General features: G+C 41.6%; 1 protein-coding gene and 1 pseudogene across 2 annotated transcripts; both read right to left on the bottom strand.

Moving 5' to 3' along the window:
• Positions 1 to 36,877: 36,877 nt before the first annotated feature.
• LOC101956806 (uncharacterized) lies at positions 36,878 to 70,431 on the bottom strand. 2 transcript variants are annotated; one of them, XM_021735344.3, is made up of 4 exons: positions 70,259 to 70,431; positions 67,238 to 67,297; positions 48,764 to 48,890; positions 36,878 to 42,766 (listed from the first exon to the last, which is right to left on the bottom strand). In XM_021735344.3, exons 1-4 carry the CDS (start codon positions 70,259 to 70,261, stop codon positions 40,470 to 40,472), a joined length of 2,487 nt encoding a protein of 828 aa, XP_021591019.2. In that variant the 5' UTR covers positions 70,262 to 70,431; the 3' UTR covers positions 36,878 to 40,469. The 2 variants fall into 2 exon arrangements, with proteins under 2 accessions (XP_021591019.2, XP_021591020.2); XM_021735345.3 differs by having other exon boundaries at positions 70,200 to 70,410.
• On the bottom strand, positions 45,735 to 48,394 carry LOC101974143 (ribosome maturation protein SBDS pseudogene; annotated as a pseudogene).
• Positions 70,432 to 72,089: the final 1,658 nt, after the last annotated feature.

Raw genomic sequence — 72,089 nt, 5'->3', positions numbered from 1 at the left:
ACACCCTCCATTTACCTGAAAATGCCATGATTTTATTCTCTTTTATTGCTGAGTAATATTCCATTGTATATATATGCCACACTTTTTTTATCCATTCATTCATTGAAGGGTATCTAAGTTGGTTCCACAGTTTAGCTTTTGTGAATTGTGCTGCTATAAACATTGATGTGGCTGTATCCCTTTAGTATGCTGTTTTTAAGTCCTTTGGGTATAGACCAAGGAGATGGATAGCTGGGTCAAATGTTGGTTCCATTCCAAGTTTTCCAAGGAATCTCCATACTGCTTTCCATATTGGCTGCACCAATTTGCAGTCCCACTAGCAATGTGTGAGTGTACATTTTTCCCCACATCCTCACCAACACTTATTGTTTGTCTTCATAATAGCTGCCATTATGACTGGAGTGAGATGATATTCTAGAATAGTTTTGATTTGCATTTCTCTAATTGCTAGAAATGATGAATATTTTTCATATATTTGTTGATTGATTGTATATCCTCTTCTGAGAAGTGTCTGTTCAGGTCCTTGGCTTGTAAGAGACCCAGAATAGCTAAAGCAATCCTTAGCAGGAATAGTGAAGCAGATAGTATCACTATACCAGAACTTAAACTATACTACAGAGCAATAGAAACAAAACAACATGGTATTGGCACCAAAATAGACTGGTAGACCAATGGTACAGAATAGAGGACAAAAAGACTAACCCACAAAATTACAATTATCTTATGTTAGACAAAGGTGCCACAAACATGCATTGGAGAAAAGATAGCCTCTTCAACAAATGGTACTAAGGAAACTGAAAATCCATATGCAACAAAATTAAATTAAACCTCTATCTCTCACCATGCACAAAACTCAACTCAAAGTGGATCAAGGACCTAGGAATTAAACCACATACTCTACATCTAAGAAAAAGTAGGCCCTAAACTTCATCACGTGGGATTAGGCCCCAACTTCCTTAATAAAACTTCTTAGCACAAGAATTAAAACCAAGAATCAATAAATGGGATGGTTCAAACTAAAAATTTCTTCTCAGCAAAAGAAACAATCTGTGAGGTGAACAGAAAGCCTACCTCCTGGGAGAAAATCTTTACCCCTCACACATCAGATAGAGCACTAATCTCTAGGGTATATGAAGAACTCAAAAAGCTAAGCACCAAAAAAACAAATAACCCAACCAATATCCTGCTATTTTCACAATTGGATATGTGTCACAGCCTACTCAATATATCCTAACACTAAGCAGTTAGTTTCTCAAATGTTAACCATAGTGTGCCAAAAATTGAGGGGATGCTGTTTCTCTATCAGAAGATACAGTTGATTCAAACAAAGCCCCCAGACTAGAGAGCTTAAGAAAACATAAATTTATTTTTAACACTTCTGGAGCATGAAAGGGGCCCAGCAATATCTCTCTTTCTGGAGACTCATATTGTTCTGAAGGACTTCTAGGAACTCAAAGTCTTGTTTTACTCATAAAATCAGAATGCTGTGTGTTCTCCATGGAGAAACTAGGCCAGCACTTCCTGAGCATGAAGTATCCAGTTAAAGCACCCAGCTCCTATGGAAAGGAACGGAAGCTCCATCTTTTCTTGTCCTCTTTTACACAGGGTTAATGGACTCATATCAGTTTTAGATATGTAGAATATAAAATCCTATTACTGTCTTTCCTAGACTCTTGGAAACCTTTTGTGTCCTCCTGTCCATTTGCTTGTCCTTGGGCTAATAAAACACAAAAAACATATCACTAACCCATGGCTGACTTACCTCCAACTATGATTCTTTCCAACAGTTACTACTGTATTGTCTTCTACTTCTCTGACCCCAACTTCATGGGGCCAACCTCAAAGTTGTTTGTGTATGTATGTGCGTATGTGTGAAGGCGTGTATGTGTGCATGCACATGTGTGTATGTTTATGTGCCTATGTGTGGATAAGAAGAGGAAAATGGCTCATGTAAAGAGGGATGGGAAATGGGGTTTCCAGAATAATAGGTAATATATTTTTAAATCAAATATATGGGAGGGGGCAGATCCCTACTGTGCTCTGCTCACCTATACTCTGGACCAGTCCCTTTCAATGTCTGGGCCTCATATTACTGATAATACAATAAGGTGCTGGATGTGAACCAGCATAAGTATGTATTGAAGGAGGACATGGGTGTGGGCTCTCTACATACTGCAGGAGGTGCTAATGTGAGCCAGGCTGGCACATGCAGGTTACAGGCCTTCTGACATGGCTTCTGCAGATGGATGTGAGGCTCAGTGGCATCTTTGGTGGCATCTCTTAGAGATGGAAATAGACTACAGCTGTTGCTCAATGATTCCACTCTTAGGCCTATACCCAGTGGAAATGCCAGGTCTATTTTACAGCACCAAACACCTATGCAAAATGGACACAGATCTTGACTCTTAACGCAATCTCCATGCATTTACCCCACAACCAGACTCCACCTGCTGTGAATAATAAGAGATTATTTGTAAGGAAAATCTAGGCAACCCACTGGTGGGGCAAGAATGGGCAAGTATCTAACTAGCCTTTTCACAGAAAGATACAAAATTGCCCTTGTATATATGAAAAGGTTTTCCACATAGTTAATAATTAAATTCAAATTAAAACCACAATGCAGGGCTGGGGGTTAAACTTGGGTGGTAAAGCATCTGTTTGGTATGTGTAAGCCCTGGTTTAATCCTAGTGCCACACATATTGAAAAGAAAAACCACAATGTGATACAAATACGCAATGGCTTAATACCCCTGATAAGAATTGTAAGGATGTTGAGCAAGTAAAAATCTCACACACTGCCATGTATATAAATGGTCACAACCACTTCCAAAATCTCTTTGGTGGCATCTCTTAGACATGGAAGTAGACTGTTGCTGTTTATTGCTCAATGATTCCCCTCTTAGGCACATACCTAAAGGAAATGCCTGCCTGTGTTCACCATGTGAAAGAATTATGTACAAACTGGTAACAATCCAAATCTGTGTTGCCAGTAGTCCGGCTGGGCAAATAACTGGGAGGTGACAAGCAACTTGAAGGTTGAAACGGGAACTACTTTATTGCGAGTGAACTCAGCGAAAACTCAAAGTAGCGGGCACCCAAGGTAGCAGGAGCCGCTTCTCTGCCAGACAGCAGAGGTATATATACTTAACTAATTACACACAGCTTAACTTAATTAACATCATCTAGATACAGCAGTCAGCCAATAAGGAATCCTCATCATCTTAATGGCTTGCTGGCGTTGCTTCACAAACCACTTCTCCTGGTAAAGTGCCAGGCACCGTCTTGACTTGATTTGCATCCCCAACACTGTGTTAGTAATGAAAGAATAAATAATATTGTCTTGATATTTTTAAGAGAGATTCTGCACAGAATTGAAAACAAACTACTACCACATTCACGGGATCTAGAAAACTTGTGATTATCATTGTTGACTTCACTGGACCATATGTTACAAGAATGGGGTCCAGATATCCTACATCCATGGTCAGCCAGTCACCTCCAGAGAGACTTTATGGCACAGGATTTTTATTATCCTGAGTTGTCCCTATTTAGTTTTTATAAAATTTTATTATTTGTGTAAATTGCTGGAAGAATAGTGATTGATCACATAATAATCTCAGATTATTCCTTTAAAGGCTTCTTGAGGCTAAATAGCCATACAGGATCAGGTTTAACTTTGTCTAATGAAAACTATAAACAAATAAATATGACATATCATTGAACACCTTGATAACACAACTAAGATTTCAAAATTGTATCTTGTTATGAGGAGAGACACATTCTTTTTGTATTTATGTGAATAAATTCATATCCTTGATGTAATACTTATGAATAATTTTCAAATCTTAGATTAAGGAGGGAATGAGGTAAATATGTCCACTTTTGTTCACAAAAGCACACCTTACTCTGTTAGAACACTTTCACTTGTATAAAATACTCAAGGCAAGTCAACTTTACAATGAGAAGGGATTTATTTTGCTCACAGTTTTGAAGATTCTATGGCACGGCAGCTAGACCATGTGAATTCTGCTAAGGGCTCTCTTGGTTGCTTCCAATCCTGGTGGATGGCAACAGGAGGAAGCCTAGGGGATTAGAGATTCCCACCACTGTTCAGGAAGCCTGCATGGGAAATGGTTCGAGATTTTATACCTCGTCTCATGGACACACACTGAGATGAGTAAGGACAGAGAACTGCAAAAGGGGAAACAACCCAGCTTTGGATAAAAGCAGATGGCCTGAGAAGAGAGAAAACTGCAACCTCTTAGGATCTGGACAGAGCAGCAGCTAAATTCTGACTAAAAAAGGCTGAATGTCCTGGGCTCCCAGGCTGTACTGCAGCTGCATCATAAGCAGCAGGGGTCATGGCCACATAGACATAAATATAAGTCAATTGGCTACCCTCAGAGCCAAGGTCCAAACCCAGGCCATGACTCTCATGGTCTCTCAGGCCAGGGTAGCTGAGGAGAGGCCAGGCCTCCAGGGCAAGCTCCCCACCATGTGTCCTGAACCTCTGAGCTTTTGCCTGAAAGCACATGGCTCTCAATGGAGTCCTGCCTTCTGCCCAGAGCTCAGGAGGTACAATGGCCTCCAGGAGTCCCCATGTATGCAGGCACTTTTTTCATAGCCATGCTGGTTTCTGCAGAAAAAGGCCCCTAAACATCTCTGCATGGACTAGATTTGTTTGTGCACACTTGTAATACCAGAAACTGCAAAGGATGAAGAAAGTGAATTGCAGTTTGAGGCCAACCTCAGAAACCTAGTGAGGCCCTAATCAACTTGGAGAGGCTCTTATGGGGAATCAAAATAAAACAAAATGGGCTGGGAATGTGGTCCAGTGGTTAAGGGACCTTGGGTTCAATTCCTGATACAAAAAAAAATCTGTATTGTCCTTGTGATCTTCATTGTGCAGAGTAACCTGGCCATAGAGAAGAAGGTTGATGTGTGGCAGGAGCATACTGAAAGGAAGCCCTCACAGCTAGTTGATATTGTCTTTAAAGTAAAGCCTGGACAACTGAGGCAGGCTCATGCTGTGTTGGCAACCACCAAAAAGGGTTCATTCAAGAAGCCTAGAGAAAAGCATGGAAGGGCCTCCCTCCATTAAAAATACACCTACAGTGAGAAGAGCCCTACCAGGAGTCTCTGGGTATAACTGACAGTGGGGCCTCACCCAAAGTTGATGACATTGTGATAAAGATAATAGTGACAATTCAGGCTCAACCACATCCTGTGCTCCAGCCCCTAGAATGCAACCAGGGAAATGAAGACTAGGGCAGAGTTTTGTACATGCCAGCTTGCCCAATGCAGCTCATGGATGAGATCTGCTGTGTAAAATAAGTACTTAGATGACCTTCTCACCCAAACAGCCATGACTCCACTTGTAAGTGCCACCAGAACTTAGAGCCAACCCCAACCAACAACACTGCCTTTTAAATACTACTTCACACAAAATCACCCCACCTCATGTAGATATAAGGCATCCACTAAAATGGACCTTTTTAAAAAAGTCACCTATCTGAAATTACAGATTAGCCAATAAATCCAAATTCAATATCAAGTTGAAAACAGCCTATAGTAAGAAATCAGGTACCAGAGATAGTTCATGTGCTCCTGGGAATGTCATGGTTCTGCCATACTTGGGTCCCTAATTTTAGACTAAAAACTAAATGTCTCTCTGAGGCCCAAAAGGAACAGAAATCAAACATGTGATTTGTACACCAGAAAGCTAAGCTGCCTCTGAGAGGTTAAGACAAAGCCCAATGAGAACCCTGCCCTAGGCCTGCCAGACTCACAAGGGAGTTGTCTATATAAGAATGAGAATAAAGGTACAGCATTGAAAGGCAGGTTTATTTTAGATCAATAGACTACAATATCTTAAAGGTATTAGCATATTAATATTAATGAATTAATTAAATACAACCACTCTGGAAAGCACCATGAAGTCTCCTCAAAAAACTAGAACCTGGATAGTAAAGGATAGGAAAGGTAGCAGAATACAACAGTTACTAATAGGGCATTATGTAAAAATGTGGATGTGTAACAGATGTGATTCTGCAATCTGTATTTGGGGTAAAAATGGGAGTTCATAACCAACTTGAATCTAATGTATGAAACATGATATGTCAAGAGCTTTGTAATGTTTTGAACAACCAATAAAAAAAAAACTAGAACCTGGGAAGTGACGAATGGATACAGAAAACATGGTATATAAACACAATGTAGTTTTTCCATTAGGAATGAAATTATGGAGCTGGTTTGAAGCTCAGTATAGAGCACTTGCCTAGCATGTGTGAGGTACTGGGTTTGATTTTCAACACCACATATAATTAAGTAAAATTAAGATCCATCAGCTAAAAATATTTTTTGAGAATTTTAATTTTTTTTTTTTTTTTTTAGTTTTTGGCGGACACAACATCTTTGTATGTGGTGCTGAGGATGGAACCCAGGCCGCATGCATGCCAGGCAAGCACACTACTGCTTGAGCCACATCCCCAGCCCTAAAAAATATTTTTTGATTATGGCATTTTTCTGGTAAATGGATCAAACTGGAAAACATCATGCTAAGCAATATGAGCTAGACACTGAAAATCAAGAGTTGAATGTTTTCTCTAATATGTGGTCACTAGACCAAAATAAGAGCGAGAAATGGAGGTATCATCTGAGAATAGAGGAGTGATCACGAGAGTAGAGGAAGAGGACTCAGGGCAAGGAAAATGGAACGAGAAATGGGATGAGAAATGGGAGGAATGGTGAACTGAAAACGACCAAGCTACCCTGTGTACATATGTGAACACCGCACAGTGAGATACCCCTTTAAATTAGTGATATCTATGCAGCAATAATGAAGAACATCTATAAGTAAATAGAGGTAAATCCAGTACAGTAGAGGAAAAGGAAAGCAGGTAGAAAGCAGATGCTGGTGGTGCTTGCTGAGATGTATTGTTTGTAGCTAAGTTTCAGGCACTTGAATTTCTTCGTTTCGGCTTCATGGCAACCCTGAGAGAATACACCTGCTCTTCTTGTTTTATAGATGAGAAAACTGAGACCCCGGGAGTTAATAAATTTCAAAAGTGGTGAAGTTCAACTTTGCAGTTAAAGCTTAAATGTTTTTAGATGCATCCTGTTGCTGTAATTGTGCTTAAATTTTCATATGACCAGAGGCATTTTTTCCATCTTGGAATAGAATGAATTTTAAGGCTCTAAGGAATTTTAAATATCATTATTTAGACTGTTAATTGTACACCTAAAGAAGTCAAAACCTAGAAAGTCAGTCTGTAAAAATAGCATGTATAAGAGGTTATGTGCTGCTTTTTTTGCCTAACAACTAATAATTATTGAGTTGAATTTGCAATTGATTGTTTGAAAATATGGAGCAAAATATTGTGTTTTGTTGGCTTGAAGATTTGTTAATATAATTTATTTTTTAAGTTTTTTGGGGAGATAGTGCCTTTTTTATTAGCACATTACAGTTATACATAATACTGGGATCCATTTTGACATGATTATACATCACACTAAGCAATATAAGCATGGAATATAATTTGCTACAATTCAGTCCCAGTACTAATGCTATCTTTTCTCCAGTAAAATGTTTTTGGCACCCTTGTCTCATATGAGATAACCATATTTATGTGGGTTTGTCTCTGTGTCCTCTATTCTGTACCACTGGTCTACAAGTCTCTTTTGGTGCCAACACCATGCTGTTTTGTTACTATAGCTCTGTAGAATAGTTTAAGGTCTGGTATTGTGATGCCTCCTACTTCATTTTTCTTGCTAAGGATTGGTTGAGCTACTCGGGGTCTCTGGGGTTTTTTTAATAAATTTCATGATTGCTTTTTCTGATTTCCTAGAATAATCTCTGTCCTATGTACACCATGACCATTCACTCAGAAACTACTACCATAGACCTTTGGACTTCCCTGATGCTAAATATCCATAACTTTCCCTGCCCCATCAGTCAGAGAACAAGGACTTTACATCACTGGCCCCCAAATTTGCCCTCTGTAGGGACAAAGCAGACAGAATGAGTCAATACCCAATACCCCAAATTAATTTAGGCACCAAAACCTTTGGAAGAGGGGATGATAATGGGCAGTCAGATGCAATTTGTAGGAACACAAAATTAAGGTAATAATTATAAAAAAAGGAGCTGACTTTGCTGAGCCCCATAGGCTTTCTTTTCCAAGAGACTATTTATCTGCAGCCCTGCGCAGCTTAAGTGGACAGTGCTGCAGTCTGGCTGGGCACAAATCACGAGCCACTGAAGCAGGAACAAACTTTATTTCTAAACTCCACCAGCACACTCCACACAGGAATTATCCCCAACACCATGCGGCTCCTCCAGGAACCACTAATCGGAAATCCCTCCTCTGGCACTTTCTCAACCAATGGGAACTCTCCGGGAATCCCCGCGAAAACTCCAAAGTAGCAGGCCAAGGTGGACAACAGGGATCTAATATACACAGCTTAACATAACCATTATCATCTCAATGACTTGCTGGAGTCACCTTTCAACCACTCCATTCTGGCAAAAATGCCATGCATCATTCCGACTCGGCTATGGCTCTCAGCATCTCCCCCCTTCTGTTTAATTAAACACTAAGCATGTGGCTTAGGGACTGTGCCTGTTAGGCTGTCCAATACTACATATGGTCCTTACCTGTCATCGGATGAGCTGACTTCAAGGCATCAGCCTCCTGTCTTAGGTTGGTACCACTGCAATTGGATCTTACCCATCACTGACTACTGGTCCAGCATACAGCCATACTTGTGGATAGGCCTTTGCACCAGTGGGGGGATGAGGTTCTTTGCCTCACCTCTGTTGGCCCCCAAATTTGGCCATCACTAGCAGAAAGGAGGAGGATACAGAAATGCCATAACACCAAGCCAATTGACGGCTCCTATGGAAAAATTGTACCACCTGTGACACCATCAGCAAAGATACGCCAGCACTACCACAATTTGCTGCACCAACAGAGAGTTCACAATGCATACAAGTGATACATAGTCCAGGCAAGTTCTATAAGCAGTTCAAAGCAGAGGAATCTATCAATATGTCCATTTCCTCCCAAAGTAAATCGACTCCTTGACTGAGCATTACTTGTTGAGTTATTATTCGTTGATGCATCGGTTTATACAGTTTACTGTGATAGCTATCAAAGAAGCTGTAGTTTGGTTTTATCTTTGTCTTCACCAGCACTGGGATGAAGATAGGAATTCTAGCAATGATGGCTAAAAAAAAATTATGTAACATTCCAACAGGCATGAAGAAAACAAATTTCTGAACAGTTTACATTATCCTGAACAGAATTATTAAATATAATGAAAAGGAAAGTTGAAAGTAAACAAACAGATCTGTTAACTAACTTCCTTATTTGTTCACATATTAAAACAATCCTCAACAGCTGTTTACCCAATTTAAATTAAACCATTTAAATCACGTGAATAAAAAAATTCAGATCCATTTTTTCATGAGCGCTCCTCATATATGATATATGGACATACGTACACACAGACATACAACACAAAACACAAGTGTGCATACATAACATACAACACATAAGATAATAGTAAAGGCCTTGTAGTTTTACACAGGTGAAATCTCCATTGCAATGTTTAAAAACTCCACAGTCAAAAAATAAAACTGATCAGAAAAACACAATCTAGGTCTGTATGAGCTCAAAAAATAAAATAGAACTTTATGAAGTGGGAAAAGGCAATAATAAAATAGATATTGAAAAGGACATCCTGGTTACCACCTGGGTTTGACTCTTCTTTGGATATCCCATCCTTTTTCCTGTAACTTGCATAATGGGTCTGAAGATACTCCCACAAGCAAGCCCCAAAGTTTTTTACATTTGAAATAGGCCTTAATTGTGTTCATTATTCATTAGCCTCCAGGTGTGGGAGAATCACTGTCGCAGATGTAAGAATAGCCAAGTTGGAGCTCTGGATATCAGCTGTTATGGATTTGGGTCAAATCATCTTCTTTTTGGTCTGTAGAAATTGCTTTGGTTAGTCTCTCTGGAATCCGAATTGGCTGCTGTTCTCCCTGTGGAAACACACAAACAGATCCATGACTCCAGACAATCACTGGGTCAGGAACTTTCCATTGTCCTGTTAGAATACCCTTCCAAAGTACCTTAGGCTTATGTACATTTTTTGGACACATATGCCTTTCCACAGCACTAAGCCCTGATGAATCCAAATTTTAAAAGTTTAGAGTAAAAAGGGTTATTTTAAGTTTATCTTTGGGGGATATATACCCCTTTCCAATTCCCTCTTTTTACTTTAATAAGTACATTTTAATAGGTTCATGAGCTCTTTCAACTATGCCTTGTCCCTGTGGGTTGTGTGGAATTCCTATTATGTGAGTAATACCAAATGATGAGCAAAATTGTTTAAAAGAGGTAGAAGTATAACCAGGACCATTATCTGTTTTTAACTGTTTTGGAATGCCCACAGTGGCAAAATTTCATAAGCAATGAGCTATAATATCTTTAGTTTTTTCTCAGGCATGAAGGGAGCCCATTAAAAATCCAGAAGAAGTATCAACTGTAACATGAAAATATTTTAATTTTCCAAATTCTGGCAAGTGTGTGATGTCCATCTGCCAAATATGGTTAGGTATCAGTCCTCTAGGATTGACTCCAAGATTAACTTGTGGTAAAAATGTGACACAATTTTGACATTGTTTTATTATTTGTCTAGCTTGTTCCATATTTTAAAATGCTTTTGTAAAGTATTAGCATTGACATGGAACCTTTTATGAAAATTTGTAGCTTCTTCTAGTGTAGAGAAAATATGTCTGTCATGTGTAGTTTTACCTGCTAAATCATTGCCAAACTAAGGGCTCCAGGCAATCCTGTATGTGCCCTGATATGTCCTATAAGGAATGGATCTTTTCTGTCCCAGATTAAACTTTGTATAGTGGAAAACAAAGAGAAAACAGTAGAAGAAGGGGAAATCCTACCAGCATCTTCAAGGGATACTATAGCATTAACTATATACTGACTATCAGAAAATAAATTAAATACAGAATCTTTAAACATCACAAAAGTTTGTAATACTGCATTAAGCTCTCTACCTTTTGAGCTGATTTTTGGGGTACTAAAAATGTAAAAGTTTGATCAGGGGTAACTACTGCTGCTGTACCATTATTTGACCCATCAGTGAATATATTTGGAGCATTCATGATGGTGTTTTTCTTGTCATTTTTGGAAAAACTACAGGATGCGAAGACCAAAAAGACAACAAAGGATTAGATGGTAAGTGATTATCAAATGAAACATTAGATTTACACATGATTATTGCCCAAGTATTTATCTCATTAGCTAACTCATCAATTTGATTCATAGTATATGGAGTAATGATTTTATTGGGAGAAATTCCAAACACTCCCTTTGCTGCTTTTATTCCTTTGAGTATTAATTGTCCTACAGCCTCAGGATACCTAGTAAGAATAGTGTTAGGAGAATAAGATAAATATATCCACAATAATGGACCTTCTTGCCAAAATACTCCTGTAGGAATATTTTTTGTTAGTATTACAATAAATAATAAAGGCAAATTTATATCAATTCTATCCAAATGCATATTTTCCATATATGTTTCAATAATTTTTAATGCCTTTCTTGCTTCAGGCATTAACAATTGTGGTGAATTTGGATCTGATAGCATTTTAGGATATCAAATAAAGGTCTCAACTCTCCTGTTGGTATGCCTAGATAAGGCCTTATCCAATTTATGTCTCCTAATAACTTTTGAAAGTCGTTTAGTGATTTGAGTTGATCTACTCGTATTTGAATTTTTGGTGGACGGACCATGGCTGAGGATAATAGAACTCCTAAATAATTAATTGGAAAACTTAATTGTATTTTATCTATTGCTATCTCTAGATTATAATTTTTTAATAAATGTGTAAGTGTGGCATAACATTCTAGCAATGTGTTTTTATCTTTGTGTGCTAATAATACATCATCCATATAGTGAAATATTTGTAGTTCAGGATTTTGATTTCTAAGTGGCTGGATTGCTTTGTTAACATAAATTTGACACATAGTTGTGCTGTTAGCCATCCCTTGAGGGAGTACTTTCCATTCATATCTCTGATCAGGACCTTCATGATTTAGTCCAGGGATAGTAAATGCAAAACCTGGACTATCCTCAGGATGAATTGGAATTGAAAATATAACAATCTTTAATATCTATAACTAAAACATACCAGATTTTTGGCAAAGCAGACAATTGAGGAATCCCCAATTGATCAGGTCCCATAATAACCATCTATTATTAATGGCTCTTAAATCTTGCAATAATCTTCATTTACCAGATTTCTTTTTAATGACAAAAAATGGGAGTATTATGGGGAGATATGGAAGGTTGTATATGTCCCTCTGATAATTGTTGTTTGACCAGGTCATGGGCTGTTTGTATCTTTTCTTTAGTCAGGGGCCACTGAGGAACCCATACTGGTCTTTCTGATTTCCAAATAATTTTGATTGTCTCAGTGACCCCTTCTGAAAACCCAATCCATATCTATTTATTCTTTGATCTATTTGTATTGGTGCTGCTATAACTTGTTCTTGTTCTCCTAATCTTTTTTCTTTCCTAAAACCTTGTCTAGCCCTAATAGTGGGTGCATTTGGGTTGATGTTATTTGTTAATGTCAAACCTAATTGATCTAGGACATCTTGTCCCTATAAATTTATAGGAAAATGATCCAATACATATGGCTGTATAGTTCCTTCACATCCTTAAGGATTCTTCCAATCTAATACCATTGCACTTCTATGGGGATTAGTTGCTACTCCTAGGCCTCAAAGCGTTTGAGTGGCCTGTTGTAATGGCCAATGTTTCAGCCATTCCTGACGAGATATGATGCTAAGGTCTGCACCTGTATCCAGTAGCCCATTAAATTCATATTCTTGAATATTTAGTTTTAGCATTGGGCGAGAATCTAAATTTAAAGACAGCATAGCCCAATCTACACCTGTGGAACCTAATCCCTTGGAACCTCTTTCTATAGTACTACTGGAAAATTTATCATGCAGGCTGGGTATTATTAATAACTGTGCTATTCTATCTCCTGGTGAAATTTCTGATATACCTCATGGAGAACTAGGTGTAATTTTTATTTCACCTTCATAATCGGGATCAATTACCCCAGGACTTATCATAAGTCCTTTTAGAGTAGAAGAACTGCGTCCTAACAATAAGCCTACTGTTCCTTGGGGAAGAGGTCCTTTTACTCCTGTGGGAATGATTTGAACTCCCATCTCTGGAGTTAGTACTGCTCTGGCGGAGGCACAGATGTCCAACCCTGGGCTCCCTCTGGTTCGTCTGATGAGAGATCTGATTGATAATGTGTCCTGGGCACTACCCTGATGGTGTTGCTGGGTTCCTCCATGGTGTTTCTGGGTTCCTCCACTGTCCCGTATATTTGTGGTCATGGGCCCCAGAGAATTGGGCCCCCCTGTCCTTTTTTTGGCAATGGAGCCCGATGCCTTTCTCCACGATATTGTGGGTAAACACCTGGTCTTTGTCTGTTTTTTGATAACGGAGTAGCCTCTATGGTTGTTTGAAAACAGCATTCATTAGCTCAATGTCTCCCTCTACGGCATCGTGGGCAAATACCTGGTATTCTACTCCTTTGATACCTAGCTTTGTTAAACCCTCCTCCTATGGGGCAATTCCTTTTAAAATGTCCTGTTTGTTCACAATTGTAGCATGTTTTTGGCCTGGCATCTAAAGTCTGTTGTACTGAAGCTGCCAAGACTTGCCCTTGTTCATTAATGTCTCTACATAATTCTATATGTGTGTTTAAACTTCATGTTTCCATGGTCTAATGATCTCTCTGCACCAACGATTTGCTTTCTCATAAGCCAGTTGTTTTATTAATGGCATTGCTTGTTCTGTATCCCCAAAAATTCTGGCAGGTGTTTGAATAAGCCTATCTACAAATTCAGCGTAAGGTTCATTAACTCCCTGTATTATCTTAGATAATTGACCTTATAAATCTCCATGTCCTTGTAAAGTCTTCCATGCCCTAACTGCATCTGCAGCAATTTGTGAGTATATGGCAGGATCATATGCAATTTGTTGCTGCTGATCCTCATAAGGTCCTTTTCCTAACAACATATCTAGATTTCTCTGAGGATAACCAGTTGCTGCATATCGCCTAGCCGTCTCTGTGCAAAATTCCTCATTGGCTACCTTCCTTAGCAAATATTGTCCTCCATTTAGCACAGATTTACACATGCTAGCCCAATCTGCTGACGTCATGTCCAAGTTGGTAATGGATTCGACCATGCTTACAGTGAAGGTTGCTTGGGGACCATAGGTTGTTACAGCCTCCTTTAACTGCTTCACTGTTTTGAAATCTAAAGCACAGTGAATTTGCTGCCCTCCTGCCTGCTCAAGTACAGGGCATGCTAATCTTTGAGGTCCTGTCTCAGGATCCCAACTATCAAATATGGGGGTTGGGGGCACCATAGCATATGTTGTCTCTATAGGTGGAGCAGTTGGTTGGACACTTACACCCTCTGGTGATAGAAAGGTGTTAGTAGCAGCCTCCTGTTGTAACTTTTTCCCTGATAGTTCTTCCTCCTTTAAATTTTCTTCCTCTGTCTGACTAGCTCGAGAGACCTTCTCTTTTACTTGATCTAAAATGCCTTTCTCCATGGTCTGAACCTCTAACAATTTAGTTAACACTCTTTCGGTTTGTTTTTTTACTAATTTCTAATCTACTATAAAGATAAAACAACCCAACAAGATAACATAAAACAAAACTGAAACAGAATGAAACAAAAATGGAACAAAAAAATCATTGTATCAATTTTTCTATTTTCCTGACATGTGCATTTGTGGTCTATTTCTATCCCTTCCTCAGGGGTGAACAACTTCAAACCTTGAGCCACCCATTTTTCCTAGTTTGCCTGAGAAAGTTCTAAGGATAGGCAGCTTGAAACAAAAACAAAACAAATCAAAACAAGAACACATTGTTTTTTGAAATGGTCACCCATTCTCTCGCCTTCCCTTAGCGGCGAACAATTTCACTTACCTCGGAGCTTCAGGAATTCCCCGTACGGGCCGCCAAATGCCACAGTCTGGCTGGGCACAAATCACAAGCCACTGAAGCAGGAACAAACTTTATTTCTGAACTCCACCAGCACACTCCACACATGCTCCCTGGGAATTCTCCCCAATGCCAAGCGGCTTCTCCAGGAACCACTAACCGGAAATCCCTCCTCTGGCACTTCCCCAACCAATGGGAACTCTCCAGGAATCCCCACAAGAACTCCAAAGTAGCAGGCCGAGGTGGACAGCAGCTGTCTAATATACACAGCTTAACATAACCATTATCATCTCAATGGCTTGCTGGCATCACCTCTCAACCATGAGATCATCAACATCTTCAGAGTACACTCAGCCAGCTTCTGCAGCTCCATTGTGAAGCTAAGTGCAGGAGCTTCATCTCAGGGCCTCCACTGGCCAGGAAAATACCATGACTGATGACAATTTTTACTTTACCTTCTGATTGCCAGCACTCCCCAATTTACATCCACACAAAGGACCAAGACACCTTGGTTCTGGACATACCTTCTAGAATCCTCTAGAGCCGTATGGCAGCCTGGAGTGCCCGGTGGCATCTCAGGTTCTGATGATGTTGCCATGTTCCACATTTCTGGAAACTGGCCTCCCCAGGGATGACTTACATCAGCTTGACCTCCAGCAATACCCCCTATCTTCAGCCTGGATGAGGTTTATGGCTACAAGATGTACCCCCAGTTTCCATGTTTTGTTTCTGCACCTACAACTTCTATTATGACTCTATAAGTGGGTAATTGCTACATCATGCCTGTCAGATGGGTGTGGATAGCAGCAACAAGTAAGAGAGCATCCTTGTGAGCTAGGTGGCATGGATATCCCCTTGATGCTCCCACTTTTACAATCAGCTAACACATTCAGAATTCAGTGCACCATCCCTACCCTCCTGGAGTTGACCTTCTAGTGCATTGGGAAGGATGGATGGGAATAAAGGCGACACCAGTCGGTGTTAAGGTTCTGAACTGAAAGTAGGAGGGGATCAGAGTGCCAGGCCCCCACTAGGGAGTGTGGCTCTATGTTGGGGCTGCAGCAAGAAACCCAAGATGAGGAGCAGGCCTTTGGGGAAATGAGTCCTTGAAAGTGTTAAGGGCACAGGCTGCACTGTATGAACCTTGACTTACTTGAGGAATTAGACAGAGCCACTGGAGACTGGAGAAGAGGAGGCAGCCATGACTTTTGACATCAATGTGGTAGATAGGTTGTTTGTGGGAAGGAGGGAGGAGACTGCTATTGCAGCCATTAGAGAGGAGGCCATAGCAGGCTGGTGACCATGAAGAAAGCCAGCAGTGTCAAAGTCTGCATGGCATTTGAACAGGGAACCAAAAGAGTTTGCTCACAATGTGTATGGACATGAAATATGGACAATTGTCCTCCAGGAGTCCAGCTGCAGATGGGCCATTTCAACACAAACCAAAGCTGGTTCAAGTTTACCCCTACACCCCAGGCTCCACTGAGCCTCTGGAGGCCAGCTTTCATAGATGTCATTGAACACTCACATGCTTGACCCTGAGTGCGAGTCTCACTTCTGCTGTGACTGCTATTGTGAAGGTCTCTAGTTGTACAGCCTCTGACAGCCCCTACAGCAGCCTGCATCCCAGTGCTCCCTTAGCATACGGGAGGCAACTGAGCACCCAGCCTTCACCTCCTTTCTTGGTGGTTGAGACTAGAGTATCTGTCCCCAGGCTGATAGGTCCTGTTATCTCTGGGGGCATGTGGATCCCCATGGGGTGATGGGAGGTGCAGGAGGGCTCTTGAAAGAAAATGAGGCTAGGAACATTTGGGTCACCCTCAGGAAGCAAGAGGAGATGAGGTCTCCACAAAGCAACTGTGGCCTCTGTGCTCAGAGCCAAGGTGGTTCCTGAAGGATTCTGGGCTACTGCAGGAGGACCCATGCCCTGATGCTTCAGCCGTCATCCAAGACCATGAACTAACACAACCTGTACAAGGATGAACTGGGGGAATATGAGACACAACAGATAGTTTCAGGGGGTCTCAGCAGAGAAATAGCATCATGGAGAAATTGATGCCAAATGGGGAGGTGGTAGCATATTGGGGTCAGTACCACTCTTAGTCTCAGGTCAGGTCCAAGACCCTTGGTCCAGAAAAACTCACCAAGGGTGCAGTGGGCCCTATACAGAAAGAAGCCTTTCCTGAGCAGCTCAGGATGTCTCCTCACTGCCCAGCAGCTGCAAGACCTCCCTACCATGTGTTCTTGCCTGGCCCTAAACAAGCTTGAAAAGCCAATATTACAAAATAGCAAAGAGAAAAGGCTTTTACAAGGGGCAGGGTGGCCCTGTGACTCACTGGAAGAGATAATTTCCACCTAAGATGGAAAAATGTACATCAGATGGAATCATCACTGCTGTGGACCAAATTATCACATGCTAAAACTTGTGCATGGCATGAAAAGATCTCAGTACAGGTAGCTAAGTCAATTCTGTAGAAACAGGAAAAAGGACATAATCCAACACAAGTGGACAGGGAGGAAAGGACCAGGAAGAAGATATAGTACCCAGGAGTATGCCCACAGTGACATACTTTCATCAGCCATGCCCCCAACTTCCTCCAGTTTCCACACCTCCCAGTAGGTTTTTTTTTTTTAGTTGTAGTTGGACACAATATCTTTATTTCACTTATTTATTTTTATGTGGTGCTGAGGATCGAACCCAGGGTCTCGCACATGCAAGGTGAGTGCTCTAACTCTGAGCCACAACCCCAGCCCTCCCAGTATTTCTTTCACCTATCAATGTATGAGTCCACTGATAAGGTCAGAGCCCTCGTGATCCAATCAGTTTCTACATTTCAGCATTACTCTATTGGGAAACAAGACTTTAACACATAAAACTTTGGGGGCACATTTCTACTCCAAACTATAACCAGCTCCAAGCCAAGTTGGGACACTCTGGAGTCCAAGGAACTTGTAAAAGAAGAGGCATTAGGTGTGTTCAGGGCCTCAGCACAGTCTGTTTTAAGGCAGGAGTCAGTGCGGGTAACAAGCCAGCAGGGGTCTTGGAGCTGGATTGGAGGAAATCTCAGGTCTGTGGCTCAAACCTGTTCTTAAGGAGGTTCTCAGATGTGGTATAGATTGTCCTGCAGAGTCCCCAGTGAGCACTACTGACTACCTTCTGCCCCAGTCCCACCAAAGCAGAAGACTCATGAAAATGCTAACAAGTTCTATGCCATGAACTCTCATGATAACTATGATTTTTGCCTGAAGAAGTAGACCTTCACCTGGGGGTATGAAGGTCCAGCATAGAGCCAGTTCAACCCTCCCTCACATGAATCAGAGACAGCTCAAGATTGTCAAGAGCATCTTCTGATGGACATCTCGCTGGGGACTGGATGGCCAGTGGTAAAGCACTTTCAGATTATAGTGTCCAGGTCAAGCAGGCTCCTTCTGACAACCTGCCAGCCCAAGTCAGCCCAGACTAGAGCTTCACCCCAAAATTTTCCTGCTGCAAGGATTGACACCTGCCATTCAACATACTGACCAGGTCTCCATGAAGAAATCTCTGCCTATGTGCCTTCTGCCCTCTACAATTGGAGGACGAGCTGCCTGTGGTCAAGGATGGACAATGGGCAAGACACACTGTCTATTTCTTCCTATCCCTCTATGTACTCCCTGACACCTTCCCAGGAAATTCTAGCTGCCCTAGGGAGACCATTCTAGATACAGTTCACTGCCTATGGGCACCCAGGGCACATCAGCAGTTCTGACCCCTGCATTTCTCTCCTGGTAACCTCAGACACTGGCCAAGACCCAAAACCCTTGTGCCCTTCTGAGACTGCACCAAAGGGTCCATCATAAGGGCCACTTAGAGAGAGGACATCTTGCCCTCCACATACCAAGCCCTCACTGATAGTGAAGAGAGAGAGGCTTCTTAGGGTTCACTCTCCTCAACTGGCCTTAAGGACAGCCCCATTGATATCTCATGCCATGGAAAGTACCATTTACTACTGCAACCTGAGCCTTACTAAACCATGGGAGAAGGGGAGAAAAGAGTTTAAAAGGAAGGATTTGGGAGGTAGGGAGGGTAACTGAATATTTGCATGAAAAGGAAAAAAGTTCACTAATTAGGATGGGGCAATATTTGTTGCAAAAAGAATGTGCTAGATTAGAATATGATATCAAAATACTGTTTCTACTAGAGCCTGGTCACTGAATTTTGGTTTGGCTTGGTTTGGTTTACTGTGTTAATAGAAATGAGATGGACAGTTTTATGCTCAGATGCTATGCAGTGAGCCAGCATGGAAAAGAGAGATGGCATTTTCCAGCAGGGTTACTTTAAGCATAAAAGTAGAAACATCTTATAAAGACTCTGTCTGGACTTCTTAAGTGGGAAACCAGAAATCCTGAAGTTTAATTTGTTTTTCCTTTTTTGTCATTTTTTTTATTGTTTGTATTTTTCTTCTTCTTCATGTACTTTCTTTTTGAGTACTCATGTCCCAACAGGTACTTAGGCTTTATTTACCCTGGATTGGTGAATGTCCAGGTCATGAGTCCATCTGGGTACAAGAGTGAGGTTGTCCACAGACTTGAAAGAAGCTCTGTGTAGTGACAAGTGTCATAACTGCCACTCTACAACTCTTCAGAGAAGGGGGAAGGGTGCTTTCATCTGAAGCTGGAGGCCTGAACTCTGTGATGAAGAGAAGGATTGACAGGGTGGAACTGGGATGGATCAGGTTGGATGGGAAGGAGTGAGTCTGTAATGTTCTGCCATGAGAACAGAAGGTCCCAGAAAATGGACTGGTGTGTCCCACACCACCACCCCAGCTCGTGGATTGAGGCTCTGGGAACAAAGAGTGCAGCACCATATGCTGGGTCCTCAGACTGCATTGGAGAGAGCTGTCAAGAAGCCCTGGAGAGTTACACTCCTGTCCCCAGTCAGCATAAAAATTCTCTTTGAGGGCAAATTATGCTCTGAGATGACAGTGCTCCTCCAAGCAGGGGACAGAGATCAGCATACAGACTCCTTTAAAATGACTCTGGATGGTCTGAGTCAGAGCTGATAGCAAGCAAACACAGTGACATTTGTTCCACACAAGCACCCTCATAGCTAGGAAAGTCTAAACTCAACACCCCAGAAAGAAATTTCTCCATCTTCAAAACCACTGCAAGGAGAAAATGGAATCTTTTCATGACTGCTACTGAATTTGCTGCACAACATAAACTGATTTCTACATTATTTCCCAAATTTGTGTTTTTTCAGAGTTCTAATCTTTTTATATTTTGCCAAGTAATTGGATCCTCCCCTGATGCCTTCTTTCTTCTTTCTCATCTTTGTTCCTGTTCTCTCCTTCATTTTTTCTCTACTTGTTTTATCTTATTCTTTCCCCCACCTTTCTTTCCTGTTTTTTCTTTCTTTTTTTTTACTTTTATCTATTCTTCCATTCAATTTCATATACTATCATCAATGCTCAATGTTTTTATTCTATCCAATCATTAGGGTTTTGATGTGGTGTCCCCCAAGAGCTTGAGTGTAAGACAGGCAGGGATGTTCAGAGGTGAAGTGATTAGATTATAAGAAGTAGACCCTAATTAGAGATTTAATCCAATGATAGAAATTAACTTGACAGCAATTACAGGCAGGTAGACATTGGCTGAAAAAAGGAGTTGACTGGGGGAGGCCTTTGGGACTTACATTTTGTCCCTGTGAGAAGAGAGCACTTCACTTCTCTCCTCCCTCTTCCTGGCTGAAGTGTCCTGAGCTGGTTTCCTCTTGATGCCCTTCCACCACAGTGTTCTGCCTCACCTCTGGCCCAGAGCCATGGTGGTGGCCAACTGTGGACAGAGCTCTGAAACGGTGAGCCAAAATAAACTTTTCTCCTCTGATTTGTACTTGTCAGGTGTACCGGTCACAGCAATGCAAAAACTGCCTAACATTAAAATTGGTACCAGGAGTGGAGTCCTTGCTGTGACTAATGTGCCCTTGTGGTTCAAAAGCTTTTGGACCTGGCTTGCAGGGGGAGAATTTTTGAAAAGTTTAGAGATACAAGCCGGAAAGCTTTAGAATGCTATGAGCACAGCTTAGTGGGCAACTCCAATGGGAGATAGAAAAGCCAGAATGTCATTAAAATTGTGAGCAGTGAGGATTGGATCCATGAAGTTTCAGAGGAGAAGGGCCCTATTGGAAATTGGACTAGATGCCATACCTGTCATATTCTGGGAAAGAAATTATCTAAATCTTGCCCATGTCCTCAGACAGTTTGTGAGGCTGAATTTAAAGGTGATATACTAATTAATCTAGTGGGTAAAATTTCAAGGTAGCACAGCATTCAGGTAATGTCACAGATATTGCTGGAGGCTTTTTGCCAATAATATTGTGAGAATCAAAAGAAAGCATAGCAGAAAGATTTCAAAACTTGTAGTATCCCCCCAAAAAAGTAGAAGTAAAACTGGGGCTAAGGAAGGTGTGATTGTTGAAGATCACAAGCACTAAAGACATGCAAAACACTTTAAAGAGACAATAGGAAAGAAGGCTTGAGGGCATCTCAGGAATTGTGGGAGACAACACCTATCTCTAGCTCAAGGGTGTAAAAAAATCCTTAATAAAAGATCATGGGAGACCGGAGGAGGAAGCCAGGCCCAGCCCCCCGAGCAACCAGACCGGAGGAAGCCCATCAACCCTTAAAACCCATCAACCGGGGTCGTGGCTACCAGCATGGTTCTATGGCTGATCCAGGTACCTGGTTTCCAACTCCCCCTCCCTTAGCTGCGATAACTCAAAATTTTTCCCACAAGCTTTTGGGGGGTGTAGCTATCAACACGAAACAACAACTGTACAGGCACCTGGTTTCCATCTCAGAGTCCAGAGTAGGGAGGCTACAGGTGGAAGCTCATGTCCTTTCACACTGGCTACATCCACCACCCTGACCACACAGGCTCAAGCTAGGAATAGAGAACGCCACCTACTGGAAGAAAGGAAAACAGAGTTCTGAGAGACTTTTTTTTTTTTGCTTTCTTTTCTTCTCTCTCTCTCTCTCTCTCTCTCTCTCTCTCTCTCTCTCTCACAACCTCAACATATGTGAAACCAAGAACTGTGCATGGAATAGGACTTTAACAACTGAATCCCCAGAATAATATAATATAGAGGAATTGCATATGCCCCACCTCCCGCACTTCTTTTTTCTTTCTTATTTTCTTTTTCCCTCTCTCTTTTTTCTCTTTTCTTCCTTGTTATTTTTTTCTTCATTCTTACTCCCTCTATCCCACTTTTAACCCCCTAAATTTTACCATCTATATGTAGGGTAACTTTCTAAATACAGATAGGAGGTTGAATCTATACATTCTTCTGTAAATTACTCATCTATTGGTTATAGTTCTCCAAAGTTGCTAAGTTATATTAACCTCATACCCTCATTCCTTTCCCCCTAAGCATAACATCCTACATCTGAAATTCAGTTTTCTATATGCCACCAGAAATGGTATGCCTTTTATGAAACTAATGACTATATTTTTAAATAATAATTGAAGCCAATATCTGTAGACTTAGAGTCTAACTATAAATGTATTAATAATGAAAACTTGTGCTTAGATGATGTACTATTGATATTGGGAACTGTTAACATTGTCTTTCTCCACAAAAGAGAGATTTTGGAGCTATACAAGAGCAATATAAATATGTAAGGGGAAAATCATTAACACAAAAGTTTCACAAAGCTGGAAAGAAACATGAGCAGTATGAAAAGACAAGGAAAGAAAGGACCACAAACAATGCAGGTCAATTCAACATTAGAAGAGGTAATATCTGCAGCAGATAGAATGTCAGATAAAGAGTTCAGAATACACATGCTTCAGATGATCTAGAGTCTCAAGGAAGACATTATACAGCAAAATCAGACAATGAAAGATCACTTTGACCAACTCTATAGGGAGAGAGAGGTTATAAAAAAACCCAGAAATCCTGGAAATGAAGGAAACAATAAACCAAATTAAAAACTCAAATGAGAGTATTACCAGCAGAGCAGAACACTTAGAAGATAAAACATCAGACAACAAGACAAAGTATTTCAACTTGAAAAGAACATAGACAGCTCAGCGAGGCTGTTAAGAAACCATGAGCAGAACATCCAAGAAATATGGGATAACATAAAGAGACCAAACTTAAGAGTTATTGGGATACAGGAGGAGATAGAGGTCCAAACCAAAGGAATGAGCAACCTGTTCAATGAAATAATACTAGAAAACTTCCCAGACCTGAAGAATGAAACATAAATCCAAATCCTAGAAGCCTATAGGATGCCGAATGTGCAAAATCATAAGAGATCCACAGCAAGACACATATAGAATAAGAAGAGAATCTTAAAAGCCACAAGAGAAAGGAAGCAGATTATATTTAGGGGTTAAACCAATCAGGATAATGGCTGATCTTTCAACACAAACTCTGAAAGCTAGAAGATCCTGGAACAACATATTTCAAACACTGAAAGAAAATGGGTTCCAACCAAAAATCATGTATCCAGCGAAATTAAGCTTCAGGATTGAAGATGAAATAAAAACCTTCCATGATAAACAAAAGTTAAAAAAAATTGCAGCTAGAAAACCAGCACTTCAAAACATCCTTGGCAAAACATTACAGGAAGAGGAAATGAAAAATAACAATGAAAACCAATGGTGAGAGGTATTACAGTAAAGGAAAAACTAATCAAAGAAGAAAAACAAATCATATTAAATAACAAAAATAAACAAATATGGCTGAAAGTACAAACCATATCTCAATAGTAACCCTAAATGTTAATGGCTTAAATGCACTAATCAAAAAACATAGGCTAGTAGACTGGATTTTTAAAAAGATCCAACAATATGCTGCCCACAGGAGACTCATTTGATAGGAAAAGACATACATAGACTGAAGGTGAAAGGTTGGGAAAAATCATACCACTCACATGGACCTCAGAAGCAAGTAGGGGTGTCCATATTCATATCAAATAAAATAGACTTCAAGCCAAAGTTAATCAAAAAGGATAAAGAAGGACACTACATACTGCTCAAGGGAACCATACATCAACAAGACTTAACGGTCATTAATATATATGCCACAAACAATGGTGCAGCTACGTTCATCAAACAAACTCTTCTCAAGTTCAACAGTCAAATAGACCACAAAACAATAATCATGGGGATTTTAACACACCTCTCTCACCACTGGACAGATATTCCAAACAAAAGTTGAATAAAGAAACTATAGAGCTCAATAATACAATTAATAACTTAGACTTAATTGACATATATAGAATATACCACCCATAATCAAGCGGATACACGTTTTTCTCAGCAGCACATGGTCCTTCTCAAAAATAGACCATATATTATGTCACAGGGCAAATCTTAGCAAATACAAAGGAGTAGAGATACAACCATGCATTTTATCTGATCATAATGGAATGAAATTGGAAATCAATGATAAAATAAGAAAGAAAAATTCCTCCATAACATGAAGAATAAACAATATGCTACTGAATGAACAAAGGATTACAGAAGACATCAAAAAGGAAATTGAAAAATTCTTAGAGGTAAATTAAAACTCAGACACAACATATCAAAATCTCTGGGACACTATGAAAGCAGTACTAAGAGGAAAATTCATTTCATGGAGTTCATTCCTTAAAAGAAGAAAAATCCAACAAATAAATGACCTCACACTACATCTCAAAGCCCTAGAAAAAAAGAACAAATCAGCAGCAAATACAGTAGAAGGCAAGAAATAATTAAAATCAGAGCTGAAATCAATGAAATCAAAACAAAAGAAACAATCAAAAAAACTGACAAAACTAAAAGTTGGTTCTTTGAAAAAGTAAATAAAATTGATAAACCACTAGCCATGCTAACAAAGAGAAGACGAGAGAGAACCCAAATTATTAGCTTATGGGATGAAAAAGGCAACATCACAACAGACACTTCAGAAATACAGAAGATAAATAGAAATTATTTTGAAAACCTATACTCTAATAAAATAGAGGATAGTGAAGGCATGGATAAATTCCTTAAGCCATATGATCTACCCAGATTGAGTCAGGAGGATATACACAACCTAAACAGACCAATATGAAGTGAGGAAATAGAAGAAGTCATCAAAAGATTACCAACCAAGAAAAGCCCAGGACCGGAAGGATATACAGCAGAGTTTTACAAGACCTTTAAAGAAGAACTAATACCAATACTCTTCAATCTATTTCAGGAAATAGGAAAAGAGGAGTACTTCCAAATTCATTCTACGAGGCCAACATCACCTGATTCCAAAACCAGATAAAGACACTTCAAAGAAAGAAAACTTCAGAGCAATATCCCTAATGAATATAGATGCAAAAATCCTCAATAAAATTCTGGAAAATCGGATATAAAAACATATCAAAAAGGTCGAGCACCATGATCAAGTGGGATTCATCCACGGGATGCAAGGCAGGTTCAATATATGGAAATCAATAAATGTAATTCACCACAACAATTGACTTAACACACCTCTCTCACCACTGGACAGATCTTCCAAACAAAAGTTGAATAAAGAAACTATAGAGCTCAATAATACAATTAATTAATAACTTAGACTTAATTAACATATATAGAATATACCACCCAACATCAAGTGGATACACTTTTTTCTCAGCAGCACATGGATCCTTCTCAAATAAGAACCATATGGTCATCTCGATAGATGCAGAAAAAGCATTCAACAAAAAATAGCATCCCTTCATGTTCAAAATACTAGAAAAACTAGGGATAAAAGGAAATTATCTCAACATGGTAAAAACTATATACGCTAAGCCTCAGGCCAGCATCATTCTAAATGAAGAAAAATTGAAGACATTCCCTCTAAAATCTGGAACAAGACAGGGATGCCCTCTCTCACCACTTCTATTCAATATAGTTCTTGAAACACTAGCCAGAGCAATTAGACAGACGAAATAAATTAAAGGCATAAATATAGGAAAAGAAGAACTTAAATTAGCACTATTTGCTGATGACATGATCCTATACTTAGCAGACCAAAAAGTTCAACCAAGAAACTTCTAGAACTAGTAAATGAGTTCAGCAAAGTGGCAGGATATAAAATCAAAGGCATTCCTGTATATCAGTGACAAATTCTCTGAAATGGAAATGAGGACAACTACCCCATTCACAATATCCTCAAAAAAATGAAATACCTGGGAATCAACCTAACAAAAGAGGTGAAAGATCTATACAATGAAAACTACATAACCCTAAAGAAATAAATAGAAGAAGACCTTAGAAGATGGAAGGATATACCTTGCTCATGAATAGGCAGAATTAATATTATTAAAATGGCCACATTACCAAAAGCACTTTACAGATTCACTGCAATTCTCATCAAAATCCCAATGGCATTCCTTGCAGAAATATAAAAAGAAATCATGAAATTCATCTGGAAAAATAAGAGACCCAGAATAGCTAAAGTAATTCTAAGCAGGAAGAGTGAAACTGGTGGTATCGCGATTCTAGATTTTAAACTATACTATAGAGCAATAGTAACAAAAACAGCATGGTACTGGCACCAAAACAGGCTGGTAGACCAACGGTACAAAATAGAGGACACAGAGACAAATCCACAAAATTACAACTAGCTTATATTAGACAAAGGTGCTAAAAGCCTGCAATGGAGAAAGAATAGCATCTTCAACAAATGGTGCTGGGAAAACCGGAAATCCATATGCAACCAAATGAAATTGAATCCCTTTCTCTCACCATGCACAAAAGTCAACTCAAAATGTATCAAGGAGCTATGAATCAAACAGAGACTGTGCAGGTAATAGAAGATAAAGTTGGCCCTAATTTTCATCACTTGGGAGCAGGCCAAAAATTTCTTTAATAAGACACCTATAGCACAAGAATTAAAACCAAGAATCAACAAATGGACGAATCCAAACTAAAATGTTTTTTTCTCAGCAAGAGAAATAATATATAAGGTGAATAGGGAGCCTACATCCTGGGAACAAATTTTTACCCCTCAAACATCAGATAGAGCTCTAATCTCTAGAGTATACAAAGAACTCAAAAAGTTAAACAACAAACAAACAAATAACCCAATCAACAAATGGGCCAAGGACCTGAACAGACACTTCTCAGAAGAGGATATACAATCAACCAAAAATACATGAAAAAAATGCTCACCATCTCTTGCAATCAGAGAAATGCAAATTAAAACTACTCTAAGATACCATCTCACTCCAATAAGAATGGCAGCCATTATGAAATCAAACCACAATAAGTACTGGTGAGGATGCGGGAAAAAAGGTACACTCATACATTGCTGGTGGGACTGAAAATTGGTGCAGCCAATTTGAAAAGCAGTATGGAGATTCCTTGGAAAGCTGGGAATGGAACCACCATTTGACACCGCTATTCCCCTTCTCGGACTATACCCAAAAGACCTAAAAAGAGCATACTACAGGGACACAACCACATCAATGTTTATAGCAGCACAATTCACAATAGCTAGACTGTGGAAACAACCTAGATGTCCTTCAATAGATGAGTGGATTAAAAAATGTGGCATTTATACACAATGGAATATTACTCAGCATTAAAAAATAACAAGATCATGGCATTTGCAGGGAAATGGATGGCATTAGAGCAGATTATGCTAAGTGAAGTTAGCCAATCCCTAAAAAACAAATGCCGAATGTCTTCTCTGATATAATGTGGGTGACTCAAAATGGGATAGGGAGGAAGAGCATGAGAAGAAGACTACCACTAAATAGGAAAGAGAGGTGGGAGGGAAAAGGAGGGAGAAGGGGAATTGCACAGAAGATGGAAGGAGACCCTCATCATTATACAGAATACATGTATGATGTTGTGAGGAGAAAAAGGAAAAAAAAGTGTGTCACATTAGATTGGATAGAGAGAATGGATGGGAGGGGAGGGGAGGGGAAGGGGAATAGGAAGGGCAGCAGATAAAATAGACATTATGATTGCTGTATGTATATAGGTGACTGTATGACCAATGTGATTCTGCAATCTGTACAATCAGAAAAATGAGAAATTATACCCCATTTGATTCAAATGTATGAGTTGCCAAGATCATTGTAATGTCATGTGTAGCTAATAAAAAAGATCATAGGGGCACCCTACTTTCACAGGAGTAACTAGAAATTTTTTCACCAAGCTCAGCCACACAGACACTCAGAGGCTGCTACAGTCATGATCCCAGGAGGCCTGGCTTCTGCACAGGAGGCTGGAATCCTTGGCATCAGCCACAAGGTGCTAGTTATTCAGGAATGCAGGATGCAAGGGTCAGGGGGTCATTGAGGCTTCCATTGAGATTTCAAAGGCAAAACTGGGAGGTCAGCCAAAGTATAGCAACTTTGGAGTCCTTGAAGTCTTCCCTGAGAAGGTGACGCATGAAGTTGTGAAAATAAAGCCAAATCTGCAGCAGAGACTCCCCAAATATTAAGATGCCAGTAAATTTGGACACATTCTGAAGACAGCTGCAAGAAGCAAGCCAAAGCAAGTCAAAAGAAAGGCCTTGTAGGCTTCAGCAAACCAGGTCATAGGCACAGAGCTACACAAACCCTTTGGATAGAACATCGCAATGCCTTGTGCCCCAGCTGCAAGACATGGAGCTACAGAACTTGTTTTTCTAGCTAAATTTTCATATTCCTTTGGTTCTATTCCTTATTTCTATGCCCCTATTTCTCCCTCATAAGTGGAAGTGAAAATGTTTACTCTGTGCTATTGTATATTGAATATATATATTTTGCTTTTCATATTTATAAGGGAAGAGCTTAAAATTTGCCTTGATCCTCCAAAGAGATTTTGTACTTGGACATTTGGGTCATGTCAGAACTGTTAAGGCTGTGAGGACTCTTGGAAACGGACTAAATGTCATGGTTTTCTTTTGTTGTTGTTTTTTTGTTGTTGTTGTTGTTGTTATTGTTTTTTGGTTAGATGGGCATGAGCTTTTGGGAGCCAGGAGGAGAATGTTATGTTTTGGATATAGTGTCCCCAAAAACCTCATACATTAGATAATGCAAGAATATTCATAAGTGAAACAATTTGATTATCAAAGGTATAGCCTAAATATTGGGCTAATCCATTTGAATTGTTTAAGTGGCTGAGAACTTTGAAAAGGCAGACTATGGCTGGAAAATGTAAGTCACTGAGAGCATGTCTTTAGGAGTTCTATTTTGTCTTTGGTGAGCAAAACTCTCCCTCTGATTCCTGGTTGCTTTCTGTTTACATCTGCTGTGCCCTGCACCACAGTGTCTGCTCACCTCGGGCCCAGAGCCATGGAGTTAGCCAAACATGGACTGAACCTTGGAAATAACAAGCCAAAATATACTTTTCCCCCTCTAAGTGGTTCTTGTCAGATATTTTAATCACAGCAATGAGAATACAACTAAAATATCTATGTCATTTCTTACCCAATTTCCTTCTTTGGATAATAGAGTTGTTAGAGATCATTAGTAATTTTACTATATATTGAATACATTTTTAGTATACATTGAATACATACTTTGCTCCTAAATTTTTACTGTTACTGGTTGTTACTCCTTTCTCTCAAAGTGATACTTTGATTAAGCTGATCCTGTGTTCCTAGACCAGGGTTTATTTATTATGTTTTTAAAAACTGCTCACTAAAGACCCTCACAAAAAAGAGGAAAATAAGTCCATCACAGCAGATGTCCAAATACAGGACCTCAGAAAACATAGTGAAACAGATCACTAGATACCTCCAAAAGTCTGTAGCTACTCAATAACTGAATCCATATATATTGAATTGAATGAATCCCTAGACAATGACTTAATGACTTAAAATATTATCAAAGGAATTAATGGATTAAAATAAGCCTTAAATAATGAAAAAGGGAGAAAATACAGATTGTTAAGGATCATTTCAATAAAGAATCTGGAGAGAAACAAATATAAATATTAGAAATAAAAGACTCAATAAAATACAGTTGATGATCTCTCCAATGGACTAGATCAACTAAAACACATAATCTCAGATCTTGAAGACATATATCTAGTCTTTTATATTCATATAGTATTTAAGAACAAAAACTATAATTGGAATATATAAGAAGTCTGGGACAAAACTAAGAAACCAAATTTAAGAGACATTGGCATCAAGGAAGGAGTAGAGGTAGGCTATTGGCATTGGTAAATTCATAGCAAAAAAGTTTCCAAACCTTAGGAATTAGATAAACATCCAGCCACAGATTCATTTAGAACCTCAAATAGATAAGACCCCAAAAATAACGTTTCCATGGCCCATTATAAGTATAATGCTGAATATGCATAGTATGCAGATAGTATACTGAGAATGTACCCATGGAATAGTAAAAGCCTCCAGTAGAGAAACATTAGGTCACTTTTGAAGGTAAACCAATAAAAAAAATCTGATTTCCTAGTAGAAATTCTAAAAATCCAGGAGTGCTTAGATAAGTCCAGATCATGCTGTCTTGAGGGACATGGGCTTCCACTCACGGACACTGGTACACAGGACAGGCTGGTGTTGACCGTATAAGTCACTTTCTTGCATGTACACCAGGACAGTTGCTCCTTAGGATGTTGATCAGAAACACGCACCTAACAAGCTAATTCTGATGAGTCCCAACATACAAGATCTCTCTATAAATGGGACCAGATGTGGGACTGAGGACACTGTGGAAGGATACTTGTCAGCTGTCCAGCCAGCCACCACTGTACAAAATGCCATGAAGAAGGCAGGCACACTTGGCAAAGCACCGTGAGGGATGCGGGGGGCTCCCTTTCAGCCTGTGGCCACTGAATTCTCCTTGGAGTGGCCACTGACTCCTCACAAGCTTTCTCCAACAAGCCACAGCTCTCTGGTGCTATCTCCAGGAAGTTTCTCTGGCTTTGTCATTATGTGCTCCACTGCCCCAGCACAATTGGGCTGCTGAGACTGCTTGCCCCACAGGAGCAAGAGGGAAGAATAGGGTGGTCTTTGATGAAATGATACAACCTACAATTTCTAACTGGGATGGAGATACATAATTTCCATGCACACATGTGTTTAGAGCAGTACATCCCACAACAGCCAAGTTATACAACCAGCCCAGGTGCCCATCAATAGACAAATGGATAAAAAATTAGCACATATACACAATGGAGTTCTGCTCAGAGAAAGAATAAAATTAGGACATTTGTGGGTAAATGGATGTAAGTGGAGAACATGCTAAGTGAAACAGGCCAGACACAGAGTCAAGGGTTGAATGTTTTCTCTCACATGCCAAAACTACACAGAATAAAAATAATTAAAAGGGTGATATTGTAAAACAGAAGGGAGATAGAGTAGATTTGAGGTAACAAAAGAGAGGGTGAAGAGAAAGGAAAGGAAGAACAGGGGAATTAAGTCAATCAATTATACTAGGAGTATGTGTGAATATGTCACAATGCATTCCAATTTTATTTATAACTATCATGATCTAATTTAAAATAAACAAATAGAAGTAAGACCAATAGAAGAGAGAAAGGGGGTGAGGGGAGAAGGGAGGGGTAGGAAAGGGGTTGTTTCAACTCTGGGCTGAAATAGAGAAAACTATGTTATATGCATTTATGGATGAATCAAAATGAACCCCACTATTATGTATTACTATAATGTATTAAAATAATAAATAGAAATGCAGATTTTCAAGCCAGGAAAGAGGATGGGGCTCAGAAACAACTTGGATCAAAGGGAAACCTGGAGAGTAGAATCCAGGATTACAGCTCCAAGTTAGAAAGCCATCCCCTTTCCTTCTCTGAGTCCCATGGAAGCACTCTGGCTGTCCACCCAACAGAGCAAGGAAGACACAGGCAGTAACATCAATCACAAGACAGATTTTCAACCCTGCACCTACTGGCTCTTGGTGTTGGACAAATTAATTAATCTTAATTAACCAGTGTGCCTGAGCTTCGTTGCTAGAAGGAGCTGGTGGCACTGTAATGTGTCAGTCCAGTGCTGCTACATGTGAAACCACCAAGTAAATGGCAGGTCAGTAGGCAGTCACAGGGGCAGACCCCAGGCCAGTGAGAAGGACAGAATCTGCACAGTGGCAAAGGAGATAGCCTCATAGTATCCTGCAAGGGCAGCACATTGAGGCTGTCAGCCCACCTCATCAAATATGTACAAACCGTCCTGCAGACCTCTCGATGAAGGTCAGCACCCCTGCAAAACTCAACAAAGCTCAGAGATCTGCACTCCTAAGAGCTGGAGCCTGGAGAGGAAGCTCCCACCCCAGAGCAGTGACCATGGGTATCAAAGAATGAACACTGATGGAGGACTTCCTGGGCAGGTGCCACCTTCTACACAATCCCTTCAGCATCTACTAAGTGCCTGCTCAGTTCTAGGCACTTTGGGTTTCACAGTGAGAAAAGTAAAGATGTCCCCAGCTCAGTTAGTGGAATTGGATGCAGCACATAAGATACTGATAGATAAAACATGATAAATAGATTCATAAATGATAATTGATGATAGATGAAGGATATTTTAGATGATACATTGATAGCAAATAGATTATTAGAAGAGTGGAGAGTGATAGATGATGGATTGATAAATAACTAACAGGTGACTAACAGACAGAAGATAGATGGTACCACAGTTCTCCTTCCTTCCATTAGCTCAGCCTAGGACTTGGGGGCCTTTCTCCACCCTTCCTCTTTAACCAACTTCACATCCTTTCATCAACTAATCCTCTTGGCTGCTTCCACAGCTCTTGTGGGACTGGTCCTACCTTCCATCTCACCCTGCCTGCCCCAGGATCCTGCTGTGGCCTGTGCTGGCAGCCCTGCCTCTGCACATTGGGGTGTCCTCCAACAGGGCAGCAGATGAAGAGACAAACTTTATGGACCTGCTTGACCTCAACGACCAGCAACCTGGCTTCTCTACATAGTGACAACAGAGGTGGAGTTTGGCCAGCTTGCCTGGTCCTGGAGGGACACAAAATTTCCTGATGGACAGCAGGCACATCCTCATGCCAGGAGGCCTCTCAGGTGCCCCCAGGCTTCTGTTGCCAGACCAGCACTCCTCCGCCTCCTTTGCTTCTGTGGACAGCAGCCCTGTGCAGCCTCACCTGCAGCCCCAGAGAGGTCCAAGCTGCTGCTTAGCTGCAGTTGGGAGTCAGCTCCTGACAGCAGAGTGAATGGCTCCTGTGCCATCTGTTGTCTGGACCCCAGCTTTTGTCACCCTGCAGAATGAGGACACCATGCTTACTGCTCACTGCTTTTGTGTCCTGAGTATGTGACAACCTGTCTGAATCATGGGGTGGGACAGTCCCTCACAGCCCACTCTGTGGAGCACCACTGGCCAGTGGCTGGTGCCATATGTTCCCCTAGAGCCCCTAGGGCCACCACACTGCTGTCATGGGCACACTTAACAGTAGACGCAGAGATAAATCCATGTCCCCAGGTCCCACCACTGCTGGATCCAGGTTCTATGGTGGGTGGTCTGACTAAAGCTGTTATCTGGTAACACAGTAACTTAAAGTGAAGGCCATTCCAGAAAATAAGAGGCTTGTTCTAGTGCTTTGGTTGCCTCCTTGCTGCAGCTGTACTTGCACTGGGGACTTCTGAGCAGTCAAACTCTCAGAAGCATCCTGCAGAAATGAGGACAGTGGTCCCCAGGGAACTTCTGGGTCGGACTCCTAAAGAAGCCACCAAAACCTAAGAATCACTGAAGAGGAACTCACGCAAATTTCTTTGTAGGGTTGGAAATGAAGCTTGTGGTCTTAGGCTATATTGGAACGCTGTCTCCAAGATTGCCACCACAGTTTCCAAGACAAGAAGCCTTCCTCCATGAGGGACACTTGCACTGTGGCACTTCAGTCTGCATTTCCCTGCCACCCTGACCTTGGGTCACTTCTGTCCTGAAGATAACAAGCTGACTCACTCCTAAGACAGGCAGCAGACCCTGAGAAGCCTCCACTTGCGTTTGTGGTACTAGACACGGTTGAGTGGTACTGGGGGTGAGCAGGGAGAGGTGTGTAAGGCAGAGCTTGTTTCCCTCTTGTTCTATGAGACTGGGATCAGCAATGTAAAGCAACTCCATGTTGTTACGAGGCTGTCATGACACAGGTCCAGGCCTGGGAGGCAACGGGCCTGGGAACAAATCCCAGAGCAGACCCAGTCCTTGGCCTGAGGTTGGTCCAGCTTGACTCTGAGCCCCGTGAGTGCCAGCTGGCTGTCAATGAGCAGAGATATAATCATGATGGCACCTGGCAGCTTCACATCTGCTAGGCTCCAGCCCCTGTCCAGGGAGAAACTGTCTGGGAAAACACATATTTCCCTGGGTGAGAGCCCTGGGCTCCACAGAGCTGGGCCCCCCCAAAATCAGATTTTCAGGAAGCCCAAATCAGCCTCCACCCTCAGGGTTCCCACTGAATGCAAGTTCCTGGGAGAGAATAAAGCTTTGGGGCTAAGGACAGATGGGCCCTTGCTCAAAATCTAAAGAGCTGGGGCTGTAGCTCAGTGGTAGAGCATGCCTAGGTTCAATCCCCAGACTATGTGTGGAGAGCACTGATGCAGATTCTGGTCTTTGGTGGCCTCCTAGCCCCAACTGTACTTGCACTGGGGATTTCCTACATAAGGTGCAAAATTGTTCAGCAATTCAATGCATAACACACTTCTAACCTACTGACTGCCACAGCCTTTCCAAGCCTGACCTGAGCACACTGGGAACACACACGGCACCTGCAGTGGAGCAGTCAGCAACACAGCCAACCTCGCCCTGCGGTATTACTCGTCTTCCATTGCTGTGCCAGGGTGGAACCCAGGGCCTGGCACATGCTAAGTGAACTCTACCACTGAGCCTCTCCCCAGCCCGCAAAGTGCTGACTATGTTATGCAGAGTGCTAAACAATGACCTAAAAGCGCTTGCTTTTAGGTGGTTGTGTGGGGACAGTTTGTACCACTGTAAGCCTGGAAAACAGAAGTGAGGAACTACCTGCATCTGGTAACCTTCTGAGGTTTGGTAGGTTCTGGGGTCAAATGCAGAAGCTCTCACACACTGAGCACATTCTCTGCACCCACTCCTGGCTGAGGTCTTAACAGACCAGATGCTTTTGATGGTGCCCAGAAGTCACTTCCTGACTTCAGCAGTGTACCTCCTAGGGAGACAGATTTCTCTAGATCATGACTATCTGCTTCCACCACACCCTCTTGTGGTACCAGGGATTAACCCAGAGGCACTTAATAACTACATCCTCATGCTTTTTTAAAAAATAAATTTTTTTGAGGCTAGGTCTCATTAAGTTCCTGAGCCTATCTTTGAACTGTGATCCTCCTGCTCCAGCCTCCCGAGTCTCTGGGATTACAGGTGTGCCCCTTGGCTCCTGTAAAGAAACCAGTCTTTCCTTCAATTCAACTTTTTCTCCTACTACAAACAGCAGCAGGAACCACAGGCACCCCTTCCCCTTACCTGTCACTCCCCATTCACCCTCCTGCCCGTAGGCCCTGGCAGCCACCCCCCTGCTCCATCTCTACAGATCTGCCTGCTGGGAACTCTTCCTGTAAATGGCATCTCAACACCAACAGTCTTTCATGACTGACTTCTTTCCCTTTGCATAATGTCTATGCCGTTCCTCCAGTAGCAGCATGGAGCAGTTCATGATGTCCTTGCCCAGTACTACTCCATTGCAAGGACCTGCCACATCTCACCTGCCCACTCTTCAGCTGATGGGAACCTGACTTCCTTGCTCTTTATTGATTCCATGACTACTGAGAGCCTGAGGCTGGCCTATAACGGACTTCCATTTGGCCATTGTCTGTTTCTGAGTGTTTGTGATTATTATGGGGGTGGTTTAACCTTTTCCCCCAATCTGTGGTGTGAACTTCATCTAAAATTCATGTTTTGAAATTTAGTGCCCCAGGGTGGTATTAATAGTGGGACTTCTGGGAAGTGGAGCCTCATGAATGGATCAGCACCCTAATCCATTAGGGAATTAAGAAAGCAGTGTAGGCCCCTTCCCTGTGCCCTGCCACCCCTCTGCTGTGAGAGGACAGTGTTCACATCCCCATGAAGAACCAGCAACAGGCACTCTCTCAGAGGGAGAGACCAATGCTCAACAGATACTGGCTCTGCCAACACCTTGAACTTGGACACTCCAACCTCCAGAACTGTGAGAAAACTAACTTCTGTTTTTATAAATTGCATAATCTCAAGTATTTTCATATAGCTACACAAAAGAACCCAGACATCTATTAACCCAGTACATTCAACTTACATGTCAGAGGCCAGATATGATGCACAGCTGTAATGCTAAATGGCTGGGGGAGGCTGAGGCAAGAGGATTACAAGTTCAAGGCTAGCCTCAGCAACATATCAGGGACCTAAGAAACTCAGTGAAACTCTGTCTAAAAGCAAAAAATAAGAAGGACTGGGAATGTGACTCAGTAGTAATGTGCCCCTGGGTTCAATCCATAGTACCAAAAAAAAAAAAAAAGAAAAATGTAAAAAACATTACCCAGTGAGAATGCATCCCTGGTGCCACAAGTTTCCCACCCATAACCCTCTGAAGGCCCACTGGCCCTTGTTCGCCCTTCCCCCTGCCTTGGCCAGGCTCTTTCAAGTGACTTTGTGTGGGCATCTGTGCACACTGTCCCCTTCTGCTGGGCGCTCTGAGAGCAACAAGCACTTTTACTGTGTGTTCTTCTCCAAGTGTGATTTTTAAAATTGTATTAACATTATATTTCATGTTATAATGATAGTAATAAACCACATTCAAGGTAGAACAGTCTCTGAATTTTAGGAGCTTATGAAGATATGAGATGGTTAAATGAAACAAATATCACAAGGGACTAGCCAAGAAACCAGGGTGGTCTTAATCATGTATTCTTGATATGATCTTATATAAATGTTAAAAGTGATATTCACATTATTCAGAAATTTTAAATTTGTTCTTAATCAAAGTAATATAAGCATATAGTTTTTAAATTCCGATGATGGCTAAAAGTGCATAATAAAATCACTGATCTGCTTCCCTTCTTTCCTGTTTCCTCCCCTCCTCGACTCCCCAGAGGCAGCCACGAGAGTCGAGAGTCGAGAGTCTGTTTTAGTTTTTAATTTACCTGCATTTCTGTGTTTTCAAACGCCCATTCTGCCCCCTCCTCACAGCAGGTCTTATTGTTATTCATTCTTTAGTCACTGCCGCCCCGAGGCAGGAGAGGGTCTGGCAATCTTCCTGCCTCCCGCTCCCGCGTGGGTTGACCCCAGAGCCTCACCTCTGAGCCGCTCCCCAGCCCTGTGTTTGGCTCCGAGAGCATGGGCTGGGCTGCAGGGCTGGCCTGACCCGGCTGCCCGCGCCAGGTCCTCGGTGGAGCCTCTAGAGCCCACTGTCCCACCCACGCCCAACTCTGCAGCGGGCCACCTTCTTGGTGAAATCCTCCCTTGGTCTCTGTGACCGTACAGGGACACCGCTCCCACGGGGCAGGTGGGCGTCTGGGAGGGCACTTGCCCTGCTTCCCCGCTTTCCTGTCTTCCTGGGGTCTCTGCACAAAGCCCCGGGTCCAGAGCAGGCTTTTCTGCATCAGGAAGCCTCACGAGGTCGCCCCGCAGCTCCTAGGCCTGCCCTGCACGTGGCCGGTCTCTCACGGTGGCCCCGGTAGCTGGGAAAGGACAAGAACTCGGTTCGCTGATCTCTTGGTCGGCTTCTTCTCTTACTGTTCAAGTCCAAGTCCGTGTCCAGTTCCCTGTGGCTTCATGATGGCGCCGAGAGGTGAGGGACAAGCTCCTGATTGAACAGCAGGTCCCTGGCTGGTGCAGCTCGCCGTGGACCCCTGCCGAGCCCAGCGGGCGGGTCAGGTCCCCAGTGCACAGGCGGGGTCCTCATTCAGAATTCAGCCAGCCATCTCCATTGCCCCTCCCCTTCCCAATGCTGTCACTTTTCAAAATTAAATATCACCCTAATCCAGCCTGGCAAGAACAGCGCCTCATCTCTCTGCTCATATAAATTACAGCTTCCCCGAGGATTTCTTCTGCTCGGCCACCCTGAATTTGGCCATGCCCCCTCTTGATTAAAATGACTGTTGAAGTGATCTATGCTGCGACTATGCGGCCTCAGGGCACCACAGTGAGGTCACTTGATGACCCTCAAGCCTAGTGTCCATTGTAGTCCCCAAGGAGCATCTGATCCTCAAATGAGCTGATGAGCAGGCCAGGGAGACACCTTCCAGCTCCCTGGAGGTCACTCAGCAGTGAGGCCTCCAGGGAGAGGTGACCTGCCTCTGGGTCTCCCAGAAATTAAGTCAGGAACAGTCCAGTTCCAGTCAAACGAATCTTGTTAACCTTTTAAATCATCATTTTCCTGCCCCCACCCCCACAAAAAAAAAACCCTCAAAAGCAATGGACATATAAAAATAAAAATATGTGCATGGAAATAAAATTCTTGCCCTGGTGACAGACTTGATTAGAGTGTTTTTTCTTTTTTTTTTTTTCTTTTTTGGTCTCCTGGGGCACCCAGGACCTCACTATTTCTAGCACATAAGGCATGGAACAGCCCACAGGCTGCTCTGCCCTATGCCTCCAACACATCCTAAGGTGTCCATGGAGGGCTGTGTAGCAATGGGAGTCCACTGGTCCCACGGCCTCTGCTGAACCAGTCAGTGTACCAAGAACTGTCACCCACTGGGACTGCTCCTTCCCTGAGGGATGATGGCTCTGTCAGCTCACATTCATCAGAAGTTCCTGCTGCCTCCTCAGGTGCATACTGCACCAGCCTTACATTTTCCTGGAGCACATGGGATAAGAAACTAGTGTGCAAAGTCCTCCTTTTCCGAAGTATGTCCCCACATTGCTGGGGAGGTGTCTGGGCTACGCCTGTCCAATTCCTGCACAGTGAGAAGTGCTACAGGCAGAGAAGGCAACACTTTATCTAATTCTCCATAGTACACCGCCATTCTCCAGGGCACCATGGGTTTCTTCACCAGCTGTGAGTGTTCTGCAATCATTATCTTAGGGAGGGTGGGAGTGACAAAGGCCAGTCATTCCATCTCCTCTGGAGAGCAAACACTGCTGTCCACTCCAGTTCCAAGGGTGCAAAGCCCATGCTTCCAGAAGGTGTTTCTCTTCCCTCCTGGGCTCCTTCTTCTAAAAGCCTCATTGCAAATTCAGTGGGGACAGAAATCTCCTCTGTGCCCTTTGTAAAGGCCTGGGAGTTAGACCTGGTTGGGAATTTATTTCTACAGGTGAGCCATCAAGACACACAGAGTCAAAGTCACTTTTAATGATGTTTAATTCAGTGCCAGCTTAGGTCTCACACTATTTTATGTCTGGGGGTGTATGTCAAGTCCTAGAATGTATTTTCCACTCTTCTCCTTTTCTTCCTTCCAGTATGAAGGAAGGTGACTGGTCTTGTTTATAATGCTAGGCCTTAAACCCACAGGCACTCTGTCCCTGAGCTCCATCCCCAGCCCTCTTCATGTGTTTTATTGACTCAGAGGGAAACACAGTCCACATTCCAATTATCCAAGTTCAATGTCAGGTTTGGGATGGCTCTGTATCCTATTGGAGGTCTGTCAGGGAGTGGCAGTACCTTGTCCCAAAGGAAATTATTCTGCAGGGCTTAAGGCCTAAGGAATGATTTTCTTTGGCAACTAATCAGCATTATTAGTAAAACTGGGAATCATGAAAATAAGGCAATGCTGTTGTCTTTCTGCTGACTGTAGTTTATGTGTTTCAGCTCATGTGTTGAGGAAAGGTTCCTAGGCTCAGCTGGGAGTTGTATCAGGTTACACTGTTGCTCAGCTTTTCCTGGACACAAGGAAGGTATAGCTGCAGAAAGTCCCTCAGGCAGCAAAGAAGCTGCTAGAAAATAAAACAGAATCTTTGTGCCATGGGCAATTCTACCTTTTACCCTATTTAATTCAGAGATTGTACTATTGGGCCTGGCCCCATACACACACACACACACACACACAAACACACACACACACAAAAGTACAAACAGGAAATATTATATTTAGCAGCCTCTTGAAGTCAGCCTTTTTTCCTACTTCAAGAGGGAAGCAGGAGATAGGGATAAACTTTCAACCTGGTGTACAAACTAAGTGCAGATAATAAATGAGCAGGAAGGTGACAGGAATGCACTCATCAGGGGCATATGGAATCTTGCAGGAGGACGGCTAGGGAGATGAATGATTTTTACATTCATCCACAGAGGACTTACATTTAAGAGAAGAAAAAATATAAAGACAAGACAGTAGAAGAGGGAAAGTGATGGGAGGGAGGGAAACATGGAAAAAAGGAAGGCAGCAATGCTGACAGAAAGAAATTTAGATGGAACAGAAAGAAAGAAAATCAAATGTCCTCACCAAGAAAGAAAGAAAGGAAAAAGAACAAACTTCCCTCCCTGTGGGTCAGCAGCCCTGCAAAACTGCCCACATGGGAAGGTGGCTGGTGTGGGGTTAGTTGCTACTGAAATGCGTGGCAATCCAAGGCTCTGGGCACTTGTAGCATGTGCAGGAAAGCCAGCAGGTGCTCTGGGGTGCTATGGTTGGGACTTCCATTCTCTCCTGCACGAACACTCTGGTGTTTAGTAAAGGACAAAGGATCCTTAAAAGCTTTGTTAGGTTCCTTATATTTGTAGGGCTTCTCTCCATTATGAATTCTCTGGTGTCGAGTAAGATGGGTTCTTCGAGTAAAACCTTTCCAACACTGTTCACATTTGTAGGGCTTCTCCCCTGTGTGAATTCTCTGGTGTTCAGTAAGATTTTGTGTTTGAGTAAAACACTTCCCACATTCTTCACATTTGTAGGGCTTCTCTCCTGTATGAATTCTCTGGTGTTTAGTAAGGTCTGAGGTTTGATTAAAGCCTTTCCCACATTGTTCACATTTGTAGGGCTTCTCTTTAGTATGAAATCTCTGGTGCTGAGGAAGGTAACCTCTTCGAGTAAAACATTTGCCACATTCTTCACATTTGTAGGGCTTCTCCCCTGTATGAATTCTCTGGTGTTGGGTAAGGTCTGAGGTTAGATTAAAACCTTTCCCACATTCTTCACATTTGTAGGGATGCTTTCCGGTATGAATTCTCTGGTGTTGAGTAAGGCATGCTCTTCGAGTAAAACCTCTGCCACATTCTTCACATTTGTAGGGTTTCTCTCCTGTATGAATTCTCTGGTGTTTTGTAAGGTTTGAGCTTTGATTAAAACCTTTCCCACATTCTTCACATTTGTAGGGCTTCTCTCCTGTATGAATTCTCTGGTGTTGAGTAAGGCAAGCTCTTTGACTAAAACCTTTGCCACATTTTTCACATTTGTAGGGCTTCTCTTTACTATGAAATCTCTGGTGCTGAGGAAGGTAACCTCTTCGAGTAAAACATTTCCCACATTCTTCACATTTGTAGGGCTTCTCTCCTGTATGAATTCTCTGGTGTTCAGTAAGGTCTGAGGTTTGATTAAAACCTTTCCCACATTCTTCACATTTGTAGGGATGCTTTCCAGTATGAAGTCTCTGGTGTTGAGTAAGGTGTGATCTTTGATTAAAAGCTTTGCCACATGTTTCACACTTGTAGGGCTTCTCTCCTGTGTGAATTCTCTGGTGTTGTGTAAGGTATGCTCTTCGAGTAAGAACTTTGCCACATTCTTCACACTTGTGGGGCTTCTCTCCTGTATGAATCCTTTTGTGTTGAGTAAGAGTTGAAAACTTCTTAAAAACTTTTCCACATTCTTTACATTTATAGGTTTCCTCATTGCTATGGCATCTGAGGTGTTTAGAAAAGTTTGAACAATTTTTAAAGGATTTGCCACATTCTTCACATTTGTAGGGTTTCTCTCCACTATGAATTCTATGGTGCTTACCAGGGGATGGTTCTTGACTAAAAGTTGTGCCACATTCTTTAAATTTGTAGTGTTGATCACTGCTATGGTACCTGTGGTGTTTAGAAAGGGGTGAGCAACTCCTTGCTTGGACACACTCCTTAAATTTGGGGGGCTCCCTTCCAGGAGGAGCTCCACTGTATTGAGGAAGGCTGGCTGCTAGGTTAGAAGCTCTCTCACATTCCTCACATTTGCAAGGCGCCTCTTGGCCCTGAGTACTTGGATGGGTCATCAGCTTTGAGCACTGAGGAAAGACATTCCCACATTCATCATCTCTGTAAGGGTTCTGTGCACAATGACCAAGCTGATGTTCTCTCATATTGCAACCAGAGCCAGAGTTCTTCTGTGTTTTGCTACATTCACAATTGTTTTCTTTAACAGAAGCACACTGGTAATTGCTTACAGTAGAGACCTGACTAAAGGTGTTGCTTGTTTCATTATCTGTGTTGCACACTTTCCTGAAATTTATATCTGAATTTAGATTAAGCAATAATGAGTAAACAGGGGCCTCTCCACAATCCTTATAGATGTATGTTTGGGCACAAGAAGACATTCTTTGTTCATTGCAGAGTAATGAATGGTTTCCAATGAAATTTTCTAAGTGATCACTTTTAGAAACTTGGCCTTTAGTTATAAATTGAATACTTTCTTGAGCTATTAAATGTTCTTGAGTTCTGTTGACAGTAGAATTTTCATTATGGACAGTCACTACTAATTGGTCTTGTTCTTTATAGTATGATTTCTGACCTTCATTCTCACCTGCAATGTCCCATACTTTCTTTTGTTGTAAAAAGTCAAGGTCACAATTTCCACATCTTCTCTGTATCACTTTTTTAAATAAATGTTCTATGCCAGGCTCTGGTGAAATTTTCTGGGTATGATGAGAGGTCATGGCTGAAATAAATAAATATGACAATTATTTTACATATTGGATTGGGAATAACTTTGTAAATATAACATGAAGTCAAAGCAGTTGGGACATCAGCAGGGTGGCAGAGGAGTACACTGAAAGCCATCCTTACTCCAAATATATGTGAGTGAAAGAATAACAGACAGACAAAATTACTTTGTGAGAATTAACAAAAACATCTGAGAATTTACGGTATTCAAGATGAGCATATAATTAAGGACCATATATATACCATAGAAAAGGAATGCATGTTACTTTTATCCACTACAGGCCTTCCTACTCCAGAATACATTATCGTACAATTGGGGAAAATCCACCAACTCCCTTCATTTCTCAATTAAAAAAAGGGAAATGTGAAACATGAACATTTCTAGGTTTTTTGGAGACTGTCTGAAAATCATTTTCTGTCTACCACGACAGAGACCCAGATATAAGAGATGGAATTTAGATGACAGTAACACAGATATTCAATAGGGCTAAAGAGCATAGGGTCCATATGGAGAAATATGGATAAATCTTTTTAATGGAAAAAATATACACATCCATGCATGCACCCACCCACACAGCCTATGTCAGTATTACCAGAACAAAGTAAAAACATGGCAGTCAATACAAATGATTTGTCTTTCATTTTTATAATTTTGGTTATTTATTGAATCATTTAATTGACAAAATCAATTTTATGTATTTACTAAGTATATCATGGTATTTTAAAATTTAAATAAGTGAAGGAATGACTAAGTCTAACTAATTAATAAATGCATTATTTTATATAATTATCACATTATATTATCAGTGCTAAGAAAACATTGCATTCATTTCTATTAGCATTCACCAAGAATATAATACATTAGCCAGTGCAGTGAGACAAGCCTGGAATCCCCACACGTTGGAAGGCTGAGGCAGGAGGATTCCAAATTCAAAACCATCTCAGCAACTTAGTGGGAGACCATAAGTAACTTAGCAAGACCCTGTCTCAAAATAAAAAATAAAAAAAAAGAACTGGGGATGTTTTTCAGTTTTTCAGTGCTTCTAGTTTCAATACTGGGTACCCCCCTGCAAAAACAAAGATATAATACATTACACTTACCATGAGAACAATGGATCTCTTAACTTTATGTCCATTACAATAATATTTTGCAGACTGAACAACACTCCCCAAAGCACAACAGCAGGTAAACATTTTACTCTCTGCACTTTTAAGTTTCACATTGAGTCAAATGAGGCTGCAAATTACTGTGTCTATTTCACATAATGCCCAGTTCTACATATTCATCTCATGTCACTTTAAGTGTCAGGATATCTTTTCTAATGTTAATTTGTTGATTAGAAATATCATATCGTTTACTCACTCAATCACTGATAGGCAAAAACTTTGAGTCCTTGTCTTGACTACTGTAAACAATGCTTCCAATGAAATGGTAGTGGAGATATCTCTTCCATGTGCTTATTTAATATCCCTGGGATACTTCTTTAAAATGTGCATTTCTGGATCACAGGGTCATTCTACTTTTAATTTTTTATGTGTGATGCTTAAGATTAAGCCCAAAGTTGTTATACCACTGACTTATAAAATAAGCCCTTTTAAAATGGTTTGAAACATGGTGTGACACACCTCAAACATAAAATTCTCTTGAACACCGTCCCAATTACCTGAAGTTACCAGAATGCAGAACCGTGCTTCCCTATTTCTCAATTCTTTACTAATTTCTTATTGTTTTACAAAATGAAAATTAATCTACTAGAGACTCTTTTTTAAATGGACGAATAAAATATAATAAGTACACAAAGAAAAGGGGGTACTTGACTTAATCCAAGAATCAAATAAAACACTGGGCATTGAACATCAGGAAAGTAAGAGTTGTGAATTACCCAAAGAAGCTAAATAACCATTTGAAATAAATTTAGTGAATTATACCAGAACACAGAATGTTGAATAAAACACGGACCAAAATCATTAGTAGAAATAAGTAAAAGTTATGTACTTGCAGAAAGTATTAAGTAATAGTGTTCAGTCAGGGGTGGTTGTGCATAGCTATAATCCTAGCCACTTGGGAGTCTGAGCCAGGAGGATCCCGAGTTTCAGGCCAGCCCCAGCGACTAAGGGAGATATGAAAAACAAAAAGCGAAAAGGCCTAAGAAAAAGGGCAGGGGAAAGAAAAGTCTCCAGTGGTAATAAAAAGTCAGAGATGTGGTGAAATGAGCAATAAATAGGATAACAAAATTCAAGAAGCTCATTATCTCCCAAGTAGGAAAAACACACACACACAAAAAAAAAAAAAAGACTCAAAGCACATTTTACTCAATTTTTCAATATTCACAAAGAGAGAATCTTGAGAGCACCAAAAGAAAAAGATGTGCCACTGAGAAAGGCACTTGAATATGATTATAAGTCAATTTCTTAGTTGAAGCCTTTCAACTCAAAAAGGAACTGGGTAATAGTGTCCAAAACATCAAAACCAGAATTACCAACTAAGAACACTGCAACCCAAAATACTAACCTTCAAAAAATAAGAAAACAAAGACTTTAAAAATATATAAATTTACCCAAACTTCATAGCTACTGACCTGTCCTTCAAAATATAGTAAAGTGCACCCCTCATATTGAAAAATGAAATATATGTGCACAGCAATAGAAGTTTTATGAAATTTTAAAGTTCTCCTAGCAAGGAAAACCTATATAGCAATATAGAATTCAATTTTACTGGAATGATTGGGCATAAAGCACTCACTTTTTTCAACAGAATTTGAAAGAGAAAAACATAAAAGTTATCATAAACCTTTTAATGGGTATGCAGTATAAATAAAACTGCCATTAATAACATAATGTTCAAAGGATAAATATACTGACTTTTGTTATGAAATTGAAGAAAAATTATTGTCAGTTTGCTTTTTTGTTTTTAATATAAATAGTAGTTTTATTGATTACATATAATTTTAGCTATACTGATATATATTGTAACTTTAAGAATTAGAAATAAATCATCCCACCCACTTGAATCAAACTGTGAAATATGATATATTAAGAACTATGTAATGTTTTGAACGACCAACAATAAAAAAAAAAAAGAAAGGAAGAAATCATCCCAGCTTGACTGACAATATAGTTCCCCACACACTGAATCATAGAGAAACAAGACAGGTTTTCTTCTCCAGTAAACACTCCTTTTTGTCATAATGACATTCCCCAAATAATCTTACCTATACAATGTACAAAACTTAACTTTTTGGCCAGAAGAGTTGTCTCAAGTAGCTTTCATTTTGGAAAGTTATAAAGGTATAAGACAGCAGCAAAATGACCCTTTGGACTTCATTCTTTTGAGTTTTTGTTTTTGTTTAGAACACCAATTTAAAATTAAAACAAAATCATTCCCACATTATACTCATGTAGGAAGTCTTTCTATGTATAAGTCAGAAAATGTCAAATTATGCCTTTTTATTTATTTATTTATTTTTTATTTTTGGCAAATCACTGAAATTAAACAGTGTCATCAGAAAGAAAAACATTTGCTTTAGTGGTTTTGTGTTTGTTTGTTTTTTAATAACCAAAGAGACTGATAAGTGTCATTCAAATTTCTCCTCTCTCAAACTGAGTACTTCCAAAGCACCTTTGCCTTTTGTTTCCTTTTTTATTAGCAATTTCTCGGAAGCAGCCTTGGTCAGCCCTACACACAATTTCTAGCTGCTGGCTGTAGTTTTCACTTTCTATAACCTTGACCAAGGGCCTGCACTCTCCTTCAGCTTCTTCCCTTCATTCACTGGAGGAAAGAACCCAGGCCTCATGTGACCACCTTCCATCTTCGTTTTCTCCTTCAGCTGCCTTATCCCTTCCAAAGCCTGATGTGTTGTACTCTTGTTGGGTTTGACTGAATAGTGGATGTCCTTCATGGCTCTCCCAACAAGGACAACGGTGTATGGTCTTTTGTTTCTGGGTTGACACACCTGACCGCCACAATGGTTGAAATATCCCTGAACATCTGCTGCAGCTGTATGGTGCCTTCTTTATCTGATATCTAAACCTCTCCTTTAGTCAAAATCTGTTTACAGATTTCAGGTTGGGCATCTGTTCCAAGTGGACTGATGAGATCCTCCTCCTTTGCAACCTGACCTTCACAAACAATTACAAACACAGGGTAGGTTTGCAGGACATCATCTAGGTCTGTTTCCCTGAGGAGGGCAGGTGAGAAAGTACCATGTGAACACACATGCAAGCTTGTTCTTGTAGCAGGCAATCTCTAAGCACTTGCCCAAGCACTTCATGCAAACCACCACTGGGCTGGTCAGGCAGATGGCAAGGAGACGGTGGGTGTGGCGGCCTGGGAACCAGGATTCTGTGCCTCACAGCCAAGGGCCCCACCTCCAACTACCCCAAGTGCACAACAGTAACGACCTTGTTGCCAGTTTAAAATGTAATGTAAGCTTAAAATGATTTTATAAAATGCCAAAATAAATTTTAAAATGTTCATAGAATGAAGGAAATTGAAAGAGGAATCAAAAGAATGTCACCATAAAAATGAGTGAACCACAAGTTAAAGTCAGAAGAAAAGGAAGAAACAGAAAAGAAGCAAAGGAAACTTATAAAAATAAAAAACAATATATGCAGTCTACAGGAGATTAAAAATCTAAGGATGCAAGATGAAGACAAAAATATGTAAGAATGACCAGAAACTGGAGTGGCAATAATTTTCATATGCCAAACATGCTTTAAAAGAAAAATTTATGAGGTACATTTTATCTCAAATATGATTTTATTGGCAATAAAAGCAAAAAATAAAAATATAGAGGCAAATATAATTTATTAGCAATGGAAGCAAGGATCAGGCTTATCCTAACTTCATCTTACATTGCCCTAATTTGTGAAATATTATAAATTGCCATTGAATCATAAAATGTAGGTTAAAAAAATAAAAACATCATTAACTGATGTGAGGAAAAAAGCTATACTACAATGTGAAACTTACCCTGGAAAATGAAACACAGAAAATAAAAAAGAAAAGGAAAATTTAGCCAACAAAATTCTGAATAACCATGGTTGTATTATTTTACAAACCTTTATATAACTACAAAATTCACCTTGACCATATACCCAAAATGAGCAGCCACTGTGAATCACTGACATTCATTTTATATCAGAAAAATTCCACAAAAAATTCATTGTAAGTATTCATAATAAAATCTGATAAGAAAATTTCAATGAATAAATAAATATGTGATATTAGAGAAACTGCTTTATGAAACTAATAAATTACAATGCCTCACCTAGAGGTATCCAGATTTCTGAGAGATGCCCCAAATAATGAAAATGCTGTCAGATCACGATGACCCTCACAAGCAAAGGGGAGTGTTTGGGCTGCTTATTTCAATATATTGGGGCATCCCCACAGGAGGAAGAGACTGAAGAAGCCGAAAGCATGCTAAACATAGGGCAGTACCTGTCCTTGTAGGATAGCAAGAAAAACAAACCTAAGCTTCTGGAAAACCATTTATGTGGCATGACTTCTCCCCCAACATTTGGAAGTTTGGCTACCTCCATGACCTTTGGACCTCTCAACTGTGTCCTCTGCTTCATGAATTTTTACCCACCTCTGCTCCATAGGAAGGTGCCCAAACATGGCTTAGATACAATGAGATGTGTTCATTGGAAAATGTAATGTCTATTTGTTGGGAATCTCCTTGTGAAAACAGATATTCTATTTTGGTACCATAAAGGGGAGAAATTGGAATTTGATGTGTAGCTTACATCATTCCATATCACTGAATTACTGTAAACCTGAAGGGTATATATCACCTCAAGAAAAGGCAAGAATAAGGACTAAAAACAATGGCATTAATATTTTCTTCTCTGTAACAAAAACAGCCTGAGCCTTTTTCTTGAATGACAGAATCTGAAACTTATTCATTAAGAGCAGAAGCTCCCAAAAGATATTCTGCAAAGGAAGAAAACTATATAATTAGGAATTCTGAAGGGAAGCTCTGCTCACCCAGGAAGACCAGGTTTCTGTAGGTCTCTAGCATCACATCTCTGTATAAATTCCTCTGAGCAGGTTCCAGGCATTCCCATTCCTCTTCAGAGAAATCAATGGCCACATCCCTGAATGTCAACAGTTCCTAAAATAAGAATAGATAAATTAACAGCACATTGACCATTTGATCATTCACACAGCTTGTAAGTTGACTGAAAATAAAATGAGAGTTAGTAGAACTGGTTCTCAAGTTGGTAAGTGACTTTAATTATTCAAGAAAATACCTGGTAACAAACACAGTGATATTCTCTAACTCTGAGGAAAGAGTATCATAAGTCAAAAAAAGTATACATACTCCACTTGTAAAAAGAGTGATTCTCAAATTTTTAATGCACAACCATGAATCAGAGATTCAGACTCAGGTTCAGTAGTTCTGGGATGGAACTGGTTTTCTGACTATATAGCAATAATCCCAATCTACTGATACTAGGGCCAGTGGGCCAAGATAATTCTTCTATTTTTTTTAGTATATATTTTTTAGTTGTGGGGACACAATATCTTTATTTTATTTTTATGTGGTGCTGAGGATCAAACCCAGTGCCTCATGAATGTGAGGTGAGCACTCTACCACTGAGCCACAATCCCAGCACGCCAAGAGAATTCTTGAATAGCAATGAGGTAGACAACTCTAGGGAAAACATCACTGATGAATTTAAGTTCAAGTATTCTAAGTGATTTATGTATTTTTATTAAAATAGCAATGATCAACAACAATCTTTCTTGACCGTTTCAAATATATACTTCTCACTGTAAGAGTTTTTCATGTTTTTTTAAGAGGGGGGGGGAGAGAGAGAGAGAGAGAGAGAGAGAGAGAGAGAGAGAGAGAGAGAGAGGAGAGAATTTTTTAAATATTTATTTTTTAGTTATTGGCGGACACAACATCTTTGTTTGTATGTGGTGCTGAGGATCGAACCCGGGCCACACGCATGCCAGGAGAGCGTGCTACCACTTGAGCCACATCCCCAGCCCAGTTTTTCATGTCTTAATGGAGAAAACCAAAAGAATATGATAGCAGTAATGGTGTTCAATATTTATGACATTTTGTCAAACACCCAAAAATAATATAGCCTAATTTTTATCCACTTTTATTTGACCTCTAACACAAAAAGAGAGGAAAAATTAAAGTCAAGATAACATGTGAACACTAGAAAAATTTTAAGAACACAGCATTTATTGTAAATGAGAAGACTAATAGAAACACATTAGGAAGAAATAAGATCAGGTTGATCAATGATATTTATGATCCATGTATGCACATAGGAATGTCAACTTTTTCTTCAAAGTAAGGATCTGAAATTCATTCACTAAGAAAATAAGCTCCCAAAAAATACTCTGCAAGGCAAGAGAATTACATAGTTAGGAACTCTGATTAGCTGGGGATTCTGGAGGGGAACTCTGCTCACCCAGGAAGACTTTCATGGAAATAAAGACAAGTCATTCCACTTTGTAAAATGTACACTTCAACTTGGATGCATATTATCTTAGAAGACATTGTTGAGATTTACACACTTAAGGGTAGGTGATAAAATAAGAGCCATAGTTTCTGAGTCCTGTGTATGTAACATTTTCCCTGTCATTGAAATTTTATTTTGAGGTACACTTTATAATTTTCAGACTCTTGGAAAGATGTGATTCTTGTTCCTTTCACAGAGAATCCAAGGACGTTATGAGGTATACAGCTGTGAGCTGCAGGGGGATGAGATGAAAGCCTCCAGGGCGGTGGTCTCTCCAGGAGCTCCACAATAGAGCCAGTGTCTCTGGTGACAAAGCTGAGGCTGCTTTCCCCAATGTAAGGTGAAAAAAATATTAAGAAAGAAGAGTTTCTGTTTCAAATATGATGGTTTATGTAGATTATTTAGAAATATTCTACCAAGATACCTAAAGACAAAGAGAAAAAATTAACTTTAGAGGGAAAATTAGGCAGACAGTATTAATTCCAGCAAATAAGGTTAAAACAGCTGTAATGGAACATATTTATATGAAGTGTCAATATACATAAAAGGACACATCACTGCTGTGGCATCAGTGGGCAAATCAAACAAAATGTCATAATAGTGTACTTCAGTAGATTTTTCTTAGAATTCTAGAGTTACAGTTTCTTGTAATCATTCTGGGTTTTTTTAGGACTTACTAAGATATTAGGGGCAATGAATGCACGTTTTATTAACACTCGTGCCTTTGTAGATGATAGAGCATTCAGATGGGAAGAAAACAAAGCATGGCTCACTTTTTAACAAATCTAATGATCCAAAACCATCAACAAATCTAGGAGACCAAGATTTTCCATTGTTTATCTGTCAAAAAGAAAACCTTTTGAAACCTGCAGGTCATGCATACATATCGTGGCTCAGAAGAAAGTGTAAGAACAAAGCCCCCAACATAGGAGGCATATATGAGCTTATATATTTTAAGGAGTTAAAGTTGAATATTCACAACTTAATGGGTAAAAGTATTAATACTCAGTGGGATTTTGTCTTGTAGTTAGGGTTGAATCCAGGGACTAATTACAGATTTACCACTACCAACAATCATAACATTTTTTTTACTTTTTATTTTGAGACACAGTCTCTCTTATCTGCCAAGGCTGATCTTAAATGTGCAATTAGCCTCCTGAGTAGCTGCCTTCCCAGGCATAAACCACCCACCATGCCCATCCAAACTCAGAGTTATAAACCACCCACCATGCCCATCCAAACTCAGTGTTATATCCACAGGAGGCAACAAATATGTAAAGCACTTACATTCATGCCACAATAGGAAAACCAAGACCATCCATCTTTTTTCAAAAAATAAATGTGATATTTAGTTGCTATCTCCATGATAACAAATCATTTACTAAAACATAAATCCTGTGTATAATTCCAGGATTTGCCAAACCTCATCTCACATGTCTTTGTATTAAACTCCAACATCCAGATAATAAGATCTATGGTTTTTAAAAAATATTTTTAAGTTGTAGAGGGACACAATATCTTTGCTTATTAATTTATTTTTATGTCGGCTGAGGATCAAACCAGTGCCTCACATATGCTGGGCAAACACTCTGCCACTGAGCTACAGCCCCAGCCCCAAGATCTATGACATTTTGACTGTCACAGGCCTCCATGGACAAGGAACTAATGACTTGGTGAATCTGAAATTCATCTATACACCTAACACTCAATTTTGAAAAACTGCAGTTATTTTTTCTTAGTCATAATGAAAGAGAGATTTTCCCTATTTATTATTTCTGGTAAAATTTCCAAAACTAATGCTATTTGAAAGCACTTCTCAAAACACAGAGCACATGAGAAACGTATAAAGGATACTCCAGAAAAGAAGATGAATAAAACGTTTAAACAAAGCTAACATAATGCTGACTTCCTTTTCTAAAATCCAACTCTATCCTGTAACTTTTCATATGTTTGCTTATGTTTGAAGCTCTACAAATAAACACATTTTACAGATAGGGAAAAGTTGAAGCTGAAGTAAGTAAAGACATCTTTTCAAAGTGACAAGCCCGGGAAGAGCAGAGCTGACTGTAAAACAGACAGGTCAGACACAAGTTTTTATGTCAGCTTGGACCTTCTCCCATCCCTATTTTTACTCACAAGGTACATTATGGATTCCTGTACACCTGAAGAGTGAGGGTTTTCCTTTAACTTTGGGCTGTTTTCCTTATACTCATAATTGAGAGAAAACACAAAGAGGAGAATGAATTCTGTATTTCCCCTTCAACACCATGATCCAATCTGTAGGCCACCAAAAATCTCCATAAAGTGGAGGTTATGGGGAAAATACTCATGTTCCAAGGAGTTACGGGTATAGACAAAATGGACAAAGGAGATGCCTCTCTCATTTATTCTAGGACAACCAGTTTTTCCCTCAAGGCTGCACCACAATCCTCAGTCTGTCATCTAGGAAGAGATGGCCAGGAGGTGATGCTTTATAGATGATCTAAGAGATCTGTAGACAATCTAATACCCCCTGGGTACCAAGTGCCATCCCCAGGCAATTCTGAAATCCAGCACTAGTGAAAACACAGGACAGTGGATAAGGACATGCCACCTATTAACATTTCCATTATAGTGAGCTTTTCATTTTGGTGACCTAAATAGCTAAAATAACAACTTAGGAGTGGAAACATTTATTTCAGCTCACAGTTTCAGAGCACTCAGGCCATGGTAGTCTCACTCCAAGACAAAAACATCAGGGAAGAAGAACATGGCGAAAAGCTGTTCGGCTCATGGCAGCCAGGCAGCAGAGAAGGAGGAAGGTGCTGGGAGAAGATGATTCTGTTCAGAGCTACCCCAGTGATCTATGTCCTCCAACTAGTTCTCTTCCCAGTAGTCCAATCAGTTGTTAGTGGACTGGTCCACAGAAGAAGTCAGAGCCTCCGTGATAGTCATAGCATAAAAGCTCATCTTTCCACCTTGCTGCATTTGGGGACCATGTTTCAACAGGTGAGATTTTGGAGACAACCCTGTTATAAGCCAGAATACTTGTCAAAAATATGGAGGAAAGATGACTGTGCCTAAGAAAAGAGGAAGGCACAAAACTTTTTTAAAAATTAATTTTTTATATATGACAACAGAATGCATTACAGCACAAAAATTCTGTCAAGCAGAGTCTGGTGATTATTCTCTGCTGTCTTCTCATGTTAAAAATTAACCTCCTGAAAACAAACATTTTCAAAGGTATCATCCATTAGCTAGGAGTATATGGCAATTAGAATACTGGATCATCTTCAAATACTGCATGGGTAAAAACTGTTAATAACTCTGTAAACTGCAAAGGAAAAATTGATATTTTGGAACCTGTGAAAGAAACTAAAAAATGAAGGATTTGTTATCAGCCCTGTGAGTAGCTATAGAGAGATCTAGGTCTAAGTTTTGAGGTCCTGTCTCTCATCTTGTGGAAGAATCAGAAAAAATGAACAACTCTGGGGAGAAAGGAAGAGCTAATGACTGCAGTTAAGACAGTGCCTCCCACTCAGGAACCACATCCACCAAGGAGGCTTCTCCCAGGACGACGCTTGTGTACTCTGCACAAACTGGGGAGACCTAGAGATGCCCAATGGTGGCTCTTGTGGGGACACAATGCCCAGAGGTTCCAGCTGCTGGCTAGTATTTCATTCCATGGTCCAAAGGAGTCAAAGGTTCACAATGCCACAGCAGTGCTTAAATCACCTGCATCGGGAGCTGATTTTAGGCAGGACACAGTCCCTCCGACAGTACCAAGTTGAGAAGATTCTACATTTTCTGGCTTTCTAGGAATCCCAGCACCTTCCTAGAATTCTTGCATGACTTTCAGTTCAAAGGGTGATATAGGCCCCAGCAAAGCCACTTGGGCCTCACAAGAACTCTGGAGGCAGGACAGATACACCTGTCTAAGGACAGCGCCTCCTTTCTGACTGCAGGCCTGATTGAGCAGATCCCACCCAGAGTCCATGATTGGGAAGAGTATCAGGCCCACAGAGGCACAGAGTGCCAGAAGGGGCATCCAAACCCTGGCTGAGTGGCGTCAGAATGACAGAATCTTGGCTGCAGCATTCTCAGCCAGTTTGCTGCTCACAGGGGACCTCTGCATTTTGACACAGCTTCACTCCGGCCTTCAAAAGCTGGCAAAGCCCAACCCCCCACCCTTGTGTCTTCTTTCTGGACACGGAGTCACAGGAGTAAGTGCACTGTATGTCCCTATTTCACAGTGTGCAAATGCTCCCTCTTCCAGGGTCACAGTTCTCACCACTGACCACATAGCTAGAGTCAGCTTACCATCCTGACCAATGATGTCTTTTTTGTGCATCCACTTTTAACAAAAGTATGAATTTGCAGAACATCAACCAATGTTCTAACAATGCATTATCCCATAATTCAATTTCACACTCTTTGGTGGAAATATCATAAATTTGGGGCTCAAACCTGAAGAATTTCATCTAACTGGGAATCCAGTTACAAACTTCAGGATATCATCTACACCTCTTGTCAACATCCTATAAAATGAGGCAAACTACAACTATCTAACATGTTCAATAATTTGAAATAATTACTAAGAATAAAGGAAAATACTTGACTGTGTGTACCAGCTTCTCATAACTCAGGAAGTTAAGCAATAGAAAAGATGCACAGAGCATAGAAAGAGCCAGAAGAAGGTGTGGCAGGTAGGTAATCCTAAGAGACGAGTAAAAATATTCTCCCAACCTTCTTCTACAGCAGCTTACTAGAGAGTCTCCCTTCCTGAGCCAAGAGTTGGTGGCTTCAGAGGCTGAGGAAGGAGGGTTATGAATTCAAATCCAGGCTCAGCAACTTAGAGAGGCCCTAACCAAGTGTATGAGACCCTCTCTCTAAGTAAAATATTAAAAAGCACAGGAGAAGTGTCTCAGTGGTTAAGAGCCCCTGGGTTCAATCCCTGGCATCCAAATGGAAAATAAACATTATCCTTCTCATTATGAGTTTAATGGTCCTGTCTTAACAACCCCAACATTCATAATTAACTGACCAGTTCACTTTTAGTGGTGAGAAATATTTGTTAACTGAAATTGGCTTAAGAGTCCCTCCTCCTACAGCCCCAGGGAGTCTGACTCACCTCAGCCTCAGACAACACACTCTTTTCCATGAACCCTCTTAAGTACATGCTGGCTTCATGTTAAAGGATTCTTTGATCTGACATTTGAATTTTTTTTTTTTAGTTGTAGATGGACACAATACCTTTATTTATTTATCTTTATGTGGTGCTGAGGAGGAAACCCATTGCCCCACACATGCTAGGTGAGTGCTCTATCACTGAGCCACAACTCCAGCCCCATGACATTTGAATTTTTTATGTGGTATTAAAGACTTAACCCAGGGGCACTACACAACTGAGCCACATCCACAATCCTCCTATAATTTTGATCTTTCATGATTTCACTAAGTTCCCTGGGCTGACCCTCCACTTGTAACAACTTTGCCTCAGTGAGTCCCTGGCTGGCTGGCATCCACCAGAATACCCAACTGGAACTGAGTTTTCTATTCTTCATCAACCCCACCTCTCCCTCCTGCCAGGTGTTTGATTTGCTTCTCTCTGGGAATGTAAGAGAGTTCACTCTATGCTTTAAACATAATTGTTGCTGCTCTATAATGGTGGCTTATTTTAAAACTCATTTATTTTCTCCTTTCTCTTCTCCCTCTCTGCCTCCCAAATTATGGGAAAATTTAGATTAAATTTTTGTCTTAAGTCAGGACTTAAGCCAGGTGTATGTCCTTCAGCTCATGCACCACAGGAACCGAGAAATCCAGACTTCAAGGCTGGCACAATAAGTTCTAAGAAATAACTTTCTTGAGGCTACAAGGGAATTGTGACTCCTGGCAGGGCACAGCTAGAGGGTAGTCTATGATCCACTGCATTAAAGGTCCTCTATTTACCTGGCAACTGGAATCACAGTCTTTGGGAAAGGAGTCCCCTGTGTCTCTCTTTTGGTAGCAAAGCAATAACACTTTATTTTCCTTTTTCTCAAAACCTTATAATCATTATTGGATCAGAAATGGGGAAAGGACTAAGGTTTCACTATCAAACTTGGTCTCCAGGAGGAAAACCAAGAGTGCCCTCCTCCAGCCCTCCTGGGCAGGTCTGGCACTCTGAGCAACCCTACTTCCACACTGAGGAGTTGGCTGATGAGCTCATTGACAGCTGAGCCTGGAGAATTAGGAGACAGGTGAATTGCCTCAGGTTGTCCTGGAGGAGCTGTTCCAGTAAGTAAAGGGAGAGTCTGAGGGGCCTTCCCAGCAGCTGCCAAGGCCCCTTGGCTTCAGGGGCCTCTTGCTCTCCCTGAATAGTATGGGGCTCCACCATGGGCCTACTCTGGGAAAAGGAAACTGAATGCAGTGACGATCCTCCAGTGTGCACACAAAGACCCTAGATTACACACTCCAATCCCTTACAGGGAAACACCTGGTTCTTCTTTCTGTGGACATCTATGGTATCAATGCTGTCAGACATTTGGTTAAATGGGAGCAGGTAATTTGAGAGACTTCCCCCTACCTGACCTATTTTAAAGGTTCCCTTCTGTTGGTCCTGACTGGGGGCATCCACTCTGCTTGTCTCTGTGTTTCTGAGTGAATGTTGCTGGCCCTCTAAAACATAGGCAATGCTTCATTGATCCCAACTAGAGACTCTTGGGAATAATCTGGGCTAAGAAGGCCACAAGAAAGGTATACATCTGTCTTTAAAAAAAAAAATGTTTTACTGTAACAATCAGGCCACTGAATGAATTTCCAAATTATTTCATAATCTTCCTATAGGAATTGGTCTGTCAGAGGTAGGTAAATGGAAGAAATTCTACATGTGCAGGTAATCATGCAGTCGCATGAGGCGTCTGACTGGCCTGAGACTAAGCAGATGGTGTAAAAAGACACTGTCTCTGGTGGGCAGGGATAACAAGAAACTGGAAAACAAAACTTTGCCCAGTACTGTTTCTTAGCCCAGTTGCAGACAACCGCAGATCATGCCACTGTGGATCAGGAAAATCAGCCCTCTGTCAAAATAACAATCCCAGAAAATGCGCTGAGGTTTAGAAAAGTGAAGAGGTCATGATGTCCACCTCCTTTGCCCAGGCTAGGGAAAGAACCAAAAGGACATGGAAGTGGGTCTTAGAACCACTAGAAAGTGACTTGGGGACAAGGATGGTCTCCTGTTTAAGATTGAGAGGACAGCCCATGTACTCTGGGGACACCCAGCACAGTGCAGAGCAGTTTTTCCTATGCCAGTATCCCTAACCCTAAATGTACAGAAGAACAGGATAAACAACTGCGGTCAGGCAAAACACAGCTGTGGATAACAGCAGGTGGCCAGAGAAGAGAGAAAGGTGCAGCTTCACAGGCTCTGGACAAAACCAGTAGCTAAATTCTGACTACAAAGGGTTACGGACCTGGGCTACCCATGAGCGCCATCCGTGAACTTTATGTGACCAAATCAGCAAGGAAGCCCATTAAATAGGAAAATCTGGTATTTGGGAACTTCCAGTGGAAATCTCACTGGTAAGATTGCCCAGATACATGTGAGTCCTATTAGTTCTGCCAGGTCCCACACAGCACCAGAAATGGGGTGACCTATGTAGCCACACAGCCTCTCTGAGGTGGGTGTAGCCTGCCAAAATGCCAATCAACCTGTTGACCACAAGACATCATGAAGCAAGACTCCACCTCTGAAACCATATCCCTGCCTTTGATGTACCCCCTTAAATAAATCACCACAGCCATTTTCTAATAGTTCATCTCCAGTTCCTGTGTAGGCTGGACCTATCAGGCACTCTGTCCTTAAAATTATTTTTCTGACTTTGTCTTTTAATTCTTCACTAATAATTTCAGACTTTATTTTCAAAAGTGGCTCACCCCCTCCTGAATAGGAAAAATTACCCTGGCAAGGAGCTGGCTGCCTTGTGATAGGCCACCCAAGCTTTACTACAGCTGCACCAACAGCAGCAGGGCTCATGTCCATGTAGAGATAAACAGGAGCCACCTGACTGGCCTCAGAGCCCTGGTCAGACCCCCATGTCCCTTTCACCCAAGGCCAGGGGAGCTGAGAAGAAGAAGCAAGGCCTTCAGCACAAGCTCCCATACCTTGTACAACCTAAACCTCTGAGTTTTGCCTAAAAGCACATGGCTCTAAATGGAATCCTTCCTTGCACACAGAGATCAGCAGGTACGGTGGCCCCCTGGAGTCCCCCTTGCATGCAGGCTTCTTGGCCCTGCTGGTTTGTGCAGAAGGAGGCCACTAAAAAAATCTCCATATGAATTAGGTGTGGTTGTGCATGTTAAAAAAAAAATAATAATCTCACATCAGGCACAGGACAAAACCACCAGGGACCTGACTGCCAGTCCAGCCTCACCATGAGGTCACAAAGAACAGAATATTAAGATGTCCCAGCTTTGAAATAGAATTCACACTTAATACCTGGCCTTAGAAAAGCCCAGGTCCCCAGAGCCAATTCTATCTGCTTCCAACCAACTCTAACCCCCTGTACACCATTTTCTGGCTTCTGCTGTGTCCAGGCAACATCTGTACAAATCCTCCAGCACCTGAAGGTCAGAGTGAAAAAGCCACCCACATATCAGAGAACCTGAAGATGGACTCAAAGCTTGGGCCAGAGACAGAATCTTACACATTAAGAATCCACCCCGTTACCTGTCTGTGCATCTGATTTGTAATTCTCATCCCATCAACACTATGTAGACAGAGCTCCAGACCCAGATTCCTCTAGCCCTGAGTGGCAGGTGAAGAAATTCAGTCTGGCTGCAGACGGAGATTGACAGGTTCTTGGCTACAATCCTTTTTAGACAGTGCTAACTACCTTGAAGAATAGCTTATCTTGCACAGAGCATGTGAAGTTCATCAAGGTTTTATCAATAAAGATATCAATAACATAAAAGTATCAATAATATATATTTCCAGATGTAAATAATATAGTGAGAATTAGTTTTAATTTGCAGGTTTTTTATTAACTTCATGTTTTGGTTATGTGTGTGAGTGTGTGTGTTTGAAGCCAGAGGCACTTTGTCACTGAGCTGTATTCCCAGTTATTATTAAAATTTATTTTCAGACAGGGTCTCACTAATTTGTTGAGGCTGACCTCAAACTTGTGATCCTCCTGCTGTACCCAAGCAACTGGGATTACAGGCATGAGCCACCACACCCTGCTCATCCTCTCATGATTTGAAGAGGCAGTCTGACCTCTGCAGAAGGAGGCAGCCTACTAGAGCAGCACTGTCCATGAAACAGAAATACGAGCCACATGTATAACTGTGAAATTTTAGTGGTCACATATTAATTGAAAAGATAGAAGTAAATAGTATGTAATAATTTCTTTAACCCAACATATCCAAAACATTTTCATTGCAATGTGGTCAAGGTAAAATTATCAATTAATTATACCTATATTTGACACTAAACCTTTACATCTTGCTCTGTTTTAAGTTTCTAGGACTTCTCAACAAAAACCAGCTCTATTCAGGTGTCATATCCCAGGTGACAAACTGCTGCCACATTACAAGTGCAGATCTGAGGTTTCTGACCAGACCCAAGGGAAGTGAATGACCTGAAACCCCCATTTCCATCAGAGGCGAGGAGACATGATTTCCCTCTCAATATCAATTCTTTGGCCAAGGGGGGAAGAGATGGTGCCCTGAGAGAAGAAAATCCCCAGAGTGTCACATCCCCCTTGTAAACATCAGGCAGTAAATAAAGGATGATGTGGACCCAGAAGGAATGAATCCCCTGTAGACCTCAGCTCTGTTCCCTCCTTGAACACCAGGGTTCAGATGTGAAGGGAACAGACTAGAGACACACTTCTTATTTTGCACTTTAGCCCTGACCCTAATCTTCAGTTATGGTTTCTGTTTCGTCCTTAGGTGTGAAGTACTGTGTGAGTTCAGCACTCTTCTGTGGTTTGCATCTTAATTTATCTAATGCTGAGAGAGGAAGGGACTACAAACACACAAGTATCAAGATCACAGGAAAAAGTGATAATTTAAGGACATGCTAACACTTCCATGGGTTTCATCACCTGGACCAAGGAAGACAATGGGTTAAATCTCAAAGGTGTCAGTTTATCCCCAGAAGGGCTCGGGGTCTGCCAGCTCACTCTGCCAACTGCTGCTACAGATGGCTGAGCTCCTATCTAGCCAGAATCATGAATTTAAGTAGGAAAATAAAGACCACCACTGGCAGCCTGAGTGGGAGTTTGGGGCTTCCTGAGCTCTCTCCCCCACTTCACCCCAGTAATAACTCCAATTCTTCCTACAAGGAGTCTGCCCATGCACTGACAGCCTCAAGTTCAACACCTTTTCTTCCTGGGTCTCCATCCCAGCCTCCTGAGTTCTGTGAGCAAAGGTAAGTGAGCATGAGCAAATCTCCACAGATCAAAAAGAAGTGGTTTTACATTGAAGGGCAAGTACTTCTTCGGGCACAATCCCCACCATTAGTGACAAAGAGGTTATAAAAAGCACAGATTTCAGAAAAAGTCACAATGCATTCTTCTAGTGGCAACTTGACAGGGTGGATTCTAACGTGCATCAAGGACTTAATGCACCGGTCAAATAGCAGACCTCCTGCAGAATGAGCAGTGCTGTTAAAATGGCCACTGTCAAAAGTTGCAAGATAACAAGTGCTCCAGAGTACACACCTGTGGGAAAAAGAGAGACTAGAATATTGGTTAGAATATAAACTTTATATTATTATTTTAAAAATAACAGCATACAGGTTCTTCAAAAAATTAAAAGTAGAACTACTAGTGATCCACTAACAATAATTCTAGGTACATATCTAAAGGGATTAGAATCAGTATGTCAAAGAAATGACTGTGCTCTCATTTTCATTTTAGTGCTATTTATGTAATGGCACCCCCTTTCTCCACAGAAAAGTCTTAACTGGGCTTCTCCAGAAATATTCACCATGGCTGATTTTAGGACTGTCAGCCAAAGAGTCTCTACAAAAGAGTTCAATGTAGATAAACTTCTTATTTTCCTGTTGCCCAGTCTTACTTGGCCACTGGCTGGGAAGAAATCAGCACTCCACGTGCTGGACACCTCTTACTCGTTTTTCACAAACTACTATCCAGTATAGTAGTTTGAAGAAAATGTGTAAACAAGGCCTCTGGCCTTGAGCTGGGTTTCACAGAGATGTCTACATTTTAAGATAAGTTACCAACTGGGCTCCATGGTAACAGCTGGCACGGGGAGAAAAGAAAGGGGAGAAGAAGCTCTACCCTTCTCAGGTGTTGTCCTTGAAGGGTTTACTAGCCCAGAACAGTGAAAGAAAAGCTGCTTTTATGTGAACTTCTGCAGACTGTGAACCTCTGAGCCCCTCCACTTAAATGCTGGGTATAAAATTCTGAAACTACATGAACTTGGGGTTTAGGGGATTGATTACAGCAAAAGCTGTGCCCTCTGAACCTGGCTGCAGCCAAATAAAATTGTTTCCTGCTATCTTCGGTGCCTTGCCTCATCTATCTCTACAACATTTTTGGCAACCCAGATGGGACAGAGGAGGTATGGATGTCTGTTCTGCCTCTTATCTCCAGGGACTGGCTTCCCCAGGGTGGTAGTGGTCAGTGTTTCCCCTTAGTGCACACAGGCAAATCTTGGCCTGAAAAAGGATCCACTCACCTGGTGCCCTGGAGCTGCCACTCCAGAGTACAACGGAGCCCACAGGCAGCAGGAACCAGATTAAGGTTTTGGAGCACCACCCAGCTGAACAGGTAGGACCCGGGTTCATTTGTTTTTGCAGCCCACCCAATTCCCCTTAGAGACCTAAGAAGGTTGAAGAGAGGCTTGATCAACCTCTGTTGGGTCCCAAGTACCCTCCAAAGTGGTTGAAGCTCAAACGAACCTGGGGATTCAAACCCGGGGAGTCGCCCAATTTAGTCTCTGTTCGGGGTCAGCGAACAGAGGGGAAATTGGGACTCCCTTTTTGTTTGGTTTGGAATTATTGGAATTTGGGCAGTATAGAAATTCTGTCCTGGCCATGTCTGTGTGAAAATGTGTGAAAGTATGTGAATGAGATGGACAAAGGGACGGGTTCTGACCCAACCTGAGGGCCGAAGCGAATACAGAGTCCTGATCCGTGGTCCATAGCCCCTCAGACAGTCTATGGTGGAATTTCACCAACCAACGTCTAGGTGAAAGCTCCACAAGGCTAAGAGGGCCCTAAGTCCCCGTGAAGAGAAAGGCCGGAGATGGACGAAGTGACTCTTGTCCTAAATGTGCAACATGTGGAAAATAGGAGGCACAAAAGGAAACTGAGCCTTTGACATGTGTGTTAGAAACCTTTAGGAAGGTTTTCCTGGTAACTGTAGTGTGAAATTCACTCCACAAAGGTTGCATACTCTCTGTGAATTAGAATGGCCCACATAAGGTGTGGGGTGGCCACCAGAAGGATCTTTAGATGAGAAAGTCATTGCTGAGGTCCTTTTGATTGTGGTTGGAACCCCTAAACCAATTCTCTTATATTGATTGCTGGCAAGAGATAGTACAGAAACAGTCCCCTTGGTTGAGAGCCTGTCTACATGGACAGTCCAAGCTGATGTTAGTGGGAAGCATAGTGGTCTCTAGGACCTAGCGGAAAGCAGCTAGACAGAGAACCTGACAGAGGGGAAAAAATAGGAAAGAAAACATTTTTCCTGTGAGCCAGAAGAGGACCTACCACCTTATGTGCCATTCTACCCAACTTTGCCAAGGCCACTGGGTCAGCAAACTGTCCCCTCAGCCCCCTCGTCCTCAGAGGCAACAAATGATGGTCCCCAATACTGACTATTCCTTCCTCTGTGATGTCCTCAGAGCCAAAGGCTTCCTAGAACCAAAGACTCTTTCACCTCCCAAGATTAAGGTGGTAGATTTGTCCCAAGACCAGAGCTACAACCCAGATGAGATTTCTCCAGATGTCCCTCAAGGGCATAAAGGACCTGCCCATGTTGACCAGAAGGGAAATGTCTGAGGAAGACAAGGCAGTTTTGTGTGCCAGCCTTTCACCAACATTGAGCTCATAAGCTGGAAAAATCATCCTCCCTCTACATGAAGAAAGCCTGGGCCATGTCTGATCTAATGCAGCCTATTATTCAGACCTAGGACGGGGCCCCAACAAAAAAGAAGGTCTAAAAGATAAAGAGATATCAAAAAGCCCTCATAGGAAGTTTAAGAGAAGGGAAAAAGAGAACAAAACAAACTGTCTGTGCCCAAGAGTTAGAAGGAATTGGAGCCAGCCCTGAACTCCTACCTAAGCCGGAGGTCATCTGCAGACAAACAGAGCTGAGCTAAGCCTCCCACCGCTCCAGCATCTCCCTCTCGCACCCTTGGTAGCCCTGAATATTTCTCTCAGCCCCACATCTGCCTAAGGCTCCTCTGCCCTATGAAACTGGCAGCAATGATCAAAAGAGATGTGCCCAACTGACTCAGAGCTGAGTGTCTGGGCCACTGCCACTGCCACCCCTCTCCCCGCCCAGAGGTATCCAGAGGAAGAAGGGCACTATGCAAAAGTAGCAGCCACCGCACAAGTGTGTCCATGAAGAGATGCAGAGGCTTAAACAACAGATGATCAATGCAGCCTTTGTGGGACAGGCTCAAAGTGGCATTTGCCAAAAATTACAAAAACTAGAGGGTTTTACTGAGAAGTGTGCCAATGAACTGATTAAGGTGGCCACCACAGTTTTCATCCATTGAGACCCAGAGGCTCAAAGACAGGCAGACCAAAAAGATGAAAAGGAGGATAAATCTCCTTATAGCTGCTCTCACCAAAAACCCAGAGGTAACTCAAAGGGGGGTCTCACTAGAACAAAGCCAATGGTCCAAATTTTTATGGGGGTCGCACAGGGGACATGGCCAGAAAAAGGGTAAAGCCTCCAAGTGGCCCCAGCAGGCAAGGACCCACTGCCACGCTCAAAAGCTAAGCCTTAAATAGAGAAGGAGCAAATATTTCCCCCTGCCTTTGGCCCCAGCCTCTTCTTTCAGTTTCTTGCTCAGAAGTTGATGATTGATGAAAATGGCAGACACACAAAGATATATCGGATGCATGGGACCCGGGGCCTCTCAAGGGCTCAGCCGCTGCAAGCCCAAGAATACACTGGGAATAAATTCATGTTAACAACCAATAGTGGGCCATAGAGCACTCACTACAAAAGGACATTCCACCCTGGCTCCAAGCCACGTGCTATGAGCTACCAGCAGGAAGGACCAAAGAGCCCCATGCACTCAGGCATACTGAACAAAAACATAAGCGGGACAGCCGCTATATACAATTAGAGCAGGCTCCTACCTGGCAGGAGGAGAAAGCCCCGCAGTCAAAGAGCAACACCTAAGTTGGCACCATGCGGCTGCCACATCAGGACCTGCACGGAACCTGCCTTATAATCTCCGCAACCGGCCCATAGAGAGAATTACATCGGTGCCTTTTATACAAATGATATCCCAGGTCATCAGTCTCTGCTACGATTTGCATTAGATTTAAGAGTTGGAGAATCCCAGCAGCCAACATCCTGTACTGGGAGATAACAAAAAAATCCTGCATCTTAAAGCACCAGAGGCTCTGTGTACACCTCCCTTCCCTAAATGACAGTTCCTCTCAGGGGCTTGAGTACACCATCTTTGGGACAGCATGAACTCTGACTTAAAAGCTCACATCTATCAAGAAAAAGTAAATACCTTGGTTACCATCTGACTGAGCAACAGAACAGACAACAGCAACAGGGCCTCTAAAGAAACAGGAGATCTGCTCAATTCCAGTCCCTTCAACCTGCCATCAGACTAGAGAATTCTTGGGGGCTGCTGCATTCAGCCATATATGGATCCCTAACTTTTAATTATGGCAAAATCCCTCTACGAAGCCACAAAGAAGAGAGAATGGGATCCTCTAATATGGGGGCCAACAAGGAAAAGGCCTTTGAGAACATTAAACAAGCACTCCCAGTGCATCTGGACTAGGGCTCCCTGACCTCACAAAGCTTTACTTTCTTTATGTCCATGAACAGTCTGGAGTGGCTATGGGAGTATTGACTCAGGTGCTAGGGACATGAACATCTATCCAAACAGCTGGACTCTTTAGCCCAGGCTGGCCACCTTGTTTATGGGCCCTTGAAGCCACAGATCTTCTGGTACTAAAAGCTGATAAACTGAAAATGGGACAAAAATTGGTTTTCAGGGTTCCTAAAGGACAATACTGATTTACTAAGGAGAGAATGGTCAATACCAGGATATGTTATGTAAAAACCAATGTGTCCATGTTAAAGTCATCCAGACTCTAAACCCAGCAACTTTGCTGCCCCTCAGACCGCGACAACATGATCACAACTATATTGAAGTCATGGATGAAATGTTTTCCAGCAAACCAGACCTGGCAGACCAGCCCTCAGGGACCCTGATGTGGAGTACTTCACAGATGGAAGCAGTTTTATAAAAGATGGGGTATATTTTGCTTGATATGCAATGGTCACTCTGAACTCCACTGTTGAGGCATAACCTCTGCCTCAGGGAACTTCAGCACAAAAAGCAAAATTTATTGCTTTAACTCAAGCACCTCAGTTGACAGCAGGAGTCTGTGTGATTAGATACATAGACTCAAAACATGCGTTCGCTGCCCTTCATGTTCATAGGGCCTTATGTAAGGAAAAGGGGCTAATTAACTCAGGGATTTTAAAAAAAAGTATAATATATGGGCAAGAAATTCTTCAACTTTTGGATGTACTGTGGGCTCTCAGGAAGGTTGTGATTATATACTGTCAAGATCATCAAAAGGGAAACACTGTGGTTGCTCAGGGCAACCAGAGAGCTGACACAGAAGCCAGGTTAGCTGTCTGTAAGAAACAAGAAGAAAATCCAGTCCCAGGTTTAAATGCTCCACTCTGCCTGACTGATCATCTAACAGAATGGGGGCCAACATATTCCCAGCATGAAAGTAAGTGGTTTAAGGCTGAAAAGGAAAATTTTCTCCCAGGTAGATGGTGGAGATTTTCTGATGGCCAGCATAGCCATCCCGGAGATTCTAGCCCCAGCCTTTATCAGACGGTTCCACAGGAGAATACATGGGACATACAGCATTTGAGACAGTTCTGAGTCAACATTTCTATGTCCCCTGGCTCACAAACATCACCCCGGATGATCTGTAAATAATGTGCTTACAACAATCCTTGTCAGTTGCCAAAGCTCCCACCAGGAATCCAAACTATAGGAGGAGCACCTTAGGAAGACTTAGAAGTAGACTTCACTGAACTATCACACTCATGGGACTATAAATAACTTTTGGGTTTTGTGTGTTCCTACTTTGACTAGGTGGAAGCCTTTCCCACCACCAATGGAAAGGCTAGGGAGATACTAGGATGCTTCTCTGGGAAATTATTCCCAGATTTGGTGTCCCAATAACTATTAGCTCAGACAATGGGCCAGCTTTTGGGCAGAAGTGATACAATTAATGACCAAAAGTTTAAATATCAGATGGAAGTTACATACTGCCTATAGGCCACAGACTTCTGGTAAAGTTCAAAGGATGAACAAGACTTTAGGCTCAATTGGGTAAGTGGTGTCAGGAGACTCATTTACATTGTGATTAACTTCTCCCTATTACACTGTTGAGGATTAGATCCACTCCCACTAAGAGGACTGGATTCTGTCCTTATAAGATAATGAACATGAGGCCCACCTCTTATTAGGTGACTATTGGGAGACTTAAGAAAGATAGGAGAATTAACCCTGAGACTACAGCTTCAGGCCTTACTGAAAACTTTACAGGTTCTCAACCAATGTGTTAGAGAAAGACTGCTAGTAAGACTGTCCACAGATGCACACTCCTTCAAGCCTGGAGATTGAGTCTGGGTCAAAGAATGGAATATTCAACCCCTAAACTTCTTTGGAAGGGCCCTTTCACTGTTATTTTATCCACCCCAACTGCAGTAAAGTTTGCAGAGATAGGTCCCTGGATTCATTACACCAGACTCACCTCTGCAGCTGCAGACTGGGAGTACTCTCCAGATACTGCTATGCCTTTGAGGCTGACCATCTGAAAAAAAAAGAAAAAAAATGAGCACTGGAGAAGCTTGAGGGACAGAAGGACAACAGCCCTGCTCCAGTCACTCTGGAAGCTGACTGGTCTATGCACAGCTGAAGCTTGAGTAGATTACAGCCCTGTTTCAGCCACACAGGAGGGACTGGCTGATGAATACATGATGAAAGATAAACTTCCCACCAGGACTAATGAACTCTTTCAACCTCTAAGATAGTTCTTATACTGTAATGCATTGCCACTCCTTGCTTCTAGACATATACATAGTTCTCTGTTTGGTTTTTGCTACTGGTTTGATAACAGTAACTTCTACTGACTGGACTCTGGGTAACAAAATTTCATTTATACTTTTTTATCTTGCTTATATAGTTTTCTAGGGTTTGTTTGATGTTATTAGTTTGGCTTTGTTAATTTATACTGTTTAACCTATGCTATCCAAAATATTACTCTATCATTTAGCTTGGTTTTCTTTGATAACCTTAAGGGATTCTGCCCTACTCCTATTCTAACAGTGGAGATCATGTAAACCATGTGTCAAGTGAAACTACTATAACCAAGAGGTGGTAAAACATATATTTAGGATCTGTCTCACCAGAAAAATGCTATAGGTGAATAACTGGAAAGAAAAAGAGGTTCATTGGGAAGGAACTTGATTTAGGAGGTCACCAATCTTGGGATGAAGGTAACTGGCTACCCCAGAGCACTACTGCCACTTCTCATCCCGCTACCTGGGCACAAAATGGCAGTTGAGGCAATAGAACTCCTATTTACATGCTAAACAGAATTGTTCACTTACAAGCTGTGCTAGAAGTTATTATTAATCAGACTGCCACAGCCTTTGACCTCCTAGCCACACAGCAGACCCAGATGCAAGTAGCTAACTATCAAAACCACTTGGCATTAGATTACCTACTGGCTGAGGAAAGAGAAATATGTGGAGAGTTCAACAGCTCAGATTGTCGCATCCATGTGGATGACAACAGATAAGCAGTTAAGGATAAAGCCAACAACACAAGAAAACTAGAACACATACAAGTTCATACCTATAAGGGTATTAAAGTTTGGGTCCCAAACATGCTTTTGGGAGATGGTTTTCAACTCTTGGTAGATTTAAAACCTTAAATGGTACAGTGGGTATTCAACTGTTAACCTGTTTATTGCTCCCATGTTTGGCTCCACTGTGCATTAAAACTATTGGGTCTACTGCAGAAGTTGCTGTTGAAAGGATGACAACAACTAAGGTTTTGGCATTATATAAGGCTTTAAGCCAAAATAATGGTAATGATGCTCTTAAATTTAAAGGATTAAAATATGGGGAGCATCATTAAAGGGGGGAATTGTAGTGGAACTCCTTTCTCCACAGAAAATTCTTAACTGGGCTTCTCCAGAAATCTTCACCATGGGTGAATTTAGGACTGTCAGCAAAAGAATCTCTACAAAAGACTCCAATGTAGATAAACTTCCTATTCTCCTATTTCCCAGTCTTACTCCGCCACTGGCTGGGAAGAAATCAGCACTCCAGGTGCTAGACATCCCTTATTAGTTTTTCAAAAACATGTATCCAGTATAGTAGTTTGTGTAAATGTGTAAATAAGGCCTCTGGCCTTGAGCTGAGGCTTCACAGAGATATCTACATTTCTAAGATAAGAGAAGTTACCAATTGGGCTCCATGTAACAGCTGGCAGGGAGAGAAAAGAAAGGGGAGAAGCTCTCCCCTTCTCAGGTGTTGTCCTTGAAGGGTTAACTTGCCCAAAACAGTGAAAGAAAAAGCTGCTTTTATGTGAACTTCTGACCCCCTCCACTTACATGATGGGTATAAAATTCTGAAACTACCTGAACCCAGGGTTCAGGGGACTCATTGATTATAGCAAAAGCTGTGCCCTCTGAACCTGGCTGCAACCAGTGTTTCTGGCTATCTTCGGTGCCTTGCTTCCTCTGTCCCTACAACATTCACAGTAACTAATAAAAGAAACACTGAAATGCCTTTTAGATTTAAGAAGAAAAAAAATGGGAAACAGAACCTTCAGCTACTCCCCTGAGAGGCTCCACCCTCGCACTTCCAACTCCTCTCTGGGAGCAGAAGACCCAGGGAATGGTGTACACTAGACACTCCAAGAGGATTTAGACATGGAGTTCTGACACCTTGTGTCAGGCAGTTCTGAAACCCAAGGCCAGGAAAAGATGGGAGAGTGGGGTGAGGACATATCACACACTGACGTCTGCAGAGAGGAATCTCAACTCAAAAAATTTATGGTAAGTTTTTGTACAGAGGAAACACACAGCGTAAAGCACACACATTTCTTTCCCCAAATGGTCAAGCAATTCTCTACTTTCCTCTCATGAAAAATGCTCAAAACAGAAAACAAAATCTTTAAAAAGTGCCATTCAGCACTTGGAGGACAATTAGGAAAAATGATGTGTCCATTTGAAATGTAGCATAGGAGACAAATAGTTCACAACCTGGAGAGGAGAATTCAGCATTGCCTTGAGGTCAGGGAGCTGGAAACCTAGGAATTTATCTATAACTTAGGCATTTATAAAGAGCCAGGCTGCAGGACAGGCTCCTCTGCGTTGGACGTGCTGCTTCCCGCACATTCTGGAGGCTCAGAAGGAGACCCCAGCCATCCTCACGCAGGAACACCACGCACAGAGGTGGACCCTTCCTGAGGATGGTCCCTGGTCTCACCGCACAGCTGGGGCGAGGTCGGGCTGCTGGCAGGCTGCTGCCCAGACAGGGCTTCAGTCAGGGCCGATGCGACCACGCAGGGACCGGAGAGGGGGCTGGGTTCCCGGCGCTGCGGACCTGCGCTCGGCTAGGACGGCCAGGGTGGCTGAGGGCGGCGCTGCCCTGAGGAGGACTCGGGGCTGCAGACTGGAGAGGACGGGGTGTCCCACCCACCGTTTCAGGTTCCCGCCGCGCCAGTCCTGCTAGTTCACGCAGCGCCCCCGCTCACTAACCATTTCCCAGCGGTCGGGAGAGCAGCGCTCTCCGGTGGGTCCCCAGCGCCTCTGATGGAGCGATGCGGATAGCAGGAGCACAGCGGAGCGAACGTGAAGACACGTCAGGACAGCAGCGCGCTGCGAGGACCACAGGCCCCGGATATAAAAAGCCCGCCCTCTCCTCACGGGCTCTGAGCTGGATTGGACAGATCTCACCCATGTGCCCCTGATTGGGCAGGCCTTCAAGGCCCGCCCCCTAGAACGGAGCCCATTGAGCCAACGCTCTGAGTGACAGTAGATTGCACCCAACCTAGGATGAATGAGAACAGAATGGCAAGTTCTTGGGGACTCTGGTTTTCTTGTCTTTTGCCTCCAGTACTAGGGATTTATCCCAAGGACAGTCTGACAATGGGTAACGTCCCCAATCCTTTTATCTTTTTTTTTTCTTTGAGACAAGGACTTTCTAAGTTTCCAGGCTGGCCCCTAACTTGGAATCCTGGGAATTTCAGTCATGCCCCAAGTGCCTATTTTCTTTTTATTTAGAGGTTATGGACATTGAACCCAGACCTTCAACCTGCATTGGTACTATTCGGGAAGAAATTTGCATTTTAACTTGTCCTTGATCCTATCAATTTATTAATTACATATATGTATTATTTATGAATGTAAATAACATTATATCAATTACTTTAAATTTTTACTTTTCTGCTCTCTAGTCTTATCAGGAGGTAGCTTGAACTTTGAACTGGGAAACAGTACCCTAAGGCAGCAATGTCCAACACAAACAAATTATGAATCACAGTGTTATTGAAGATTTTCTTACATTCAAATTAAAAATTGAAAAAACATGTTTGTGGTGGTTTAATCCCAGCGTCTTGGGAGGCTCACGCAGAAGGTTCAAAGCCAGCCTCAGGAACTAAGTAAGGGCCTAAACAATATATGAAGAATATATGACCAATATAAATTTTTTAATGAAGTGGCATACATATGTGGAGCTATACCTTCAAAATTCACTGTATATTAAGTCCCCAACACATCTCAACTCACAGCAAATACACTCCAACTTGCAGATTTATAGTTTCCTTGACTTCAGGAAGAAGAAGGCACTGACAGCCTCCTTTTTATGCCAAAGGAAAAGAATACACTTCCTTACCAATATTCCTGCTTGAGGCCAAAGCCCAGGCAAGACACTACCTTCAGAAAGAGCAAGAAGCTCTGACTAGGAGTTAGTGGTCAGTGTCCAAAGTAAACCACTATTTCTCCCACTATTTCTCAGGTGATTCTGGGCACAGAGCCATTTCCCTTTCAGATATCACACAGCAAACAAAGGAAGATGGGTGTCACCCTCAACAGTTAGGCTTTATTTCAAGAAGATTAAAGAAAATCTTATTTTGCAAATTGGACCTAATGGCCAGGCTGTTTCCTCCTGTGGTACGGAACCGTGACAGTTTTAGCACCAATCCCATGCATATATATCTGCTATATTTCTGTAAACTTCAATACCATCTACCAAGAAACTCAACTTTTAAATTAGGAAAGAAGAAAATCAGCACCAGTAGGGCACCTCTTGTTTGCTGCATAACTGCTAAGACAAATGTGATTGAATCTTGGCAGCCTGTCTATAGTGAATGAATGTATTAGTTAGTAATCATGAATAAAAATACTCTAAAATGTTTTCACTCATGATTGGGCTGATCATCCATCTAGGTTGGGCTCAGCTGGGGTCTGAATGCTGCCTATGGATGGTTGATTGTTAATAAGGTTACTGAATTTCAGAGGGAGAGCTGGCTGTCCCTGGAGCACCTTGATCCTCCTCCTCATGATATCACATCCTCTAAGGCTAATATGG

This window comes from Ictidomys tridecemlineatus, chromosome 12 (genome assembly GCF_052094955.1).
Source record: "Ictidomys tridecemlineatus isolate mIctTri1 chromosome 12, mIctTri1.hap1, whole genome shotgun sequence".
NCBI lineage: Eukaryota > Metazoa > Chordata > Mammalia > Rodentia > Sciuridae > Ictidomys > Ictidomys tridecemlineatus.
The sequence above is the reverse complement of the archived record's forward strand: the minus strand, read 5'-3'. Positions and strand labels throughout refer to the sequence as shown.

Coding starts and splice junctions, on each gene's coding strand:
- LOC101956806 (XM_021735344.3), bottom strand. Junction 48,891..67,237: donor CCCAGTCTGCAGCTGCAGAG/GTGAGTCTGGTG, acceptor TTCTTATTTTAG/GAACTGTTGACATTCAGGGA. Junction 42,767..48,763: donor CAGAAACCTGGTCTTCCTGG/GTGAGCAGAGCT, acceptor TATTTATTTCAG/CCATGACCTCTCATCATACC.